Source organism: Arachis ipaensis, chromosome B9 (assembly GCF_059453495.1).
Source record: "Arachis ipaensis isolate K30076 ecotype BB chromosome B9, ASM5945349v1, whole genome shotgun sequence".
Lineage (NCBI taxonomy): Eukaryota > Viridiplantae > Streptophyta > Magnoliopsida > Fabales > Fabaceae > Arachis > Arachis ipaensis.
In genome coordinates, this window is record NC_142444.1 from 133,656,025 (window position 1) to 133,728,113 (window position 72,089).

Here is a 72,089-nt window from a genome sequence, read left to right on the forward strand (position 1 = left end):
AAGATAATAAAAATGCTCCTAAAAAGCCTGCAATATTTGATGAGGAAATTGAAGTGGAGCCAAGGGATGACTTAGACATAGATTTTGAGTATGAGTCAGAGGCCTCCTTGACTCCTCCGGACTCAAGTGATGAAGGGAGGGACGAATTTGATTGGCCTTAGTATGTTCCGAATGCAGAATTTGGGGAAGTTCAATTTTAGCTGAAGATGAAGTTTTAGACTTTGGAACAGTTCAAAAAGGCCCTTAAGGACTACACTATAGCTGAAGGCAGAAGAATATTTTATATAAAGAATGATAAGAAGAGGGTGAGAGCATCATGTATTCATGGAAGATTCATGGCTGGAAAGGAGATACAAAAGGAGAAGGCTAAAGCAAGACTGAGAGATAAGAGAGAAGCTAAGATAAAGGAAGATGCATCAAATGTAGGTGAAACTGACAATGCTTCTAAAGTTATTGGCAATAACAAATATTTTTATTCCAGGCTTAATGTAAGCAGTTGAAATCTGTATAAAACATGGTCATAACAATTATCTTTATTCCAGGTTAAGCTTCCAGTTAGATGTCCAAAGGAGACAGTAATCAGGGCCAAGAATTCGGGGAGTGTTAGTGCTTAGACGATGGCAGCTGCAACCAGTGGCACATCATCTAGGTTGTTCAAATTCATTCCAATACCAGGGATGAACCAGTCTTTCAAGAAATGATGCTTCTAAGAATTAGTGTGAAAGTTGTTGTGTTAGTTATGACACAATGTTTTGTTATGTTGGAGAAAGTAGACCTTATGTTTAGAATGATTTCGTTTAGTTTATGTTGAAGGAAATAAACCTTCTTTTGACTTGATTTGGTTTATGTTCCTATTGAATCCAAATATTTGTGTGGTTAACATGTTTGGGTTCTCAGGTTTATGGTACCATTTTAATAAATGGATGAAACAGACCAATGTCAATGTGTTTTTAAGGTTTACGTTGAAGGAAATATACCTTCTTTTGAATTGATTTGGTTTATGTTGCTTCTGAACTTAGCTGCTGCTTTTGTGGTTAAAATATTTTAGTTCTCAATTATGTTACCATTTTGATTAATGGATGAAACAAACCCAAAATAAATGTATTCTATTTATACTATTTCACCACAATTGACTTCATGCATATCTATCTAAATATAATGACGCATTCCAATCTAATAATTTGATATTTAACATAGAATAAACTTTGCCTAAACATCCATGACATAGATACAAAACCCGAACACAACTAACAATACACCAACTATTACACCCCTAAACAAAGCAAAAACAGTATGCTGCTTCACAAATTGCCTATCCTCATTCATCTTCAACAGCAGGTCCTCCAGCTGCTTCACTCTCTCCTCCAATCCATCCTTCAAACTTACAAAACATTCTTCACCCGCACAAGTGTCGATAGAAGCCAATATACGCCCCTCGACTACACTAACATACCCAAATATCTCATCAAACCATGCAAAAAAATCACAATAACCTTGCTTTTTCTGTACCGAGAATAATGAAAATGATAATCAACCCAACAGTCATACGGCAATTCTCAAAACTATACCACATTAAAATGACTCTGGAGTGAAGTAAGGACAACCAAAGAACAATCTATTCAGTTTTCTGGTGTTCGAGACCTGCATATTACAGCATATGTTCTGCACTTGCACTTGGGATGTTCTCCTTTTCTCAGTCGGCCCCTCGCAAATCCAGTCAATGGCACTGTCAATCGTAAACTCATCACTAATACTTCTTCCACCTCGTCTCTGACTTGCAACTGACACCGTGCCTCCACTAGCCATCATCAATGGCACTTCTCTCACCACACGAAGCTGCAAGGGTTGAATATGACAACCTAATTTAAAATTGTCCCCCACATTAAAACGGCGCCATTTTGTTACTCTGCCTAAGTGGGGACGAAATTGTCCTCTCTGAAACAACGTCATTTTGCCCCTAGTTCTAATACGACGTCATTTTGTCCAGCATGGATGGGGACCAAAATGTCCTGGAAGTGACACGTCGCAGTTAACCTGACACGTCATCCCATTAACCTCCACGTAGGACATCACCGTTAGTCCTAACTGGGTCAAATTGACTTGTGGACATATCTGGTGTATATCTAAGAACCTCAGGGTCAAAATCTTAGTTAATTTTTGTGGGAAACAAATCTATCCGATCGTAAATTTCTCGGGGACCTATTTGGGGTATTACTCTAAAACTTATTTATCGTTCATACCATTTAAAATTTTTTTATTAATATTGTAAAATTTTAAATACCATTTTTATTTTTTATCCTTAACAAAAGTTATATGCAAGGACAATTGTGGGTTACTGTTTAATCTAAAAATTATTTTTGTTGTAATTAAAATTAAGGATACGCCTTAGAGGACATGTAACCTATAGAAGTAATAAATCTACGATAAAACTTAGTATACAAGCATTTTTTTAAACCAAATTTTCAATTAAGTTAATTTTTTCTTTTTTGTTATCGTCAACGTTTTCTTTTTTTACACACTTTTTTTTGTCGCAGCCGCCACCATTGTCTTATTGTTGTTTAATTTCTTCTCCTCTTTTTTTCTTCATTTCTTATCCCCCTTTATTATCTTCATCATCATCGTCCTAGTCGTCTTCACCTTTTTTTTCCCTATATATGTTTAAAAATGGTTAAGTGAGATTTTGATCCCTATAATTTTGGCCAAAAATCAAAATCGTTTCTAACATTTTTTTACGTTCAAAATCTTCCCTAACATTAAACTTTGTTTTTGAATTATCCTTTTCTAATTTTTGAATAAAAATACCCTTATCATCTCCAATCTATTATCTTATCCAAAAACACTTTTATGCACTACCATTAAAAAAAGTACATTTTTGCATTTTAAATCCGAACATTTTGTCGTTTCAAAGCTAGAATCGTAGTTGTAGTTGTCATCGTTGCTCGCTTTTCATCCCAATGTGTATATACACATGGAAGTGTGTTATAGACTCCAAACAAGTGTAATAATCCGTGCATGCATAAGATTAAAATTATAATTTTAAGTTGTTGTGTTAAAATTAATTTCAATTATAATAATTTAATTAATAAAAAAATAACTTGTATGCATTTATTTTCTTTTTTTAATATAGTGTTAATTGTATTAACTATAAAATAGTTATTTAATCTACTTTTTTCAATAAATCAGACATATATACTCAATATGACCATAAATAATCTAATAATACTTAAATCCACCAACAAAGTTTTATATGTTGGTTTACTGTGAAGTAAGAACATATCAAAATCAACTCAAAATGAAGAACAAATTAATAGAGAATCCTAATGCAGAAAGTTCTACAATAAACCATAAATAATTTAAACCTACTGAAAAACAATTCAACGCTATCCTTTGATACCTTTGATAGCTGCAAAATATATATCTGAAACAACACTTATGGTAGTATATAAAATTATATGATTAACGTAATTATAAAATTGTTTATCAGGAGAATAAAATAATACGAATTTTTATGATAATTTTAATATTCTCAAGCTATTAATGTACAATAAGAATGCAATATCCATTAGCTCCTAGAATTGCTAAATTTTTTTAATTGATAGTAATAAATTTTAATAAATAAATAAATTTAAGTAAGACATTTTGTTATTACCTTTTCATTATAAGCTCTCAAAAACTTCTCTATATACCACATTCATCGTGCAGTTATCTTCCAAGTGCCCATGATCTTGCAACAACACTCACAGACCATCTTTACTCGTTACCCTTGATAACGCAACATACAATTGACCATAGGTGAAAACTGGCCTTGGAAGGTAAATTTCAACTTTCGATAGAGTTTGTCCTTGGAACTTATTTATTGTCATTGCAAATGACATGATAATTGGGAATTGTCTTCTTTGAAACCTGACCGGTAATGTTTCATTATTTGGAATTAAATTCAGTCTTGGGATAAGAACAATACTTTCAACTTTGTTACCGGTTAAAGTCTTGTATTCTATCACATAATTTTCCATTCTTTTAACTTGCATTCTCGTTCCATTGCACAAACCATTAGTTTGGTCTATATTCCGCAGCAACATAACAGGAGCGCCAACCTTCACAACCAACTTGTCTGGTGGTAGACCTAAACAATTTATTCCATTTAGAATCTCCGGTGAGAAAGTATCTAACTCAAATTCCATATTTTCCTCCTCAACACACACAGAGTCTGAACTTAAGTAGACTCTTTCTTGTCCAAGTAACCCTGCAGTCATCTTGTTGTTGACATCAGTGACACAATCCAGAGTTGGTGCAAGAATTTCTCTATCCTTGAAATAATTTTCAACAGATAAATTGGATAACATATCTGGATACACAAAATCAATGAGGTCATCCAAAGCTGTCTAAAAGTTCTTAACCAAAATGTCAGATGGTATATGAACGATCGATTCACCATCTGTTGTATCACTAGCCAAACCATCACCAATTTTGAGTAGCCATTCTGCAAAATTTCTGAGTTCTTGTATGTTGTTATTTTCACCTAGTGACAATCTCATATTTTTTGTAAGCTTCAAAACCTTACAATTATGCCACAAATATGAAGAATTAATAGAAGACTGAATTATATCTTGTCTTAAGTCTCTGAAAATCACAGGTAAAATTTGTTTAAAATCTCTTCCGAGAACAACAACTTTACCTCCAAATGGTAAATGAGCATTATACGAATCTGAGCACCTTAAGATGTCTCTAAGGCATTTGTCTAAAGCTTTGTAACAATACTTACTTATCATTGGAGCTTCATCCCATATGATTAATTTGGCCTTTGATATTAACCTTGCAAGAGGACTTCCCTATTTAATGCTACACAAAGAATATTCATTTATGGTCAAAGAAATTTTAAACCTTGAATGTGCAGTTCTTCCATTAGGCAACAGAAGTGCAGCAACCCCACTCGAAGCAACATTTAAAACTATACCTCCTTTAGACCTAATTGAGCATGATATAGTTGACCATAAGAATATTTTTTCACAACCACCTTGATCATCAACACAGAGTTATATGTTGTATTTGAGACTCCCATTTTTGCTTGCATTACACAAAGAATAATAACATTAGACCTTCAAAATGAAGACCATTTTACCAAATTATTTTCAAATGAGCCAAAACTAACAGTACATCAACAGAGGAAAAAACATAACGAAGAGGAGGACAAAAGTGTAAGATGAAGAAAGAAAAATCGAACGAATAGCTGTTCCAGAATGTCGAAAGGGCGCACGCGGAGACAGAGTGGTAAGACGCAATGGCAGCGGTTCTAGAACGGGGCAGCGATGGCAAGCACACGCGACGGGCTTCTTCTTCAAGTAATTAATAGCCGCTAGGTTTCTCATAGTAAGTGAGGGGAATTGCTACCCAATAACGTGACTTTTCAAAGGAGGAGGGGAAGGTAGAATTATGAGGGTAGGTGAGGGAGTGAATCACTAAATGGTTAGGTTAGAGAGTGTTTTGCTTTGTTTATGATTGGGCTTGGGTGGGTTAGCGAGTTTTTGGAGTAAATAGAGTGTAGTTGGATTGTGTCCCGTATAAGGAAAAAAAAAAAAAAACAAAAGGAGCTGTATAGATATATTTTTTGCAATATTTATTTACGTTAATTTTTATTTTTTCATAGGCTTCTATTACTTTTAAAATATCTATTTAATACATCATATGTTAATATTAATAGTATTTTTTAAAAAGATATTTTTAAAAATAATTATAACATGATTATAAATATAATATAAATAAATATGTCAAATAAAAGGTTAAATCAATAAGCTTACCAATGCCTTTGTTGAATTTTGCAAATTGGATAATTAGTATGTATTCGGTTGTTTGGTAATCACGTAGATAATTGAGTAGTTGAGTTACAAATTGATCCCACAGTGTGCATCTAATTTTTTCCTCATTTCTAAATAAAAGCAGAAATTAAAAGAAATAAGTAATAATATATAATAATAAAAAAAAGATTTTGCATATGATAGATAATTGTTACAAAACAAATTATAATAATTGTGAAATTTTAAATCTTCACATATTGAAAATTATGGAGATCAACCACAATGTAATGGCCACTTTTTTCTATTTTTGACCATGATATAAGTTCTCTTTTTTCGGTCAAGAGTCCAATAACATCTAATTAAAAAAATGAATTAAAAGCATGAAATTAAAGATAAATAAATGAACAACATAATAATAATAATAATACAAATAAACTACGTACCAAATAAGTTAGCTTTTTCATTTGTTTGTCTCAATATATCAGCATGATCGAGAAAATTGAAATGATTGTCAGGAATGTTACGATCATCGATCATATTTACTATACGTGACTCCTTCTTAAAAATTATTCTACACACATGTGTAGTCGGAAGATAAATTCCGCTTGATTCCTCAATCAGAAAATTTGAGAAGACATAAACCTTCCCCTCGATCAAATCATTCTCAAACATCTTTGCCAAATAATTCTTGATTGAACAATAAATTTTATCACACTGTAAAACAAATTGAAAATGAAGACTATTAGTGCTTATAACTCTATTAAATCGCACTGTCGTTGATTCGTCCAAGAATTTACTTATCAAATAAATTTAAAATATGAACAAAAAATATCTATAAACTAGACCTATCATCACTTAAAGAAATCATAGAGGATAATCAACCTACCTTATCATCCATGAGAACTATTTCTAGGTAAGCTATCTTACTCTTGTCAACTTTGGATGGGACTTTCTATAACCTTATAATCCTTGTCTCTATTTTCCAAACCTTTTCATTACATAATCTACTGTAGGTAATACTGTTGATAGAATCATAGCTTGTAGCCATTAAGTATGAAAAATAATAAAGAGAAAAAGAAATATGAATGAGGTACGAATTTACTAGATGATAAATAATTGTAACAATTGACTATTACGACTTATATATATATATATATATAGTACGGATTTTTAATGGAGATACTTACTACAATTAGAAAAAATTATATAAATTGAGACACCTGCTAATATATATATATATATATATATATATATATATATATATATATATATATATATATATATATATATATGTTATTCACAATAATTATATGCCAAAATTTTTATGAAAGAGATAAAAGAGGAGATATATAAATATGTATAATATTATTGCTATATATGAAGCAGATTTAAATTGGTATAATTATAGAGACTTACTATAATTATATCAAATCTAATTATGACTGTAAATAAATAAAATAGATAACGATTAATACTATTTTTTTAATATTTAAAATTTAGGGCAATTTACGTTAGTAAATTGTTTGATCCCCAATATTACGCAAATGCATTGTTTTCAAATTCAATACGCAAATGCGTTGTTTCACTATTTTATGTAAACCGCTACTGGCAGTAGCGGTTTACAGGTGTGCATAAACCGCTACAACCAGCCGCGGTTTATGTGTGTGAGTGTGTGAGTGTAAACCGCTGCTGGCAGTAGCGGTTTACGTGTGTGTGTGTGTGTGTGTGTGTGTAAACCGCTATTGCCAGTAGTGGTTTACGTGTGTTGCGTTGCCTATATAAACCGTGGTTGTAGCCGCGGATTATGCATTTAGATGGTTTGTGGAGTTTTTTAGAGAGAGAAAATTCTAGAGAGAGGTCAGAGCAAGTTGTGAGCGGGTCCGAGGTATCTCAGCGGCGAACTCTGGCCAGTTATCATGGCAGGCAGGACCCTGTACCGACTGAACGGTGTTGCGCATATTGCCGGTTCTATTGGGGACGAGGTTAGTTAACATTTATTTTTTTCTAGGCTTTGCATATGTTAGTCAGAAAATGGTAGGTTAGGTAGACGAATTAGAATTTATAGAATATTCCCTCTAGTTTGAAATTAGGCTTTGCATGCTAGGATGTTAGTTCACTAGTTAGGGAAAGGGATAGCTGACGTTAGTGAATTATTTTAGTTTGGTTAGGGTATTTATATGATATGAAGTTTTAAATTTTAAAACTTTATAGTATTTTAACATTTTTGGCTGTTATTTATTAAAGTATGGATGTTGTTATTTTTCCTATCGTGACTAGGGAATTTTTTTATTTTTTATTTAGGAGAATCTGTTGATGGTTTAATATATTTGTATCCGGTTAGTTATGGCAAATTTTTTAAGGATAGGAGAATTTAATTGGACTCTGTATATCTTTCTTGTTCTGTGCAGCCCACTAGGTGTATATACAGTGTGAGTCGGTAACAGAATATGCCCTTGCATGATAGGATCATCCCGTATTTAGAGAGGGTTGGATTTTACCATTTGGCCTGGCTAAACACCGAATGATTCTGGTTGGATGAGCCACTGGTTAGTGTGTTCGTTGAGAGGTGGCGTCCTGAGATGCATACGTTCCACCTACCTTTCGGAGAATGCACAGTGACATTGCAGGATGTGGCATTTCAGCTAGGGCTGCCTGTGGATGGGGAGGCTGTGAGTGGTTGCCTTGGTGAGTTTGAGACATACATGGAGGGTGGCCGACCAGCTTGGGAGTGGTTTGAGGACCTATTTGGTGAGCGGCCTCCACCGAATAAGGTCAAGTAGATGACAGTACACTTTACATGGTTTCGCGATAGGTTTAGGGTGCTACCAGCAGATGCGAGCGAGGAGACTGTCCGCATCTACGCATGGGCCTACATCATGATGCTGTTATCGACTCAGTTATTTGGGGACAAGAGTGCGAACCGGGTACATATACGGTGGTTGCCATTTGTGGCAAACCTTGATGACATGGGGAGGTATAGCTGGGGTTCGGCCGCTCTGGCATGGCTGTACCGATGCATGTGTCGGGTAGAAGAACAGAAATGTGACTAATCTTGCGGGCCCGCTCCAGTTGCTACAGAGTTGGATATTCTGGCGGTTTCTGTCTTTGAGGCCGGAAGGGTTTGAGGCTTTCTCTTTCCCGCTGGCATCCAGGTATGTGTTATGTTTTTTTACTGTTAACAAATTTCTTTGGCGTTTTTATGGTAGTTTGTGTCTCATATTACTTAAATTTAGGTGGTCTGCCTACTTACCTCCTAACGATGGAAAGGAGCAGAGAGTCATAAGGTATCGGCTTGTATTGGATCGATTGACCAGCTGGGGTCGACTGAGGATTAGGTGCCGATGCTCCAGAGCTATCCACACCATCTTCCAACTTCGCAAACAGCTCAGTTATCCTCACCTCCGGAAAACTACGCCTGCAGTGAAACAAGACCTGCAAGTCTTCATCCGACCCGATCACGAAGGTCTCATATCTCACACCAGTTGAGACAACGTCAATGGGAATCTTGTAAAATAATTTTTTTACCCACTTTATCCCACACGTACCGAGCTTTTGTAATATGCTTTGCTTAATCTCCGCCAACGTATTCGACGATCGGATAAAAACACTAAGCGGTTCTCTATCCGTGAATTTTACACCGTGCCTTTTGCTCTTTTGAATTTTTCCAGAGCAGTGAACCAGAGCCACAAAACTATCCTCCCCCTCCATTTGTGAATAACACTCTACCTCTCCACATTTGGCCCCTCTATGGTTTATATAGGCAGCCCCATTCAGCCCATCACACGTAAACCGCTACTGGAAGTAGCGGTTTACACACACACACACACACACGTAAACCGCTACTGCCAGTAGCGGTTTACACTCACACACACGCACGTAAACCGCTACTGCCAGTAGCGGTTTACACTCACACACACACGCACGTAAACCGCTGCTGGCAGCAGCGGTTTACACTCACACACTCACACACATAAACCGCGGCTGGTTGTAGGATTTACATAAAATAGTGAAACAATGCATTTGCGTATTGAATTTGGAAACAATGTGTTTGCGTAATATTGGGGGTCAAACAATTTAGATGCGTAAATTGCCCTAAAATTTACTGTAAATATAAAAAATAAAATTACTAATGATTAAAAATTTGAGTAGAAAACAAAACTTCATAATAAAAGTTCAATTTTTATGACTAATTAATCTTATGTCCATATAATATTATTATTATTATATACTGATTAAAATTGTGAATATGTACTAATAAAATTATTACATATAAATGAGAATTAGAACTATATCAATTATATTAATTCGAAATTATTATTATTATTATTATTATTATTATTGAATAATGATGATAATTCACGTGATAATAACTTTTACCAATAAAACATCTAAAATTAAATAATATTCAAGTATAATTAGGTGACAATTATAATTCAAATTATTGCATATGAAGTCACGTGAATTATTATTATAATTGATATAATTGTTATATATACTCTCAATATTATCGATTATATCAATTTAACTATATCAATCATATTTAAATTATTAGTCAATAATTTTAATGCAAATTCTTGCTATAATTAGGTTATTCTTATGTTATTATCTTGTATTAATCATTATAATTAATTCAATAGAGATATCTATTCAGTATATATGTTATCTACATTAATTATATGTCAATATTTTTAAGAAAGAATTAAAAAAAGAGATATATAAATATATATAATATTATTACTATATAAAAAACAAATATAAATATATATAGACTGTATTATTAAAAAAATAAAGCCTATATATAAGAATAACAAAAAACTCAAGTAAGGATTTATTGGTTTTTATGGTTTCTATTACGCTTAATGAAAATTGAGCGATCTACAAAGTAAATACTGAGGTGATTACTATATAATTTTGTTATTAAGGTAATTACTTATTATTAAGGTAATTTTTTATTATATAGACTTTAGTAAAACAAAAATAAATATGTAAATTATTTATTATTAAGGTAATTTTTATTATATACAGTAATTACACATCATATATTAATTTTGTTAAAATTATATAATTTTATCATATCATGATTAGAATTATTATTTTTTATCATGATCAAAGAAATTTTGGACAATGAATAAGAATATTATACTTGATATATTATGTATTGAAATTTAGAAATATAAATTCTATTATATATTTCTAAACAAACCTAAACAACTCTACACTAATAGCTCGTGTCATATCGTGTTTTTCAATACTTATATTTAGAAACATATAGAATTTTAATAATAATACACGGATAATTGAAATAGTTTATATACGGGTTTTTCAAGTTATTATTATTATTATTATTATTATTATTATTATTATTATTGAATAATAAATAAGAATTAAAATTATATCAATATTTAAAATTAATATAATTAAAATAACTAAAAATATTTAAAATTAATGTACATTATTAATATCATAAGATTTGATCATTTTATAATTAGAATCAAATATTTTTAGGAGAATTATAAGGTACATATGTTATATGGTATAGAGATACAGAGATTCCTTCCTTTTTAATGTTCAAAGGACACGTAGTTATTTTTCTCAAAGCAAGGCAAGAGAATGTAATGGTTCATTAACTCTTCAATAACTTGCTTAAGTGGCTGATCTCTTAGTCAAATCATATTCATCACTCATCAGTTACACTAGCTATTACTATGCTGAACTTTTTTTTCTTTGGGTATTATTATTATTATTATTATTATTATTATTATTATTATTATTATTATTATTATTATGGGTTATATTATATGATAATATATTTTAGTATTTGATTACCAAAACAAATCTAAATTCTAATCCAATTAGAGTGTAGAATCTGGATTAATAAACGACAAATATTATTTGTAAACTAAAATTAGTCATCATATATATATATATATATTATTTAATTTATTTTTAATATATATTATATTAATAATTAATTTTAACGGATGATTTTAATATACATTTAATATGATTATTTATAATTATTAAAACTATTTTGGTGTTTTATTTTTTTTTAGCTTTCATTTGTTGTTTATTTTTTTTCTTTTTTTGGCACATAAATTCATTGTTATTAGGTGAATTTTCTAGTGTCTACAATTTTTTTTAATTTATCTAAAAATAGAAATAGAATAAAGTGAAATTTATCTCTTAAATTTTGAATTTTATGAATAAATATTAGGCATTGTTATTATACTTAAATGTATGTTTCAAGATATTTTCCTTTTTTATTTTTCTTATGCTAATTATATTCTCTATTTCGTTTATTATTTTTTCTATAGAAATTTAATTTTCAATGATTTTATAAGCAACACTTTGTGTATTTAATTTGATACATTATAAATAATTGGTTGAATATCCAATTTGATTCTGGATAATTTTTTTAAAGGATTATAAGACTTTTAGTAAAAAAAAAAATACTTTTTTTAATTTTTAATTTTTAACTCCGTAAAATTGATTAACCCCTCTATCAATAATAATCTCTCTCTTAGATTAACGAAACGTACCTACATAACACGTTAATCAATTGACCTGTCCATTAAATGTTTCATGTTTGACATGCTTAATTTTGTTTTCGTTGCAGCACAAATGCACAATGTTAATTTTGATCAATTTTGTTATAATAAAAAAGTCCTTCACATAAAAAATTAGATTCATTAAGTCTTTTGAATTCATTTTCATAGTCTTATAATTGATCACTATTATTTTCTTCAACAGTATAAAAGCGGGTTAAAAAAAACATGATAAATTATGTTATATTTGATTTATTTCATTTGGCTTATTTTAATATTGTGAAAACTTGTTAAAATTGTTCATTCTCATCAATTCACTCCTCCCAAGTATCTTGTGTTTATTAACGAACAGGTTTTAGATTTATTTTAATTTTTTTTTCACTTTTGTAGCAACCCTCAGTTTTAAAAATACAAATATAAATAAGTTATAATTTATTTTATAAAATTAGAATTCTTTATTTTTAAAAAATTATTTTATTATCAGTAATTAAACTAATTTTATAATAATTTAAATTTAATCAAATCCATATTATTATTATTATTATTATTATTATTATTATTATTATTGGATATTATTACTATTACTATTATTATTATTATTATTATTATTATTATTATAAAACATTGGATATAATTATCATGAGTATTATATGTACTATAAACTTATATAGTTTTGCTCCCTAGTATTATAAAATCGTTGTTGTTATTTTATTATTATTATTATTATTATTATTATTATTATTATTATTAATTATAAAGTATGGAAATGAAAGACGGTTTATATTTTGGTAATACGTCCATTATAGTTTATCCTTATCGTTATATATATATATATATATATATATATATATATATATCATATTAATTTACTTCAGATATTATAAATATAATAATAATATCATTGTTATAGTAATGATTATATTGGTACGCTAACAAAGGATTATGAAAAGCAGTAAGAATGAGAACGGGAAAAAAGAAAGAAACAAAGGAGCGTAACCGAGAGAGAGAAAGAGAGAAAACGGAAACCTCCACCAAATCTTTTCCTTCACTTTCTTGCAATCCGTAACTCCAATAAAAAATCTAATCCGGTAAAAGTATTCATATCTTTCTCCTCTACACGTTGGCACCACTTTTGATCGGTGGAAGTTGACGGTGACGTAACTCCTCTATCTCTTGAGTTCGGCCAACAGGAGTTTTAGGAGGCACAGACGATTCTGGACGTTTTCTTCTTCGATAGCTCGATCAGAAAGCTTCTTCGGAGCTTTGAATATTTTGATTCCGTACGAAGGTATGGTTTTAGTTTCTCGTAGTTAATGTTTAATGTCACGCGAAAACTTAGGCTAGAAGACCTTAAGATAGGAATGAAATGAATGAATAATTGATGGATTGTGTATATGGTATAAAATGTGAGGTTTAGCTGTTGTCAATAATTTGCTGTTGAAGTTGGTCAGTTTGAAAAAAGATTTAATATTGGTATTTGTTTGATTTTGAAATAATTTGTTACTGAAAATGATTTGAAGGACTGAGAGGTGTTTGATTTGATAGTTGGGACCCCTGAAGGGTGGCAGAAATTTGAGTTTTAGAGGAGATACTGTCAAAATTTCTATAAGAATTGGAGTCTTGATTTGAGGTGCTATTTTTGAAAGGAAAGAGATTATTATGTGGTTTGTAAATTTGAGACTATTTATTGACCCTCTGTCGCAAGATGTGACCGGGCACTTTAACTCCCCGGATTCCCCCATGGGCATGCATATATATATATATATATATATATATATATATATATATATATATATATATATGTATATATATATATATATATATATATGTATGTATATATATATATATTATATTTGAGCTTGGAGTTCGTCTCCACGGAATACTATATTATTGAGCTTGGAGTTTAACTCCATGGAATACTATATTATTGAGCTTGGAGTATGACTCCATGGAATATTATATTTGAGCTTGGAGTTTAACTCCATGGAATATTATTGAGCTTGGGGATGCGCGCACAGAGGGACTGTCCAATGGTTAACTACCAGGACATGTCGGCTTGGCTGTATAACCGACAGATGAGACTCATCAGCCATAGGACAGGCATACATCATATGCATTTGTTTGCTTTGTTTGGGTGTGCATTGTTTTAGTTTGCTTAACTGTTAAATTCTGCTTATCTGCTACTTGTTCTTCTTGCTGTAAATGCTTCTCTATTCGTGTTTTCCTTGTCTGTAATGTTTGTCTATGTAATTGAGAGGCCCCTTGTTTGGCGAAGGAATGACGAGGGTTGTTCCACCAGAGATTCAGAGGATTAGAAGTGACAGAAAGTAGAATGTTGGGTTAAAGTTAGATTTAGAACTAGAATACCTTAGACAATTTACCTAACTTCCGGTTTAGTTGAATTCTTAAGCTGAAATCTGAGTGTCGAAGTTCTAGGAATGCCTCTGGCTTTCCCGAGACCTTTTATATTAACTATGTGGGCACCTTTACCATACTGAGAACCTCCGGTTCTCATTCCATACTATGTTGTTGCTTTTCAGATGCAGGTCGAAAGGTATCTCATTAGGCGTCTGGTCACCTGAAGCGAAGTGGTTACTGTGTTATTTTGTTGTACAGTGATGTATATACATGTACTTAGCTTTCTCTCCACATAACTTATTCTTTTTGATCCTCTTAGAGGTTTATGGAGAGGCAGGATTTTGTTTATGTACATCTTGGGTTTTGGATATGTATATATATGTAAATATTCTCCGGCCAGCCTTGACTTCGCAGACTGAGTTAGGAGCTTGTTATTTGGTACCTGTGGCTTTCGATTCCTACTTTTATTGTCTTACGTTTCATAGTTATAGTTTACCTCACACGCAAGTTGTTCCGTTTCCGGAGCGTGGCGCTTTTTATTTTGCGATTTTGTTTTACCCATTTTTCAAGGCTCCTAGTCTATTATATTCTTTCTACTATTATAAGAATTTATTTTAATTTTTCTTAAGTCGTAATACCTCGCCACCTCTACTTTACGACTTAAGCATAAAGTTTTGGGTGGTAGGGTGTTACAACTTTCATACCTAATATTTATATAATTAAATAAAAATTTCAAATATAAAGATCAACTATCCAAATTTATGTAACTTTTTCTCAATTGACTTTTCACCAATTAAAGAAAATATCATTTACAATGTGTTATTAGCTATAATTTTCAACCATGAAATATTTACCACCTTCAATAGTGATTATACTAAACTAATGTTTCAATTATTTAAAATTAAATCCTAATTGATAATTCTAAAATAAAACCAAATTATTCCAAAAAATTTTATTGACTTCATAATAAATAATATTTAATTGGTAATTTAGTGTCAACTAAAATTATATATTCAAATACCACTTAAAACATTGTTTTTTGTGTTTTCATGAGTAGATATAATTTATAATTTTAATTAATTTTTTTTACTATTACTATTTGCATAATCATCCTTTAATGTAATTTTTTATTACAATAACATAAATTTAGTATTTGTTAGATGTATGCCAAAAATGTGCCATACATATTTAACTGGAAAAAGACTAAAATTATTGTAAAATATTCTAAATAAAATTGAATTAATTTATTTTATAAAGATAAAATTAAATTTCTTTGATCGATCTTCCAAGTAAAACAAACGTTTTTCCTAAAAAAAATCTTCATATTAGTTTTATAAACTAGGTAATATACAATGAATAATCTTATAGTTGTTTGGATTATATGAAAGCAAACTTGATTTTAGTGCAAGAAATTCAAGGGTATTCTACCAGCATTTCTTGTTGTTGGTTATATTCCATTTTCACCCTTATGATCCCACCTTTTTCTCATAAGAAGAAAAACAAAAAACAAAAAAACTAAAACATGTTACAGCATGGATAAATAAGGATGAATGCTCATTTAAGGGTGGATCTGATTTTCTATGTAAGGAGCAAATTCTCATGGAAAAGTACAATTAATAAAGTTTGAATAGTTGAATTTATTTGTCTATAAAAGCATGAATGAGACAAATGGATTTTACACAATTACAAATACTTCTCTTTCTCTTTCTCTTTACAACAATAAAATTATCTTCTCTCTTTATACACTATTAATAATTTCTCTTTATCTATCTTTATGTTACTGTATATAAATATATAAAGTATTTTATCAAGTCACTTATATTAATATTAGAGTCTTCTATTTACATTTTATTTTATATTACCTCTTCCTTATTTATTTATTTAGTTATTTTATAACACGTTATCAGCACGAGACTCTGATCAAATTTTTAGGAAGACTCAGGTAACAAATTTTTATCATGGATATTAGATGCTGAAACAATTATTTATCTGGAAACAATTATTTATCATGGATATTAGATGTTGAAATCCATCTTGATTCAATGGATCTTGGAGATACCATTAAGGCTGAAAATAATGCATCCCAGAAGGATAAAGCTAAAACCATGATTTTTCTTCGTCGTCATCTTGACGAAGGATTGAAAAATGAATATCTTACATTAAAAGATCCTGCAGATCTTTGGAAAGACCTTGAAGAAAGGTATAATCATCAGAAAACGGTGAGACTTCCTCAAGCCCGATATGAATGGACGCATTTGCGTTTACAAGATTTTAAATCTATAAATGAATATAATTCTGCAATGTTTCGAATCACCTCACGAATGAAATTGTGTGGGGAGAAAATAACTGATCATGATATGTTGGAGAAAACTTTCTCAACCTTCCATGCCTCGAATGTGCTCCTGTAGCAGCAGTATCGAGAGAAAGGGTTTAAAAAATATTCTGAGTTAATTTCTTACCTTCTTGTTGCTGAACGCAACAATGAGTTGTTATTGAAAAATCATGAAGCGCGCCTAGCTGGCGCTACCCCATTTCCTGAAGTAAATGTGGCAAATTACCCTAGAAGAGGTATATGGCAAGGTTTTAATAATAAGAAAAATTATGGAAGGAAAAAGAATTATGTTCAAAAGAGAGGATCTCATCAGAAGTGGGATAGAGAAAGGAATATCGGGCAGAATAAATCAACAGAGGATAAGTGCTTCCGTTGTGGTGGAAAGGGCCATTGGTCACGTACCTGTCGTACCCCAAGGCACCTAGTCGATCTTTACCAGGCATCTTTGAAAAAGGACGACAAAGGAAAGGAAACAAATTTTGTCTCAAATGATGCTGAGAACTCCACCACTCATTATGATGTATCTGATTTCTTTGAGGATCCTGAAGGATATATTGGTCATTTGATCAATGATGGAATAGTTTAATATGTGGGACTGTGAAGTATATATGTAAATAAATAATGTAAAGAACTTATTGTTAAGTTTTATTTTCTATGTATTTAAGTTTCAAATGTGATGTACATAAATAATGAAATATTAATGTTTATGAATTTTGAAATTATTAAATGTGTCAAATTTTAAAATAAAATTTTAGTATATGACATTATTTTATGTACAGTGTTTCTTAGAAAAATAATTCTGATCAAGTATTCAATTTAACTGTGCATACTACTCATTTTATTATTATTTGTTTTTGAAGAGAATGGCAAGGATATGTAATGAAGATGTATGCCTTGCGGATAGTGCAAGTTCGCACACTATTCTTAAAAGTGATATATATTTTACCCATCTTGTGCCAAAAGAGGAATATGTTAATACTATTATTGGGTCAGGCAATGTGATAGAAGGCTCCGGAAGAGCTATAATTTTGTTTCCTGGAGGAACAAAATTAATAATAAATAATGCACTGTTGTCTACTAAGTCTCGTAGAAACTTGTTGAGCTTTAAAGATATTCGCCGAAATGGATATCATGTTGAGACAATGAATGAGGGAAATCATGAGTATTTATGTATCACAACTCATGATTCAAATAAGAAAGTTATATTAGAAAAATTACCCTCACTTTCATCTGGGCTGTATTATATGAAGATTAGTGCAATTGAATCACATGCCATTGTAAACCAGAAGTTTACTAGACCAAATGAGTTCATAACTTGGCATGACCGATTGGGTCATCCGGGAACAACCATGATGAGAAAAATTATTGAAAACTCTCATGGACATTCACTAAAGAACCAGAAGATTCTTAAAACTAGTGAATTTTGTTGTGCTGCGTGTTCTCAGGGAAAGTTAATTTTAAGGCCATCACCAGTAAAGATTGGATTTGAGTCCCCTGAATTCCTAGAAAGGATTCAAGGTGATATATGTGGACCTATTCATCCACCATGTGGATCTTTTAGATATTTTATGGTCCTAATAGACGCATCTTCGAGATGGTCACATGTGTGCTTATTATCTTCTCACAACCTGGCGTTTGCGAGATTACTGGCTCAAATTATTCAATTAAAAGCACAATTTTCAGAAAATCCAATCAAAGCAATTCGTCTTGATAATGCTGGTGAATTTACTTCCCAAGCTTTTGATGCTTATTGTATGGCTAATGGAATAAGTGTTGAATATCCAGTAGCTTATGTTCACACACAAAATGGGTTAGCAGAATCACTTATTAAGCGCCTCCAATTAATTGCTAGACCCTTGCTTATGAGAACAAATCTCCCAACCTCGGTTTGGGGGCATGCGGTTTTACATGCCGCAGCACTTATTCGTTTGAGGCCAACGAGTTATCATCAATTCTCTCCTATGCAATTAGCTTTTGGCCAGCAGCCAAATGTTTCTCATTTACGAATATTTGGGTGTGCAATATATGTTCCCATTGCACCACCTAATCGCACCAAAATGGGACCCCAAAGAAAATTGGGGATATATGTTGGATATGATTCTCCCTCTATAGTGAGGTATCTTGAGATACAAACTGGTGATGTGTTTAAAGCCCGATTTGCAGATTGTCATTTTGATGAATCAAAATTTCCAACATTAGGGGGAGAGAATAAGCTTCCTGAAAAGGAACTTAATTGGAATGCATCATCATTGATGCATTTAGATCCTCGATCAGGGCAATGTGAACTAGAAGTTCAAAAGATTATACATTTGCAAAGAATAGCAAATGAATTGCCTGATGCATTTTCCGATACAAAGAGGATTACCAAGTCGTATATACCAGCGGAAAATGCTCCAATTCGAATTGATGTCCCAGTAGGACAAGTAGCCACTGAAGCAAATTCACGCCAGAAGCGTGGCAGCGCGAAAAATGCCCCAATTCGAATTGATGTCCCAGTTGGACAAATTGCCACTGAAGCAAATACACGCCAGAAGCGCGGCAGGCTTGTCGGTTCCAAAGATAAAAATCCTCGAAAGAGAAAAGAGGTAAACATTCCTGTGGAAAAAGACATAGTAAAGACACCTGCAGTTGTCCAAAATTCTGATATAACGCCAGAAGATGTTCAGGTACCTGAAAATTGTGAAAACGACGAGATCTCGATAAATTATGTCTTTACAGGAGAGAAATGGGACCGAAATAAGACAATTGTCAATGAAATATTTGCATATAATGTAGCATTAGATATCATACATGAAAGTAAGGATCTTGAGCCAAGATCAGTCGAAGAATGTCGACAAAGGAATGATTGGCCAAAATGGAAAGAAGCCATGAAGGCTGAATTAGACTCACTTGCAAAATGTGAAGTTTTTGGACCTGTAGTCCGTACACCTGAAGATGTAAAACCTGTTGGATATAAGTGGGTATTTGTGAGAAAACGAAATGAGAAAAATGAAGTTGTGCGCTATAAAGCCCGACTTGTGGCACAAGGTTTTTCACAAAGGCCCGGTATAGATTATGAAGAAACGTATTCCCCTGTAGTGGATGCGATAACATTGCGTTATTTGGTCAGTTTATCTGCATATCATAAACTGCATATGCATTTAATGGATGTGGTAACAGCCTATTTATACGGCTCATTAGATCGGGATATCTATATGAAAGTCCCTGAAGGACTAAAGATATCTAAACCATCTAGTGAATATTCGCAAGGGTTATACTCAGTCAAATTGCAAAGATCTTTATATGGTCTAAAGCAATCTGGATGAATGTGGTATAATCGTCTTACTGAGTATCTGGCCAAAAACGGATTCAAGAATGATGATATCTGCCCATGTGTTTTCATAAAAAAAAAACTACATCTGGGTTCATTATAATTGCTGTGTACGTTGATGATTTAAATATCATTGGGACTCCTGAAGAGATTCCAACAATTATAAAAACTTTAAAAGAAGAGTTTGAGATGAAAGATCTTGAAAGAACTAAATTTTGTCTCGGCCTGCAGATCGAGCATATAAAAAGTGGGATCTTTATTCATCAAACAACATACACAGAAAAGATCTTGAAGAGATTTTATATGGATAAGTCACATCCATTAAGTACACCAATGATCGTAAGATCTTTGGATGTGGAAAAGGATCAATTCCGTCCCAAAGAAGAGAATGAAGATATCCTTGGTCCTGAAGTACCATATCTTAGTGCCATTGGATCACTAATGTATCTTGCTAATAATACACGATCTGATATATCATTTGCTGTGAATTTACTAGCAAGATATAGTTCCTCTCCAACCAGAAGACATTGGAGTGGAATCAAACAAATCTTTCGATATCTTCATGGGATGGTTGATATGGGATTGTTTTATCCCTATGGATCCAAGTCACAACTAGTTGGCTATGCAGATGCCGGATACTTGTCTGATCCACATAAAGGGAGATCTCAAACAGGATACCTGTTTACATATGGTGGAACAGCTATATCATGGAGGTCCACGAAACAGACGATTGCTGCAACATCCTCTAATCATGCCGAAATACTGGCGATTCATGAAGCTAGTCGCGAGTGTTTTTGGCTGAGGAGTCTGATCCAATATATTCTGTCATTATGTGGACTGATTAATCATAAGATAGCTCCAACTATCCTGTTTGAAGATAATGCAGCATGTATTGCTCAACTTAAAGGCGGATACATCAAAGGCGATAGAACAAAGCATATTTCTCCCAAATTCTTCTTCACTCATGACCTTCAAAATCAAGGGACAATTGATGTCCAACAGATCCGTTCAAGTGACAATCTGGCAGATTTATTCACAAAGTCACTCCTGAAATCCTCTTTTGAAAGACTGGTACATAAGATTGAGATGCGCCGATTTCGAGACATTAAATAATGTTAGCAAGAGGGGGAGACTGTACTCTTTTTTCCTTGGTCAAGTTTTTTTTTTTTTTTGACAAGGTTTTTAATGAGACAGTCCCCATCACAAAGGATATTGTACTCTTTTTCCTTCACTAAGGTTTTTTCCACAGGATTTTTCTTTAGTAAGGTTTTAATGAGGCAATAATCCTAAATGATCATCCAAGGGGGAATGTTACAGCATGGATAGATAAGGATGAATACTCATTTAAGGGTGGATCTGATTTCCTATGTAAGGAGCAAATTCTCATGGAAAAGTACAATTAATAAAGTTTGAATAGTTGAATTTATTTGCCTATAAAAGCATGAACGAGACAAATGGATTTTACATAGTTACAAATACTTCTCTTTCTCTTTCTCTTTACAACAATAAAATTATCTTCTCTCTTTATACACTATTAATAATTTCTCTTTATCTATCTTTATGTTACTGCATATAAATATATAAAGTATTTTATCAAGTCACTTATATTAATATTAGAGTCTTCTATTTACATTTTATTTTATATTACCTCTTCCTTATTTATTTAGTTATTTTATAACAAAACAAAAAAAATCCTCATTATTTTGCACGTTTCCAGCTAAGGAAGTAATGACTTCCAAGCTAGCTCTGAGCCACCTTTAATCTTCTCTATCAAGCTCCTGCTATACTTCATACCACGTGTTGTTATATGTGTGGTTAAAATGGAATATATGTATATATCTGTACAAATTTACTTCTATACAGTAGTATTATCCATATTCTTATCATGATTAGATCGGTGCCATTATCATATCATTATCATATATTATTATTATTATTATTATTATTATTATTATTATTATTATTATTATTATTATTATTATTAAAAGTATTTTTAATTGATAATTGATAAATAGTTTAATAATACATTAAATATTGATTTGATATAATTATAATGAAGATATATTTTTAAATTAGTATAATTATGTATTGTTCATTAAATATTAATTATAATATAATTATAATAAATATATTTTTTATAAAATAATTTAGAATAGAAAAAACTGCATTCATTTTGGAAAGAAAACGGAATCACGAGGGATCGACACCTCACCTTTATTAGTTGGAGAAAATCCAGTTTTAGTATATTAAGTAAATTTCAAAGCTGACTCTAATCCCTATAATTACAAATGCTTCATCGTCTATTATCTTTTTACAAATGCTAGTTACTCACAATCTTCTAATAGTATCGAATTCGCAGAAAGTAAAAAGAATGTTTCAAGATTTGATAAACTCACAATAAAGCTAAGCTAATACATCTCGAAATAAATAGTTCAACATAAGACTTCACTACAAACTTCTCCTTTCTCGTTTTCAGAGAGGAGCCCATCTACTCTGGAGATGGTTTGACATTTTACAAAGCAAACCCGAAACTCCCAATCCAATCCACGGAGGCCTCGCCTTGCCAAGTCTTACCACTAACTTCCAATTGGTTACTTTTTTGTGGCGGTGAAGTTTGGCACATCCTCACATGCATAGGATTCAAGTTGTCTATTTTAAAAACATGGTTCTTTTGAAGGAAGATAGTATTGTAGAAGGATATTTTTGAAAAAGCGAAAAATTGAAGAAAATACGTCTATTTTTGTTCAAAAATTAGAAAAAGAATAATTTTAAAATAAAGTTTAATGTCAGGGACAATTTTAAATGAAATTTTTTATGAAAGATTTTGATTTTCGACCAAAACAATAAAAAACAAAATTATACTTAACCTTTTAAAAAATTAGAACACAAAAAATTTAGTATATAGCACAAAATTTTTTTTCTAATTTTTTAAAAACTATATGCTCAAAACATTAACACGCAACTAACAAAATATGCATAACATGAAAATTTTATGCACAACGTATAAATTTTTGTGCACAGTACAAAAATTTTAGTATCGAACACAAATTTTTAAAGGACTACATTGTCAAAATATTGACACTCAACCAACAAAATAGTATTACTCTCAAAATGGGTTAAACTCATCCCATTAGTCCATTTATCCATTTAAATAGATGTACTTTGCCTCTAAAATTAAGTATGTTTAAATTTCAGGTTAAACATGCTAAAATTTTGGTGTAACAGAATTCTTAATGCATAGCACAGGAATTTGTGTGCAGCACAAAAATTCTAAAATCACATGATCAGAACATTAACTCGTCTAACTACTAAAATATATTTACAATAAAATTTATATGCTATGTAAAAAAATTTGTATCTAAATCAATAAGTTTGTGTTTTGTACAAAAATAAAAATTTTTGTACTTTGCATAAAACATTTCGTGCTACAAACGTGTGAAAAAAATAAAACAATATATCCATATATCTTTTTTATTCGTTAAACTTGTGCCAACTTTATTAAAATTAATAACAATAAAAATATTTTTTTTTCAAAGATAATATTTTTATTGCAATTAAATGATTCAATTACAATACCCACACAAACAGGGATAAGCATATATAACAATAAAAATTTGGGAAATTCCCAGAAACAATAATATCAAGCTAAAGCAATAGGGATTAAAACAAAAAGGACAAGCTATTCTCTCCTCTTTAGTTTCAGTTGCTATGCCTCCTAAGTCGCCCAAATTCTTTTGCAAATGTCAGAGTTTAGGACAGAATTTTCCCAACCTCAACTCTGCAATTTTAAAAAATGAGAACGTTCCTGGACAACCAAATTTGCCATAAAAAGTAACTTACTTGACTGATTTTTTCTTTTGAGTCTCTTCTTCTTCTCACCGCTTCCATCAACTGACACCACCACTCTCATGATTCCATAGTTGGATTTCTGGGAATCACACTTGTTACTGGTGATTGATTCCAGACTTGCACAACTCTCGGACAGAAAATCAGAGCATGAAAATGCGTTTCTGGCAATGAAAAACATCATAGGCATAAATTGGGGATCTGAGATATCCTCTTATAAAAATTTATCTTCACTGCTAACCCTTTATGAGTAAATTTTCATAGAAATGCCTTGATTTTTGGTTGGTATCGAACCTCCCAGATACTCCTCCATAGTTGTCTACTTGTCAATATAGTATTATCATTTTATATTATCTTCTAAATATTGTTTGTCGCCGATAGCAAAAAAGTGAATCAATAGACTCAAACAAGAGCAATTAATTAATGCTATCAGTATTGTAAATTTTTTAAGGTGCTACTATATAACAAATACTATTCAATTATTGTTCCATTTATAATTATTAGAATTACAGTAAAATAAATATATGTACTTAAATTTAATATCTCATCTATTTAAAATTATAAACATTTAAATTTATTAGATACTCCTTTCACTTATCCTTTTCAAAATTTTCAACTAATTTTCTCAAATAATACTCAAAATTCTCATCACATTCAACTCACTTTCAAAACAAAATAAAGAATTCACACTCTCTTCTTTTCCCTCACTGTTTCTATTTTTTTTCCCCTTAATTTTGTTCATAACTTTCGGATATGCGTGAATTTTCTAATTTCATATTAATAATTTTGAATGTGCTATACTGTCCATTTTTTTTCCTCACTCGTTTTTGTTTTCATGACTTAGTTTTCAGATGTGCATGACTGCATGGATAATTTTCTGATTTTGTTAACATTTTTGTATGTGCATTAATTTTCTTGAAATATTCATCCGTGAATTTTGATATGAATTGTCAATTGATTCTAATAATTTTATGTCAGATAAGTCAGTTTTACAATTTGAATCATGTTATGATTTTTTTTAGTTTACTTCTTTTATTCTTTATAAAATCTCAATTTTTACTTCTTGAACATAATAAATTATAATAATACGTTAATTTCGGATCAAACAAAATCAATAATTATATTAACCACAAAATACAAGTCGATTAATAACTTAAATTATCATATCGACATGCTTTAGAAATCCATATTGTTGATACAAACTAAAGTTTGACTATAATTAGTAGTTTCGACAACAAAATACTAAATTGGTATACTGTTATGCGTGTCGACACAAAGACATTTTAACTCAAATATTGATTAGGACAATCGAAATGAAGGAAATGGAAGTATAAAAGTGAAATAGGTAGTCGAATCGATAAGAAATGGAATGCAATTAATATGTCTAGCTAGAAATAAATTTCATCTTAATAAATAAAGACTTGTTTGAATGTGAGGACTATTACTTGACTTTTAAGACGTGGTAAGAATGTGGATAATTAACACTGAAGAGAAAGTAAAATAAGAATGTAAATAAAGTTGATAATATAATGGTTAAAGTTAAGCAAAATAAGAATCTTTTTCTTTATAAATAGGAGAATGATAGATTGAGAGGGGACTTCAATTCAACATTACAAATCCTACAAAAAAATTTTTTTTTATAATGAAGTGCTAATACATATGAGTGTTATGAGTCAATTTTTTTATTTATCTATTTATTTGTATTTTTCATTGAATTTTCAGCTTAAATTTGATACAACAGATAATGATAAAATATAAGTACATGTGAATATTATAAGTTAATTTCTCTATTTATCTATTTCTTTGTGTTTTTCATTAAGTTTTCAGGTTAAGTTTTTTCAATTTGATTGTTATTTTAAATTTATTCTTAATTTTTTTTATTTCCAACAATTTAGCATTGTCCATTTCTTTCTTTTAATTTCATGCATGTTTAAGTTTGTTTAATCTAAGTTTTTTTTTTATTTATGTTAAACATCTGTTTGTATCAATCTAAGTTTTTTATTTATGTCCCATCTGTATACTTCAAAGCCAACAACTGCTTGATAAAAAACATCTTATTATTCCTAGTTTTTCGAGCATACAACTGTTTAAACAATCCAAAGGGTCCGAGAATGTGTCTCTCCAATAATATGGTTCAACACATTATCGTCAACCCACTGCCTAATATATCCACAGACTTGTCTATGCAACAACGTCCAATCATCATCAGATTTATCATTAGGCTTCTCTGTATCAAAAACTGGTTGATGAACATTTTTGACATAAAGCAAATCTTTTATCTTTGACTTCCACAAATCATAAATAGGACCATTAAGAGTGATCATCCTACTAGTTTAATATTAACTTCCATTGTTCACAGAATCACAAGCCCAGAAAAATACCAACAAGCTCTCATGCCAGTATGAAAGAGCCTAGCAGCGGAAACAACACAAATGTCCAACACAAGAACAATATGAAAGTACTCACAACACAATATGGTAGCAACTATAACAAGCAAATATAGCAAGTAAAGCAATAACAAGAACACACCGAGATTTTAATGTGAAAAACTCCCTCAATGTGAGAGGTAAAAACCACAGGTCGTCCAAACCAATGAAATAGCTCCACTATAATCAAATGAGGTACAAGAGAGTCTCAAACAAAACACAAAAATGTGCATATAACCAGCCAAAACATCAAAGCACCAAAGCTTATAAATCAGAAGCAAGAAGATGAAAAATACCCAAAAACAGAGCTGCTGCTCGAAGCCTATTTCTCCCTCTGCAGACCTCCAGTTAAAATTTCTACCGTTTAGAATGAAGAACAAGATTGAAGAATCTGCAGTCCAAATTTCACGTCGATCCAACGGTGAAAGAATGAGAAACTGCTGTTCAAAGAATGCAACTCTGTGTAAAAATAGGAAACCTATTTTCTCTCTTGTGAAGCCAAGTTCTCTCATTGTGAACCTCCAATCATTATCTCCACCAACCAGAATGAAGAACAAGATGAGTGGAACACGCAGTCCAAATTTTAAGCCGATCCAACGGTGAATGAATGAGAAACTGCCATTTGAAATTTATTGCTTTGCATGAAAAGGGGAATTATGTTTTTTCCCTTCTCTCTCACTTGGTGGTTACACACTCTCTCTCAAAAGACCCCAAAATCTTATTAGGATTATGGCACAATGAGTGCAAAGAGACACCCTCAAAAAAGTTGAGTTTGAATTTCACAAAAAAAAGAAAAAATCCAACATGAAGTGCTAATATATATGAGTGTTATGAGTCAATTTCTTTATTTATCTATTTATTTGTATTTTTCATTGAGTTTTCAGCTTAAGTTTGAAGCAGCAGATGATAATAGAATATAAATACATATGAGTATTATGAGTCAATTTCTCTATTTATCTATTTTGTGTGTGTTTTTTATTGAGTTTTTAGGTTAAGTTTTCTCAATTTGATTGTTATTTTAAATTTTATTCTTAATTTTTCTTATTTTCAACAATTTAGCATTGTCCATTTCTTTCTTTTAATTTCATGCATGTTTAAGTTTGTTTAATCTAAGTTTTTTTTATTTATGTTAAACATATGTTTGTATCGATCTATTTTTATTAGGGTAAAGTACTAAATTGGTCCCCTAGGTTTGGGCGTAATTCTGTTTTGTTCTTTAAAGTTTAAAGTGTTCTATTTGAATCCAAAAAAGTTTCATTTAGTATCAATTTAGTCCCACAGTGAGGTCAAAATTAAATAATTAACAAAATGTCCTAAATAACAACAGTTCAAGAACAAAATCGATAATCTGGAGAACAAGTACAAGCTCCAGAGGCACAAAATCAACCATTGATGCATCAATATATTTATTTATCATTTTCTTTAGTTTTATAGAAAATATTTTATTTATATTATAAAAAAATAATAAATAAATGTATTAATGTATCAATGGTTGATTTTATGCCTCTGGAGCTTGTACTTATTCTCCAGATTATCGATTTTGTTCTTGTACTGTTGTTATGTAGGACATTTTGTTAATTATTTTATTTTGATCTCACTGTGGGACTAAATTGATGCTAAATGAAACTTTTTTTGATTCACATAGAACACTTTAAACCTTAAGGACCAAAACAGAATTACGCCCAAACCTAGGGGACCAATTTAGTACTTTACCCTTTTTATTAATACAAGAACTTTAGTATTTTTTCACTTTTTGCAAAATTATTTAGACATTGAAATAGATAATAAATTTTGGGTTGAGTTCATTTCTTTATGCAAATTTGTGTCTATTTTTCGAATTGAGATCATTAATATTTGTGTCAAGATCGAACAAAAATCAAGTAAAACACATAGATATAGTCTTAACTAATAGGGTCTCAGGAACGGACTCAAGAACAATAATAAGGGGCACTTGCCCCCACTATATTTTTAATTTTTTTAAAAAAAATATAATTATATATAATGTGCCTCCACTTTAAATTTTAAATGACTCTATTATAAATAAACTAAACTCAATTAGTTAAAGTTCTAAATTCATTTTTTTATTTTTCTATCATTTTGACTATTATTTAATCTAATCAAATTTAGTTCTTGTGTCGTTACTCCTTTATTCTCTTAAACTCTCTTTTTATTTTTATATTTTCAACCTTCTTTTTCTATTCCTTATCTAGTAGTCATCTTCTCTTCATTAAAAAGTATATTTTAAATTTTCTATTTTTTTTATATAGCTCTCTATGACTCTATATATCTTCCAATTTTATTGTTTCTTTTTTTGATATTTTCAATTATAAATTTTAATTCAAATAATTATAGTTAAGGTATTAATCTAATGTTTTATTTTCTTCGACTTTATATATTTTATTTTATTCTTGATTTATTTATCTTAATTACTTATTTTTTTATCTTTTGTTCTATTATATGTATCTATGTTGCATATAAAATTTTAAAATGAATTGATTAATTTACCAATTTAGAATATATTTTTTATTTTTAGAAATAATAATAAAAAAATATTTTAATTACAATACATAATTAAATAGATACATAAAATCTTTCATCTAACATTATATCAAAATTAAATTAAAAAATATAACAAATTTAATTATTTAAAAAAAAGGAAAAAATTGTAAATTATGCTTCTATTATTTTATATAAACATACTTTTCATATACAGATTTAATTTTTCTGGTATTTATATATAATTCTAGTTTTAAATTATAAATATTAGTGGATTATTAGGCGCTACTGTACCAGTTGATTCAGTCTTTTATTATTAAATGTGTATAAAAAAATTAGTTAGGATAATAAGTTATCTATAATTTAATTAAAATATTTTAAATTCTAGTTTTAGAAATAAAAAATATTTTTTTATAAATTATATATAATGAATAGTATTTTAAGAATGAAAGTGTTCACCAACTCTTTTTAATTTTTATATCTCTATATAATTAATAATATTTAACAAAATTTATTTTAGTATATATATTTTTGCCCCCACTCTTAAAATTTTCTGGGTCCGTTACTAGTTATGCTAAGTAACCAATAACTTTTTTTGAACAATATGAATAATGGGCCTAATTTAAGTAAAACATATTACACCCCCACCAAATTACTCTCATAAATCTTAATATTAGAATTACCATCTACACACCTAATAAATTGAATATCAAATATCCCGCCTTGTGCATGCAGCAACCCATTGGCCAGCGGCAAACCCTTAAATGGAGCTCAGTACCGCGACGGATTAGTCCTTAACCTGCCGGGTTGAGGGATACCGTGGGAAACCAAAAAAAAAAAATTGAATATCAAATATATTCATTATTCACATTATTTAATATTTTCATTGTCTACCTATACTTTTCTTACCAACAATGAATCTTTCCTAAACCAAAAGTAGTGTAACGACAACTCTTTATTTCCACACATGAAACAAAATATATATGAATTCAAGGACGTCATGATGTATTTCTTTTGGTGTCTTAGGAGGCCATGATGTATGTTATTGTAGGAAACGCGTTTATATTATTCGTTTAATATATATAATGTAGAGGTCACCAAATATATATATATATATATATATATATATATATATATATATATAATCTATAATAGTTGGTTTTAGATTATGATTGACAAAGAAATGTTTATATTTTAAGTCCGAGTTGTCTTTCCAACAACCAATTTGAAATTTGAATTAAACAAAAAGGAAGCATAGTTCATATATAGGAATGACCTAACTTGTTGGTTTCCCTTGCTATATTCATAATTTCATATTATATGATATATTTTTTGTCTTCTTCACAAGAGCCTAATTGTCATAGTAGTAGTCCAAGTCTAATAGATATATTAAAATATTCGTATGTTGAGGGATCCAAAAATTTCAAATCAAAGAACACGATTTTTCATTATTGAACTACTAGTATTCCAATAACCATCTTCTTCGCCAACAAAATACATAACTTTCAATTACGATTTAATAGTGAAAATGCCAATCATATACACCTTTTGTGCCATTGTATGCATCAATAAAAACCAAATTCTTATCTCAAATATATTGTAAATTCAAAACATGCACATAATGAAGTTCATTTAGAGAAGCTTCTGCGTGCTACTTCTCTTTGCGTGAAGTGTTGGTTTATTATTCTCCTTGATTGAAGTATGTTGTCTGCCACTAAATATATTATCAAGCCTTAATTAGACTAAACTAAATTAGCATGTTCATATTGCCTTAATTAATTAACAAGTGACATGGAAAATATTGGTTCATTACGATTGAAATGACGTGGATGCATGGCACTTTGTACCATAATTACTTTTAAATATGTATGACAAAAAAAGAGTTATATAACCTATAAATTTATTGTACTGTTATTATATATATTATACATATACTATAATATAATATTTTACATTACAATATCTATAAATTTTAAAATAAATTTATTTTATGTATTTAAATTTTATTTGACCCAAACATTATGAATCAAAACAATATTTTATACCTTTATCTTTATTTTAAAGTTACTTTTCAATAAGATTATTTTTTCTACTAGTCCAAACTTTCAATAAAGTATGTTTAGAAAACTTAGTACAATGAAAAGGATAACTTGTTGTTAGTAAGACATAAAGAAAAGAACAATTAACTTAGATGAACCAAGGAGGCATGGACAAAAAAATAGAGGTGCTGCCATATTTGGCTCTTTGCCCTTGAAATTAACATGATATAGATTTAACAAAAACTGGTAGCAAGCAACTTAATTGGTGTTAGATGAGATACACTAATTTCAAGGATATAGCTAGACTCTGGTTAAGAATTCAGAAATGAAAATACTTTTTTTTTTTAATTTTCTTTTTTCTTTTTTTTTTTTGGTATACAATTTTCTTTTTTCTCTTGACACACTTATTAGAGTGTTCAAATCCAAACTGATTTAATTCAAATCAGAAATCGATTAAAATTGCATTAATTTAAATTTGATTGGATTTTGGTTTTTGTAAACAGTATGAATCGGATCGAATTTAGATTTTACTTCTCAAAACTGATCCAATTCAAACTGCACAATGTGTTATAATATTATTATGTTATTATTATATTTATAATTTTATTTATAATATGTTTAATTTGTTATATATTTTTATATTATTCATGTATTATTATTATTATTTAATAAATATTTTATATAAAAAATAAAATTTATTTATTTTAATTAATCTATAATTTTATTTCTATTGTTATGTTATTGTTAGTTTTTCAAAATATTATTAAAACTTGTTATGTTGTTGTTGGTTATTTAAAATTTGTTTTATATATTTAATTTTAAAAATTTGGATCGGATTCTTTAAAAAAAAAATATCTAATCCAAACTACATTGTAAGTAAAATTAGTATTTAAATTGAATGATTTTTGACTCAAAATCGTTCTAAATCAGACCGGAAACACTCATAGACACACTCACACAAACTACATCATTGAGGCATATAAAGCCCAAAGCCATTATTTCGTATTTTAGTGACATTGTTGTTTTCTTTTGTTTTTTTGTCCTAGTGACATTCTTTTTCTTTGTATTTCTGGTCATGTTTTTCAACACACCTTTGGGTCCATACTCAAGTTATAAAATACAGGCCCATGATTCGGTTTCGAGTTCTTTGTAAGAAAACACGCCATTGAAAAATATATACATGTCCAAGAAAAAAACCTGGAAAATATATAGAGGAATATTCGTTGAGACCAAGAAAGAATGAAAGAGGAATATTGGTTGCAAGCAAGGCATTAGTTGAGTGATGAAGCGTTTTTATTTTTTTATAAAAAAATAAAGAAATGATGAAGTTACTATGGATGGATTCTTTTAAAATAACAAAAATCAACTATGACTAATATTATTTTAAGTCTTATTGTTTAACTTAATTGAACTTGGTTTATAAAAAAACTTGGATGTGTAACACTACTTCATAAAAAAATTATGTACGTGACATATCTTTTTTATTATCCGTTACTTCGAATAAAAGATTTTAAGATTTTGAAATCTATAATTAAGCAGGAGGAGTATTCTAATAGATTGCATGTTAATTTTGATTTTAACTTATTCATGTATTCGAGTATGCAAAATGATGTAATTTTTGTTAGGAGCCAAATCGTATTAAAAAAAAAAAAAGGCTTAGGGCCTTTGATTAACCAAAACAAGTCAAAGTGTAGTCCCTTAGTATGATGAGAAGAAACTACATGAATGAGCTCCTCTATAGCATGTGGAGGCAACTCAAATATATCAATTTTGTGATTAATACAACTTGTGATTCTTAGTAGTAGGTACAAGTAATGAGAGGAAGATATTGTCTGCAAAAATGTATACACTTGCTTACTTTTCTATATATATCATATCATATCATATTATATATATAATGTGCTATTGTTCTTCTTCTTCCTTTTATTTGTATAGTATCATCAGGACCCCTATTTATTCAGTTTCCTCAATCCATGAAACCCATGTAGGAGAATTATGGAGTGGGATCAGGGCCCTTTTTGAAAAAGCTCTACAGAAGCTAAAAATTGTAGGTGTACTAGTCAAACTATTCTCTCTTTTTTTTTTTTTTTTCATTTTTTTCATTTTTTTTTTTTTGGTTTTTGTTTTAGTCAAATCCAGGACTGGATGGAATAGTTGCATTTGAAGGAGTTCACTCCACTGATATGAGCAAAGATATCTGAGGAATCAACCATATCATCTTCTTCTTTCACAACTACCTGATAAGTTCAAAAGATAAAATTAAAGGCGTGTTTGTTAGATTGTGGAATCATGCCAACAAACCAATAATTCAGAAAAGGTGCTAAGTGATAGAGAATTTTTCTTTTGACTGACTGATTTTGAAGTAAAAGTTATTTTTGTCTGTAATTGATTATGGGAGTGAACAACTAAAACATTATCTCTCAAAAAGTCAAAATCAATTTTTTACATTGCCAGGAATCGATTCTAATTCAAAGTTAAACAAAAAAGTGTGCTGATATTGGCCTTAATAATTGAATGTGCTCCAGCATCTAGGGAATCTTACTTCTTCTTCATCTTCTTCCTCATGATTGCTACTTGCAGGTCTCTGAGTATCTCCAAAGTCATCATTCTTTGCAAACCTTCCTCGAACTCGCGGCCGGCTATCTGCCAGAGTTTTGCGGCAGGCATACTGTACATTTAATTTGCATGCATTGTTAATTGAAACTTCACAAAATATGTAGCAAAATAGAGCAAACTACTATTTCTAATCATAAAATTTTAAAATGCTGACAAATTTAACCATGAATAAATGAAAATCAATTTTGTACCCACAAAAGATAGTCTTTTATATGACAAAAGTACTGATTTGTCAATATTTCGAACTTCTATGGATAGAAATGACAATTTTTCGTCTTTCATAAGTATAAAGTTAGTTTTGTTTATTCATAGATAAATCTGTCAATATTCTGAACTTTCATAGATAGAAATGGAAGTTTACTCCAGCAAAATTTGATTGATGTTCTTAGACTTAAGAGTACCTTGATTTTCTTGCTGAAGTTTCTTTCATTTCTTTTCTTCATGTATCTATGAATCTTTTCTTTTCTTTGCTCGACAGAGAGTTTCCCAACCTTGAAGCTAGAGTCCTCCAAGTTTGAGATTTCTGGCGTTAAGTTGGCAGAACTCCCACCTCCAGCCACTAGTTGCTGACTCTCAGTACTAAGTGCCTGCCGAAGAAATTAAAAATGAAAAAAATCATGTTATTTTTCTTTCTTAAACATAAAGGGAAAAACATGCCAATAAACTATTATGGTCTTTTCTAATGATTATGCTGTTTTTAATTTTTATTATCAATTTCTGTTGAAAGAAGTGATTCCTTTCCTGTTATTTGTCCAAATTTGTGCTACTTTTTAGAGGTGACATTCTAAAAGGACTTATATGCTAGCAAGCCACTGTTATAATGGATCTGCGGCATCTATCTTATGTGGGGTATCAGCTTCTTAGAAATTTGTATAGACTATGCTCTTTTTGCAAAATTTCCACTAGTAATAAAGCCTCTCCTTAATTGTTATTCCCTCACTTCCCTTTTTTTAAGTATTACCATCACTTTTTGATACATCTTTTGGTTCAAGGTACTTTTAAGTCTTGAGGATGTATCAAAAGGTAACAACGACAAAGTAAGTACTTGTTAAGAACTATAGTTACATGGAACGCAATACGTTCTGGTACGGAATAGGTACACATTACGTGGTACTCCATATGTAAATATTTTATGTGAAAAATATACATATAACGTTCTGGTATGCAGATGAATTGGTACACAGTATGCTACTTAATTGGTCAGGCTAATTCCAAACTTAAAGTTAAAGCAGCAAGAAATCTAGACAATTTTCTTTGAATCTTAGACTCATTTTGCATCATGTCCTAATAATATAGAATATGAGAATGATTCATGTAGTTTGAGAATAAGCCATACCTGAAGCTCTTGAGGGTTAAACACTCTGTGAATTGAATCTGTACAATAAATTCCACCATTTTCGCCTTGGTATTCAAGGTCTGGTCTCTGAAGCTCAGAGCCAAGAAGCATGCTTCCGGTGAACAAAGCGGCACGGTCGGCCGACAAGGCGGTGGCCAGGGGACCAGCAGGAGGCATGTAAGGTGGTGGAATGGCAGCAGGGTTGAGATAAGAGCAAGAAGGAGAAGAAGGGTTGAGAGTGACATAAGAAGGAACAGCAGAAGAAATGCAATCCTCTTCAAAGACAGAAGGCAATTGAGGAGCCCCCATGAGAGGAGGAGGAGGAGGTGCAACAGCACTAGTGTCAGTGGGATACTGTGAGAAGCCCTCCACAACTGAACATGCTGCTAGCTGCTGAACCTGATGATGATGGTGATGCATAGAAGAGAAATCAAACTGTTCTTGATGATGGTTTGTTGTGACTGAGAACATCGGTGGAACATTGAAAGCTGCAGGTGAAGATGAGAAATCTATGGAGGCAGAGATGTCATTGTCAAGCTCTTCTTGAGAGTCAAAGATGATTGACAGGTTACTACTGTTGGTTGTGTTGTTGTTGGTGGTGGTGGTGCTACTTGGGGTGGTGACACTGTTATTGCTATTATTGCTATTTGTATTATTGTTATTGTTATTATTATTGAACTTGGTTTCTACTTCTAATGCTAGAGACATGTTTGTTGCATATGAGGAGTTCTCTTCATAGCAACAATTTGAGCTTGAAGTAACCTCAGAGTTTTGAAGTGCTTCTGGGAACAAATCAGAGTCACATAGCTCAAAAAGTCTAGCACTGATTGGGCTTGAAATTTCATCCTGCAGCCAGTGAAACAAGAGCATTGTTAATAACATGGCTACTGATAAATAGTTAAATACCAACTAAGACCACTCTCAGAATAATGGTATTAGACTTCATATATATAAAAAAAAGAAAAAAGTAGAATAGGAGAATGATTCTACATTAATTTTATTATTATTATTATTTATTTATTTTTTTAGTTCCTTTCCATTATGAGAATGAACCCAATTCTTCTTGCTGATATTGATAGAAATGAGACTGTTCTAATAACATAGCAATCTCTTAGATTGAACTTTCAAAAGATAATATTCTCTAATCAGTCTAAGCTTTATTTTATTGCATGTCTTCATCGTCAAATAGTGAGCATTTCTGAAAAGTGAGTAACATTGCACACCAATAAATATCAGATATGTTCATCATTACAAAAGTCCTTTTCTACAAGAAGGACTATTTCTGCATACAAATCTTGTTAGTTGCATGGTCCAGTGATAGGTTGAATTTATATTTGGTCATGAAAGGACAATAAATTGTCCAAAAGAGTTGGCTATTTTTGGGCTATTTTTCACTGAAAAGGATGTGCATCTATGCCTTCATGTGAACAATGTGACATGCAAGAAGCTAAGGTACCAAATGTTTGTACCATATACAGTTGTTAGAGAAAGAAGGAACCTCATGATATGTGCATGTTGATTATGCTTCAATGACAAATGAAAGGCACTCAAAGGAACACAAAAAGCTACACATTTGAACTATTTTTTGAGTGATGTTATTTGAACATTATAAAATAAGTGGTTATTTCGCATAAATAAATCCAAAAGTGAATAAAAAGAATATATTTAAGTGAAGATCATACTATTATTTAAAGGTTCATACTCACGTACAGATTAAGAATGTACATAATATACAGAGTAAACACCAAAAAAAAAAAAAAAAAAAAAAAAGGAAAGAGAAAGAACCCACAAAATATGATATCTACTCTCTTTCATCTCTGTACATTCTCAATATGCATTAGAGTAAGCACTTTATTTAAAAGCCAATAAAATGAGTATTGATACGAAATACGAAAAATTAGATATTTTAAAAAACATTTACCAAGCACATATATTCCACAATAATAGAAAGCTATGTTCAATTGGCTATCACAATGCAGAATGAGATTATGATGCAGTTAACAATTTGCCCTTCTCTTAGAAAATGACATTTTGCTTGTCCTGGATTGGATTGGATTGGATAGGATAAAATCTTGGAAGAAAAAAAAAAGGGGCAGAGCCAATGCAAGTTCTTATAGAAGAATCAATATTCTTTCTTATTGCCACAGTCAAAGAAGCATTATTATATGCTTACCAACTTTATAAATTATTGTCAGAAAAAAGAAAGGTAGAACTCGTTCTTCCATGCAAATTGACATTGAAGCATGGAATTGGAAAGAGAAAAAAGAAAAAGAATTTGAGAAATGGCTTCTAGATTTCTCGAATGGCTAATTAAGAAGAGTGGTACTAAAAGTTTCTTTGTTAGCTCTGCGAATATCGCCATTAGGGAGGGGAATAATATTCACACATTAATATTTGCATACAAAAACAAAGAACTAACCATTCATCCATGCATGAAAAAGAGAGAACAAGTACATGATCACATTAGACATCTCATGATGAGAAACACAAGATCAATTATGAGTAATTCCATATGAAAAAAAAATAATAATAACACAAATCCACGCCGTAGAAAGAAAATAAATAAAACTTTTGATGACCCACATGAACAAACATTTTGGTTTAGGATCACATCATGACACAATACAACAGAACCCAAAACCAAAGATAGCTACAAGAACACATGCATAATTTAATTTATTATGAGAACATATATCAAACACCATGCATGCATGGATCAAAAGAATGGGTTGATGGAATTACAATGGGGAGTTGTTGCTCCACCTTTGGTGGCAGTGGCTGATCAAACACATCCTGCAACATGGTGTATTAAAATATTCTATCCCGCTCTCACAAGAACCGACGCAAATCAAATCAAAGGGATACAGAAAAGAGAAAGGGTGTATGAATTATTTATAATGGTAGTGAGATAGAAGAAGTGGAAAATGTAACAATAACTGGGTGATCGACACATGTGTTGTTGAGTAATGAAAACAAGGTAATTAAAGAACAAGAACAACACTCCAATATGGAGAAGAGAACCATCGAAGTTGTTGTTATCGTTGTTGTAATGTAATGTAATGTAATAATTAGAGAGTAATTAATTAATTAATTAATTAATTAATCAAAAAAGAGAAAAGGGTAAAAAGAAAAAGAAAAAATTAGTTATGAAATTTGTTGTGTGTTGGGAATATTTAAAGGGTTTCTAAAAGAAGGGTTGGTCCCAGTTGGAGAGGTCAGCCTGGCACTCTCGGGCGTCAACGCGAACCTCACGCTAAGCCAAGAACATGACCCACACCCTCTCTAGCTTCTTGCCACGTGGCACTTTCCCTCAGTGGATTTTCGGTTGACCTATGACCAAGCCTTTTACATGGATATATCTATACATATATGCTTGGTTATTAGTTATACTTGTTAATTACTACTTACTTGGTTATTATTATTGAATTGATTTTCATATTTTTCTTCTTTTCCCTTTTGGTTTGGTCACATGTACTAAAAATTAGTAGTTTTGTTCCAACACATGTTTATATCTTAAGAAGGAGACGAGTCACGTGTGGTTTTCACTATTAGATCCACAGTTTAAGAAGTCTCCTAACAGATTTATTTGCTAGTTCTGACTTCGTATATTTTTAACCATTTTTCTTTTATATTTTTTGCTTTAAGAAAGAAAAAGAAAAATACCCTTCATTAAATCCAAGACAAAATTAGTAAATATAATTTAGTCTCTCAACGATTAATGTGATATTATTTTGGTTATTAAAAATGTTGTGATATCAATTGTAGAGTTTAATTTTACTATATTGACATATTGACAGTATAACAAAATTTTTATACAGTTAATTAATTAATTTTATGTATTTATATAATTTTTAAATAATAAAATTTAAAAAATATCATAATATATAATTAATTATTTATTTAAATTTTTTTATACTGAGAGTACATACAAGTTAAATTTTTGATTTAGTTCTTAATAAATATTTTACATTTTGAAAGATGTAATTTTTTAGTTCATGGAAGATATATAAAACGAATCTCATTTAGTACCTCCTCTATTTGGTCTCTATATAGGTTATCACCTAAATATTCACCATCTTATGAAAACTCAAGTATTAAAGTTGTATACGTACAAAAAAAAAAAGTGCACCATGACTTAAGTAAATTTTGTTAAAAAATTATTTGATTGCATAGTATTTTTACTACAAGAAAATAGAACATTTATAACAAAAATTTTGTATCAAATTTAAAATTATTACAAAAAATTATTTTTTTGTAATAATAATTGCTGATTGTTATAAATTATTGTAGTTTTTGTAACGCGTTGGTGTATTGTTACAAAATATTGTAATATTTTGTAACAAAAAGTAAAGTAGTTGCAAAAATTTGTAGCATTTTGTAACAAAATAGTTTTTTGTTTCAAAAACTCCAAATGCTTTGTAACAAAATATCTTTTTGTCTGAAACACTCAAATTATTTTGTAACAAAAAATTAATTTATCACAAAATTTAACATTGTTTGTAACAAATTTTTTTTGTGTCACAAAATATGTAATTTATAATTTTTTTCAAAATGTTAAAAATTAAAAAAATTGTCTATATAATTTTTTAAAATAATTTTATTTTGTTTCAGAAATTAAAAAAATTGTTCATATAATTCTTTTAAAATATATTTTATATATTATTTTTTACATATTCATTAATTTTTAAATGATGTAAATATTAATTTATATGCCTTTAGAAAATTAGTATATAATTTTTAATAATCAGAATTTTAAAGTAACTTAAAATTAATTTGTGAAATTTAAATTTTTTTATTAATTTATAAATATAAATAACAATAATTAAAAATATTCCAAAAAAAATTTAAAAAACTAAAGGAGATCTGTAAAAACCTAAGGGATGATAGTGAATGTAAAACTGTAAAAAAACTCTAAGTTTCCCCCAACTCACTCTAAGCCTCACTCAGTCACTCTCAACCCTCATCGCGCCGTCTACAAACCCTATCTGCGAGGGAAGATGGAGCTGCTGCCGGAGGAAGAGTCACCGGCGTAGCCCCTGGGAAACGTCTCCAGCGGCGTCGTGGTCCTCCTCAGTGTCTGTTCCGTCACAAGCGCCTCCAGTCGCTCCTCAAATCTGCTTCTTCTGCGCCACTGCTCACGTCTATCTGTGTCGTCCTTGCCGTCTTGGCTCCGTTGCGTTCCGCCTTCTCTGCCTTCTCTGCCTCCAAGTTAGAGATGAAGTCAAGCAAAAAATATGCGACCTTGTTTTGGTAATACATATTTATATTTTCTGCTATTATGTATATTATAGGGTTTATTTCTGCTAACTAACTTTGACAAATCATATGTAGGAAAAGTTTGATATAGCAGATACGGAAGTAATGCGCAAAATGATTTTAGCTAAGGCTAACATATGTTATCGAAGTTGGCGCTCAAGATTGCGTGAGCACTATGAGTTGTATCAAACTGATGAGGAGCGCTTGGGAGAATTTGGTGTCCTACTTTGGAAGTCCTTCTTTTCAGGTTTGAATTTTTCATTGTGACAACCATTGAGGTGTTCTTAAGTTGTTTTGCTATTTTAGGTCAATGCAAATAATTATACCTTACCTCCTTTTGTCTTTTGTGAGTTTGGTCTTCTATAGGAAAAAAGTTTAAGAAACAAAGACAATAAAAAGCATCATGTTGTACTACATATTATTGGCCGAAGGATATTTCAAGTTGTTAGACGTGATCGGGTAAATAGTTTTAAAGTTTTAATTTGGTCTTATATTTTTTGCTATGTCACGTTTGCATTTAACTACATGTTATATTTTAAACTTTCAAAAAATTTGCAGCGCCATCCTAGAACCGGTGTCGAGCCTGACATTCAAGAATTGTAGCAAATTACTCATCAAAAGACTAATGGAGAATGTGTCAATGAAAAAGCTAAACAAATTGATGTAACATTACTAACATTTTCCTTTTTCTGTTGCATGGAAGTTAAATTTTATCTTCATTTTCAAATCACAAATTGGAATGTGTAGGATGATATTAGCTGTATGGTCGATGAATCCTATGATTTGGAAAATCCTCTCACTCCAAATAAAGCTTTTCTACTTGTGAGAGGTGAGAAAAGTGGTGCAAGTTATGGCATAAAGGCTCCAAAGTCTAAGTTAAGGATTCAAGAACAACTTCAAGAGGCAATGCAAGACCGTGAGGAGCTAACAAAGGAAATAGATGTGCTCAAAGAAAAACTTGAAGAGCAACGAACACGGCAAGAGAAAGAATTAGCTCAAATGAAAGCTCAATTGGAAGCTCAACAAGCTGTTGTGAACTCTCTCTCATAGTGCGCTTTGATAATGAAACAAATTAGATCCTAAAGGTACTCCTAAAATTGCTTATGATTTTAATACATTTTCGTAGATGATTCCCATTTTATATTAGTATACTTTAACTTGTATATGGATCTATTTATCACATTTTACTTGTGTCATGGTTGAAAAAGTAACAAATGTCCTATTATTTGGTTTGATAAATTTGGTTGGGTATTGGCTGAGACATAAGTTGTGAATTGGTTGTGTTTGTTGGAACCGTAGACGGTGAAAATATCCAAGTTTTAAGGGAGATTCTGCCGAAATTTTTCTAAACATTTTGGATAAAACTTAGTGGAAAAATTATAATTAGTGTTATATCTTGTTTCTAACCTTTTTGTTTCGGTTTTTCTTATTTATAGGAGTGCTGAAATGGTGACCATATGCTACCTTGAGGGCTCAAGAATGTTTTGATGCATAGAGACACATTTCTATGTTAGAACTTTTATGTTTTGGTTGAACTTTTATGTTTTGGTTGAACTAATCAATGTACTCACTAATGTTATTTTGTTTCAAAACAATTTTAACTAAAAGGATCTTGTTTGACTTATGTATGTTTTTGCATATTATATACATGTAAACTTGCTTATTAAAATCGTTAATATATTAGTTAATTTAAAAAATAATTTAGTAAATTCTGCATGTAATTTGTAATAAAAAAGTTGTTACAAAATAATTAATTTGCTTTTGTAAATAAAGAAAAAATGTTACAAAATCATGTTACATTTTGTAACAAAATTTTTTTATAGGAAAAAATAGACTGTCACGAAAAATACATTCAAGATCAAATTTTGTTACCACTTTTGTAACGGCTTCTGATTTTTTGTATCAGAAAAAATTGTTACAAAATATCGTATTGAATTGTAACAGTTCCATTTTTTTTTACAAAAACTTTTTGTAACAGGACTTACTGCAATGGCCCCTTTTTCTGTTACAAAAAATTTTTGTTTCAAAATTTCGACGTTTTGTAACAAATTTTTTTGTTACAAATACGCCTTTTTCTTATAGTATTTTTAATATAATATTCATTTAATCATTATGAATATTATATTTTTAAATGCGTTTAGAAAAAGATGAATATAATTAACATTATCTGTATTTTTTTTATCCTTTTAATAATAGAAATAAAACTGTATACATAAGATGTATACGAAAAATTATGTAGATGACATTTTTCTTAATTGTTTATATGTACGATTGAAGGTGCATATTTTAATATTGATGTTTACTAAAAATAGAAAGTACATATTTTTAATTGCTTACATCTATAACATTTCTTTTTTCAATATGCTTACATGTATGTGAAATGATGGGATGATTATGGTTATTATCATTATTTGAATGATCTTGTTAGCACAAAAATTTTGACAAAAATTATGACATACGTAGCATATAAATACACAAATAATTAGACCCACGAAATGGATGAAACTCAACATAGAAATATGGGACTTACATGTACGTAAAATGATGGGAATAATTATAGTTATTATCATTATTTGAATGATGGAGATGATTATGGTTATTATCATTATTTAAATGATCTTGTTAGCATAAAAATTTTGGCAAAAATCATGACATCCGTAGCATATAAATAGATAAATGATTAGACCCACAAGATGAATGAAACTCAATATAGAAATCTGGGACTTACATGTACGTGAAATGATGGGGATGATTATGGTTATTATCATTATCTGAATGATCTTGTTAGCACAAAAATTTTGGCAAAAATCATGATATGCGTAGCATATAAATAGACAAATAATTAGACCCACGAGATGGATGAAACTCAACATAGAAATCTGGGACTTACATGTACGTAAAATGATGGGAATGATTATGGTTATTATCATTATTTGAATGATCTTGTTAGCACAAAAATTTTGGCAAAAATCATGACATCCGTAGCATATAAATAGATAAATGATTAGACCACGAGATGGATGAAACTCAATATAAAAATATGGGACTTACATGTACGTGAAATGATGGGGATGATTATGGTTATTATCATTATTTGAATGATCTTGTTAGCACAAAAATTTTGGCAAAAATCATGACATGCGTAGCATATAAATAGACAAATAAGTAGACCCACGAGATGGATGAAACTCAACATAGAAATCTGGGACTTACATGTATGTAAAATGATGGGAATGATTATGGTTATTATCATTATTTGAATGATGGGGATGATTATGGTTATTATCATTATTTGAATGATCTTATTAGCACAAAAATTTTGGCAAAAATCATGACACCCGTAGCATATAAATAGATAAATGATTAGACCCACAAAATGGATGAAACTCAATATAGAAATTTGAGACTTACATGTACATGAAATGATGGGGATGATTATGGTTATTATCATTATTTGAATGATCTTGTTAGCACAAAAATTTTGACAAAAATCATGACATGCCTAGCATATAAATACACAAATAATTAGACCAACGAGATAGATGAAACTCAACATAGAAATCTGGGACTTACATGTACGTAAAATGATAGGAATGATTATGGTTATTATTATTATTTGAATGATGGGGATGATTATGGTTATTATTATTATTTGAATGATCTTGTTAGCACAAAAATTTTGGCAAAAATCATGACATCTGTAGCATATAAATAGATAAATAATTAGACCCACGAGATGGATGAAACTCAACATAGAAATCTGGACTTACATGTATGTGAAATGATGGGGATGATTATGGCTATTATCATTATTTGAATGATCATGTTAGCACAAAAATTTTGGCAAAAATCATGACATCCGTAGTATATAAATAGACAAATAATTAGACCCACGAGATGGATGAAACTCAACATAAAAATCTGGGACTTACATGTACGTAAAATAATGGAGATGATTATGGTTATTATCATTATTTGAATGATCTTGTTAGCACAAAAATTTTGACAAAAATCATGACATCCGTAACATATAAATTATTTGATGAGAGATATCTATACGTGCTATAATTTGCAATTATAATAATTAGATGCTTTACAACCTAGTGGTAATTAATGGTGCTTCCAATTCGGAGGAAAAGAGTTTGAACCCCATCTTAGCCATTTTGGAGCTATTTTAAATTCCAAAATCAGGATCGTACGGTATACATGTGTTGGAGTACCGATTTGGTTCGTACTATACTTCAACTTAAGCACTCTAAGACTCCAAGCACCAGTATCAGGTCCAGTTCACCGGTTTTTCAGTTGAACCGGCCGATCCGGTATGGTTTTAACAACCATGCTGATAAGGATTTCAGAAGGAATCACCTTTACTACCCACTCTACTTTGGGGCCTGATGGACTCGGCCGTTACGGTTTTAACAACCATGCTGATAAGAATTTCAGAAGGAATCACCTTTACTACCCACTCTACTTTGGAGCCTGATGGACTTACAGAATGCGGGTGCGTCATAGGTTCGTCCTCTGAGCAGTTCGGTCAGACCAAACTTCAATAAGATTCACCAATTTTCACCGGTTCACTCCAGATTTGACCGGTTCGTACTGATACTTCACCTTAAGCAGTCCAAGCATTGGCATCGTATCCGGTTCACCAGTTTTTCAGTTGATCGGCCAGTTTTAACAACCATGCCGATAAGGGTTTCAGAAGGAATCACATTTACTACCCCCTCTACTTGGACTTTATATGGGTGATCACCTAACTATTTGCCATCTTATGACAACCCAAGTTTTAAAGAAGTTGTATACGTACGAAGAAAAAGTATACGATGACTTAGATGAACTTTGTTAAAAAAAAATTACTTGACTGTATAGCATTTTTGAATATAATATCGATTTAGTCATTGCGAATAGCATTGTATTTTTAAATGCGCTTAAAAAAGACGGATATAATTAACATCATCTTCGCCTATTTTTTTTATCATTTTAACAATAGAAATAAAAGTGTATACATAAGATGTATATGAAAAATTATGTAGATAACATTTATTTTTTCAATTTCTTACATGTATGATTGAAAGTGCATATTGTGATATTGATTGTTTACTAAAAATAGAAAGTGTATATTTTCAATTACTTACATCTATAACATTTCTTTTTTCGATATGCTTACATGTACAGGAGATGATGGTGATGATTATCGTTATTAATATTTGAATGATCTTGTTAGCACAAAAAATTTGGTAAGAATCATGACGTTGACTGTAGCATATAAATTGATAAATGATTAGGTCAACAGGATGGATGAAACTCAACAAAGAAGTTTGGGTCGAAACAATAAAAAAATACGTGAAATATAAAAGCTTTTTAATGGAAGAAAATATGGGGTAATTACTTGATAACCAAGATGTAGTAAAATGTGGGTGGTTGAACCTAAAAGATAAAGTAAATCAGATTGTGGGAGAGAAAATTACTCAACATGGCTTAGATTATCCTTTATAAAAAGGAGAGTCAAGGAATTTAAAAAGGAATTCGATTTTCAACATCTCAAGCTATACTAAACCCCTCTAAAAATTTTAAAGTTATACCGACGTTAGGAAAAGTCATGGAATAAAAGTGCTTGTAAGTATTTGAAGTTAATTTATTTTATTTAATCCTTTTGTTTATTACTTTAATTTATTTGTTTACTTAAATTTTAAGGTTTGTTTATTATTTTTATTATCTTAAATAATTTCTTTTAATTTATTAATTTTATTTATTATAATCATTCTTTTTCAAGTTACATTCAATTGCATGGCTTCATTATAAATTTGTTCGAATATCATATGCGAATCTCGTTTCTGCAAGCCGGTTTCGATCGACACTAAATTAATAAGTCCCAGGTCGAGCTTACTTCTTTATAAGAGTCGTATCTACTCTCTGAATTGAGATTTTTTTTATACAAGCTTGATCGGCATCTGCGGTTGAGGGTCGAACAAAAATCAAGCAAAGCCGATAGGACCTTGAGCGAATTTAGTATCAATTGTTGTATGCGATTACATAGTGGAAAGCTAGTGAAAATGTCTGATAGAGGTTCCACTTCGACTGACACGTCGAATAACGACTCTGGACAACCTGGGAAGCATGTTATGAGAAAGATAGAGGCCGAATCAACATTTTCAATAGTCAGTATGGACAGAAGGTAGGAGTGACAAACGAGCCTAAACCTGCCGGGCTGGCCCGTGTAACTCGCCAAAGAAGGTGAGCCGGGTTGGAAAATTGAGACCACCACACATCAAAATCCCGCTTAATCCGCACCGCTTAAACTGTGGGTTTTGGCGGGGCGCTGAGGGCTTTCCTAAGGGGATCAGTGTTCTTTTTTGCCAGGGGTATTTTTTGCAATTTTTTTTCTAAAATCCAACTTCTCCCAATATTAGTTCTAATATAGTGTTTTGGATTATGTTTATTTTGCTTTGAAGATAATATTTATTTTGCTTTGGACAATATTTATTTTGCTTTGAACAATGTTATTTTTATTATTTTGTTTCAAAAAACTTGGTTTATAATTATGTTTATTACATATTTATAATTATAAATACTTTAATTTTGTGAATATAAAAATTATAATTTTTTTATGTTTTTAGAAATTATAAATTTATTAAAATGATTGTGAAATTATATATATTATTTAATACTTAATAGAAAAAAAGAGGAGATTTGGTAGACTTCGCTCGCCAGTCTGCCGTTAGGCGGGGCGGGATGAGGTTTCAAGACCGCCTCATTAGGTGGGGCGGAGAGAGCCAGCCAGCCAAAAGGAGTACTTTTGGCGGGGCGGACTTCCCCGCTTGCCACCTCTAGGTAGTTAAATGGTACACATGAGTTGGAGCACCAATTTGGTTCGTACTGATACTTCACCTTAACCAGTCTAAGGCTCTAAGCACCAGTATCAGGTTCGGTTTATCGGTTTTCCAGTTGAACGGCTGATCCAGTCCGGTTTTAATAACCATGCTGATAAGGATTTCAGAAGGAATCACATTTACTACCCACTCTACTTTGGAGCCTGATGGACTTGCAAAATGCTGGTACGTAATAGGTTCGTCCTCCGTGCGGTACGGTTAGACCAAACTTCAACAAGATTCACCATTTTTTACCGGTTCACTTCGGATTTGACTGGTTCGTACTGATACTTCACTTTAAGCAGCCCAAGCACCGGTATCAGGTCCAGTTCACCAGTTTTTCAGTTGAACCGGCCGGTCCGATCCGGTTTTAACAACCGTGCCGATAAGGGTTTCAGAGGAATCAAATTTACTACCCCCTCCACTTGGCCTTTACATGGGTGACCACCTAACTATTCGCCATCTTATGAGAACCCAAACTTTAAAGAAGTTGTATACGATACGAAGAAAAAGTGCACGATAACTTAGATGGACTTTGTTAAAAAAAAATTACTTGGCTGTATAGCATTTTTAAATATAATATCAATTTAGTCATTGCGAATAACATTATATTTTTAAATGTGCTTAAAAAAGACGGATATAATTAACATCATCTTCACCTTTTTTTATCATTTTAATAATAGAAATAAAAGTGTATATATAAGATGTATCAGAAAAATTATGTAGATAACATTTATTTTTTCAATTGCTTACATGTATGATCGAAAGTGCGAATTTTGATATTGATTGTTTACTAAAAATAGAAAGTGCATATTTCCAATTGCTTACATCCATAACATTTCTTTTTTCAATATGCTTACATATACGTGAGAGGATGGTGATGATTATCGTTGTTATCATTATTTGAATGATCTTGTTAGCACAAAAAATTTGGCAAGAATCATGACGTGGACCGTAGCATATAAATTGACAAATGATTAGGTCGACGGGATGGATGAAACTCAAGAAAGAAATCTGGGTCCAAACAATGAAGAAATACTTGAAAAATAAAAGCTTTTTAATGGAAGAGACATGGAGTGATTACTTGATGATCAATGTGTAGTAAAACATAGGTGGTTGAACTTAAAAGACAAAGTAAACCAGATCATGGGAGAAAAATTTACTTAGCATGGCTTAGATTTATCCTTTATAAAAAGGAGAGTCAAAAAATTTAAAAGAGACTTCGATTTTCAATATCTCATACTATATTAAACCCCTCTAAAAATTTCAAAGTCACACTGACATTAGAAAAAGTTATGGAGTTATCAAAAGTGCTTGTAAGTGTTTAAAGTCAATTTATTTTATTTAATCCTTTTGTTTATTACTTTAATTTATTTGTTTACTTAAATTCTAAGCTTTGTTTATTATTTTTGTTATCTTAAATAATTTCTTTTAATTTATTAAGTTCAATTATTATAATCATTCTTTTTCAAGTTATATTTAATTGCATTGCTTCATTATAAATTTTTTCAGAAATCATACGCAAATCTCGATTTTACAAGTCAGTTTCGATCGACACTAAATTAATAAGTACCAGGTTGAGCTTACTTTTTTATAGCAGTTGTATCTACTCTCCAAATTGAGATTTTCTGATACAAGCTTGATCGACATCTGCGGTCGATGATCGAACAAAAATCAAGCGAAATAAATTAGCACAGCCAGTAAGACCTTGAGCGAATTTAGTATCAATTGTTGTATGCGGTTACATAGTGGAAAGCTAGTGAAAATGTCTGATAGAGCTTCCACTTTGACTGACACGTCGAACAACGACTTTAGACGACCTAGGAAACTTGTTATGAGAGGGATAGAGGCCGAATTAACATTTTCAATAGTCAATATGGGTAGAAGTAGGGGTGGCAAACGGTCCTAAATCCGTCGGGCTGGCCCGTGTAACCCGCCAAAAAAGTTTGGACGGGTTGTAAAATTAAGACCGCCACACATCAAAATCCCGCCTAACCCGCACCGTTTAAACTGTGGGATTTGGCGGGGCGGTGAGGGCTTTTCCGGCGGGCTCAGTATTTTTTCGACCAGGAAAATTTTTTGCCCAAAATCCAACTTCTCCCAATATTAGTTCTAATCCAGTGTTTTGGATTATGTTTATTTTACTTTAGAGACAATATTTATTTTGCTTTGGACAATGTTGATTTTGTTATTTTGTCTAAAAAAATTTGGTTTAAAATTATGTTTATTACATATTTATAATTTTAAATACTTTAATTTTTAAATTTATAAATTATAATTTTATATTTTTAGAAATTATAAATTTATTAAAATAGTTGTGCAATTATATATATTATTTAATACGTAATAGAAAAAATAGAGGAATCTGCCAGCCCGCCGTTTGGCAGGGTGGAGTGAGGTTTCAGGACCACCTCATTAGGCGGGACAGGCTTCCCTACTTGCCACCTCTAGGTAGAAGGATTAATCCGATAAGGATTTTAGAAAGAATCTCATTTACTACCCCCTCACTTGACCTTTATATGGGTGACCACTTAACTATTTGTCATCTTATGAAAATTCAAATTTTAAAGAAGTTGTATACGTACGAAGAAAAAGTGCACGATGATTTAGATAAACTTTGTTAAAAAAATCACTTAGCTGCATAGCATTTTTGAATATAATATCTATTTAGTCATTGTGAATAACATTATATTTTTAAATGTGCTTAGAAAAAGACGGATATAATTAACATCATCTTTGCCTATTGTTTTTTTTTTTATCATTTTAATAATAGAAATAAAAGTGTATACATAAAATGTATACGAAAAATTATGTAGATAACATTTATTTTTTTAATTGCTTATATGTATCATTGAGAGTGCGTTTTTTGATATTGATTGTTTACTAAAAATAGAAATGCATATTTTCAATTACTTACATCTATAACATTTCTTTTTTCAATATGCTTACATGTACGTGAGAGGATAGTGATGATTATCGTTATTATCATTATTTGAATGATCTTGTTATTATAAAAAATTTGACAAGAATCATGATGTTGACTGTAGCATATAAATTGACAAATGATTAGGTTGATAGGATGGAAGAAACTCAACAAAGAAGTCTGGGTTAAAACAATAAAGAAATATGTGAAAAATAAAAGCTTTTTAATGGAAGAGAACATGGGATGATTACTTGATGACCAAGGTGTAGTAACACGTAGGTGGTTGAACTTAAAAGACAAGGTAAACTAGATCGTGGGAGAGAAAATTACTTAACATGGCTTAGATTTATCTTTATAAAAAGGAGAGTCAAGGAATTTAAAAGGGATTTCGATTTTCAGCATCTCAAACTATATTAAACCCCTCTAAAAATTTCAAAGTCATACTGACGTTAGAAAAAGTCATAGATTAAAAGTACTTGTGAGCGTTTTAAGTCAAGTTATTTTATTTGATGCTTTTATTTATTACTTTAATTTATTTGTTTACTTAAATTCTAAGTTTTGTTTATTATTTTTGTTATCTTAAGTAATCTTTTTTAATTTATTAAGTTCATTTAGTTCAATTGCATTGCTTTATTATACATTTGTTCGGATATTATATGTAAATATTGTTTTTGCAAGTCGGTTTCGATCGACACTAAATTAATAAGTCCAAATCGAACTTATTTCTTTAGAGGAGTTGTATCTATTTTTCGAATTGAGATTTTTTTATACAAGCTTGATCGACATCTGCGATCAAGGGTCGAACAAAAATCAAGCAAGCAGTTCCTATTAATATTTTTTGTATCTGTATTTTTATTATTGTTATTGTAAAATAATAATTAATGTGACCATTAGTAAAGATTGTAAACTCACGGCCAATAGTCTTAAGTTCAAATTTTAGTAATAAAAACATCTTTTTTTTCTTTTTTTAAGACAGATTAAAGAGACCAATCTAGATATTCCAATCTTCAATCTTCACATATAAGTGCAAATGAAATGTACTAATGTAGTAAAACTGCAGATTACCCCTACATGATATTTGACGCATAAAGATAAAAGTCAAAGTATCGAACAAGAAAGTTCATATTCAAATGAGGTACGCATGAAAGTAACTATTAAGAGGTGAAATTAGGCATAACTTGTCCCTCCTATTTTTTAACATTTAAAGTATATTTTTTTCTTTGAATTATTTCCATATCGTGAGACCAAATATCTTGTTTTGTAAAAAAAATATATATATTTGAAACAAAATTTAATTTTGATGCACCAATAATGACAAACATTCTATCACGTTTATTTTTTAAATGATCATTTATACAGTTAATAAAAATACTAGTTATTTTTACTAACATAATAATATATAATTAAATGTAGATACAAAATTATTTTACAGTGCATCAAAATTAAATTATTTGAAAAATAAGAAATACTACTTGCTTGTGTATGACATATGAATTATATATACTCAGTCACTAGTACAAGGACAAAATTTAGAGTAAGATAGAGTTTGTTCCATCTTTTCTCAACGCTACCTTAAAATAAAATAAAGGATGAGAACATCAATTGAATTGAATTCTAAAGAAAATAAATGGGAAAAAGAACCCAACTTTGTTAATGAATCTTATCTAGATTTTTGGGCCTTATCTCCAGTGATAAACATCGAAGATAGCTTTTCCTAAAATAGAAGAGCTTACACTAGTTAATGATATATTACAAGAATTTTGACTTTTGACTATTTAGTGCCGATACCATGTGCTGCATTTGCATCTAACGGAATAGATCCTCTTAATTTAATTAAAAAAAACTAACAAATTAATTAATTTTCAACTAACTTTCTTGAAATTCTCCTTTTATTTTAAATTTTAAACCCAAAATTTATACTTTAGGAAACAAATCTTAAACAACAAAAAAATAAAGACAAATAAATTTACAGTAAAAAATAACTAATATTAACTTATTAAAAATAAATTCCTCACAATTATTCTTTAAAAATGCCAATTAATTAAGTGAGGAAGAGTAAGTAGTAACCTTTATTATTTCTCTCCCATTTACTCGAAACTACTAACAACAACCCCAAAAAAAAAAAAAAAAAAAAAAAAAAAAAAGAAGAAAACAAAGCCCGCCATGAGTGCAACAATAAATTATATGAATTACCTTTTTCATTTGTCTTTTAATAATCTGAATTTTATTAACTACTTTACATCCACAAAATTGAATTGCCTTGTCATTTTTCTAGATAAACTTACCATCGATACACCTAGTTTGCTTCTTAGTAGTTGTGTGTGTAGATTCATCCATTACATTCTACTCTACAACCTTCATTCTTTGACCTGTCCAGTTTCCACAAACCCAAATATTTTCTTTTGCAAAATGGAATTTTCAAGCATACATTGACACAATCTACTAGTAACAACTTAAGGACATACCTAACATCATATCAAGTTGGTCAATCACTAGGGGGGCAAGAAATCACCTTTAACAAACTCAGGACACTAAGATCTAACTACTGAACTATATCGCAAACTATAAAAAAGATAAGGGTTTGGAAGAAAAGGAGGGAGGGAAAGGGGGAATATTTTTGGACATCCATATAGAACCGTCTTACGGTCGAGGTGAATCATGTGTAAAACCCCATAGCTGCACATATTAGAAAGATAGTTAATAAAAATCATAAATGGTCAATTATCATATAGCTTTATGCAAAGAAAACGTATAACAAACCATTTGGTAGTTATGAAAAACAGAATGTTGTTTTAAATTGAAACTTGACAAGATCTTGTATTCTTTTAACAATTGACTTTACAAAATCTTGAAGACCAGGAAACACAAATAAAAGCTGGAAATGAGAACACAAACTAAGTTGCGAAAAATCCATCTAAGTGGGGAAAAAATTAAAACCAAATATGCATTCAAACTAAGTTTAAATTATGGTGATGTTTCATGATTTACCCATCTAGGTGGAGAAAACAATAAATAATAATGCCTACTTCTAAGTCAAACTTGAGTATTAGGATTTTGTTGTAAGCTACATATCAAGCTCAGTGGAAAGGATATTACCTCAACATCTTTTAAATCAAACTCTGGACTATGAGCAAGACATTTGTTCCCGAATGTATCACAAGTTCCACTAGTTCCAGTTAACCTTTTAAACCAGAAGGATGCAATCAAGAGATTTCACTAGGAGTACTTAAACAGTTCAAATATAACAAAATGCAATAAAAGAAGGCGAATTCTACCATACCCTTTCTAAAATAAAAGGTAAATTACCCCTTGTGATATATACAATGATTATTGATAATTATCTTTCTACCAGAGTTTCAAGATTCACGTATCTTCTCTTTCCTTTTCAATTGACGCTATGTTTCTCTCGATAATTGATAACAATGTCATTTTCATCATTTCACCAAATACACTTCTTCTCCAATTTTAAAATTCTAATTCCTTTTAAATCAAATCACCATTTCCAATCAATTAAATTAGGATTTTGAACTTGTTCTTACGTTTTTAATCTCCAATTTCAACGAGCACAACTATCAATTTTTCAGCTCTCTTCCTTTTAAGGTTTTTTTTCGTATTAGAAGATATAACGTTCGGAGAAAAGCAAGAGGGTATGGGTTTGTATGACAGATATGAATTTGCACCATAAATAAAATTCTTGTAGATAATTAATGGCATGAATAATAAAATAATTAATTAATATTTGAGGCGAATGTGAATATTAAAATACTTATTTCATTTTGTCTTATTGTTATCTGAATAATAATTTAATATTTTTTGTGATAATATAATAGTTTAATATACTCCCACCAATGCATTAGTTTTTTTTTTTTTTAAATTAGGGAAGAGATGTATTTGGTGGAGATAATGAAAATGACACTGTTATTAAATTTTAAGAGAAACATAAAGAAAAAAAGAAGATAACGTGAATCTTAGAGTTCTGATGAAAGAATAATTTATCAATAATTACTGTATATGTCGCAAGGGGTAATTTACCCTTTATTTTAGAGAGGGTATGGTAGAGTTCACCATAAAAGAAACTAGGCAGCATGGTTGTAATACTTACAAATCTTCATGTAAGCATAAGGCATAATTACCCCCACCACCAAGTGCAAGCAAATCATTCAAACACATGTAGTAGTACCGATTGGCACCTGTACAAAAAGATATTTAATCAGAACCTTCCAGCTTCAGAGAAACTCAAAAGGAAGAAAGAAAAAGTTAGGTTAGCAACTCATGCTTAAATTAAAAAAATCTTGTGCCCTGAATAAAGAGAGAAACAGAGTATATTAGTAATAATTCCCAACAACAGCAATTTCACCTAACAATTAACAAAACTCATCAATTGCAAAGTCTCAAACAATAGAACATCCAACATTTTACTGGTTGCCAGTGAGTAGTGGCCATGACCAATCGATATTATTTCCTAGCCTATGATTTGCCTTTACAATATGATAAGATTATTGCCTTGTGAGTTAGAGGTCAACGCATCATGGTCAAGGTCCCAGTACCTGACCAAAATTTTTATAAATTATGGTTGGGACAATATGTTCAGACACCTCCCAATTTCAATGAACCCTCCCATTAGAAAGAAGGAACCACTGTGTAAATCATTTCGAGGGTTTATACTTTACAGTGATTGGAATCCTAGAATCAACATTTCCACATGGGGGGCTAAGGTTGCATACATCTATCCACCCAATAACTTGCATTTCACTAGACTGTCTTTTAAGTTTTCTTTCCAGAAACAAGCCTTATTATTATTGAAAACGAATTGACCACTGTAATGCATAGAATACCAATGAGGAGATCAAATTTGTAAGCATTTACAAAATGAGAACCCTTACCAGTTGGCCGAAACAACCTTGGCTCACCATATATAGTAGTAAAGACAAAAGTTTGATTTGTTCCCTGTCATGAGAGTAGGGAAATTAAACCATACCTCAAGTTGTAGAACTTGATTCGTAAAGAAGCATTATCTGCATTTAAAAAGAATAACTAACATACTTGATATTTTCGCTTTGCTGTAGGTTTCAATGGACAGTCTAGCAGCCCACCAAAGACAGCACCTTGCCGATCTCCAACAATCTAACAACTCAGGAAAAACAATAATCAATAAATTCATTTGTCAATTTGGGAAAAAAAGAACTTATAAATTGATCCACAACCATCAAATCATATCTATACTACTATTGGAATGTAGATTTATCTCTAAATGGACTGCATACCAGCAAACCAGGACCAGAGAGTTCAGCACTCTTGCGAATAAGTGTGCGAAGTGATGTTCCATGTTTCAAAGTACTGCCCTTAATTCAAAGAACAAATACTGAATCAGTATTTCAATCAATCACTGGCACAATACTACTCAATGCACAAGCCAAAAAAAGAAGGGGGGGGGGGGGGAGTACAGAGCAAACATACCTGTAAACTAAGACCCAGTGACATCCTTTTACAATGTTAGGTATGCATGATTCAAAAAATTCATACAAATCATAAGAAATAAAAGTCGAGTCCTCGGTAAGTTTGAGTGGATGCTCTTTTGATGCGATTGGTGTTTGCTGCTCCTTTGCTTCTGCAAAATCTTCAGAACTGCTACTGCTCCTTCTAGAGGTAGGATCTTCATCAGTTTCATCTTTCACTAGATCTGGGGTATTAAGTGCATTACAATCAGCATATTCATCCATTGGAATATCCTGATATCTAAAATTTTCTTGATCATATCTAGCAGAAATTGATTGAACGTGGTTAAGATCATCTTGGTGGTTGCTTGTCGTGGATCCACCAAAGCGAAATGAAGGGATAACATGAGAAAAATATGATGACCAAGATTTATCCTCTTTATCATATGTGCTAGCCTATACAAATAAAAATCCACTTGTGAGAAGGCAAACAAAAAAGGGAGGGGAAAAAACAGAGTTAAGGTGATCTTTTTCCACTTGTAAGATGCAGAATTAATTAGCACAAGGTTCATATCATGCAAGGACCACATACAGAATTCTTTTAAACTTAGATTTTTATCATTTAGATATAAAATGAGATGCAATTCCCTTTTAAGTCCTGTAAAAAAAATAGAAAAAGGTCTAATATGCATAAAGTCGTTTTGATAAGCTGAGTATAGTTGTTCCACAGTTCATATTTCCTAGGGTAGTAACGCACTAATACATTCATCAATTGATAAGCTGAGAATAGTTGTTCCACAGTTCACATGGTAGTAACGCACTAATACATCACAAATGATAAAGCATTCAAAATAAAATTAATCATAACAACAACAACAACAACAAAAAAGAAGCAGCTATAGTAGGTAAACTCAACCGAAGACTGTAAGGGTTAAAATACATAACAAACTTGTACTTCTACTATCATTGTATAACTACTCCTAAATGGATCCCATACTTGATACCAGTACCAAATATGTTCCTGAAAAACCAATACTTGCTGGGTACATAATGGTAACATACTCAACAAATTTGTTTTCCAAATTTTGCTATTTAATATTTTTGGTACATCTTAATTCTAATAGTAATAATCCCATGTCTCTTAACCACAAGTTAGTACTTAGAAGACATCAAGGCTTCAAGGGGGTGATAAAGGCTAACTATTTTATTTACCATTATTATTCTTATCATTCTTTGCTAATGAACATAGCAAACATCATAGAAATCCAGTTCTTAATGTGAATGCAAAAAGAACCATGGAGAAAGTATCAGAGCTATTCTTCTTTTACCTAGTTTTCTTTGGTACATTTAACAAACAGTACAAACGCATAACCAAAAACAACTCAATCCAACCACCAGATTCAGAATCTTTTTGCAGAGAGCAGATCTGACTTTAAGGCGAAACCTCGTCAAAGCTCAAACGAACGGATACAGTAACAGATTAACAATGCCGATAAAATACAAAAATAAAAATAAAAAATAATAACTTGTTTCTAAATAATAATAATAATAATAATAATAATATAAAATGGAAGATTTTGAAGGGAAAAGGAGAAACCTGAGGCGAGGAAGATGAAGGGGTGGAAGAAGTAGAAAAGAGGTTGTAAATCTTGTCTGAGACTTTTTCTTTGAGAGAATGCATGGTGATGGTGATGGTGATGACGAAGATGAAGATGGTGAATAAGATCACACACGATTCAATAAATTAATTAAATAAATAAATAAAATAAAATGTTTGTGAATAAGGGTTTGAACTTTGAACTTTGAGGGAGGAAAGGGGAAGTGAGAGACAGGCGTCCCACCGACGTGAATAAGGGATTACTAATTCAGAATGGCCGCTGAATGTAAATGTAAATGCTAGTTAGGGTTTATTTGGGTGCGATTTTCACAAAATATTTTTTTAATGTATTATTTTAAAAGATTTTTTATAAAAAAATAAAAATAATTTTATATTTAGATATTTTATGTAAAAAAATTTTTATTTATTAATTATGTTTAGATAAAATAAGATAAAAAATATTTTTTATTTATTTATCATGTAAAAATATCTTTTTTTTAAAACAGATCTTTTAAAAAAATATAAATTATAATTTCTCAACTAAGTCAAGATGCATATTCCTTTCTTTGAATGGTTCCATGTTTATAGCATAAAAAACAATATAGACTACCCTTTTAAAGCAGATAGTAGTACATCTCATTCTGTAAACATTATTTACACCTGAAAAATTCAAGAGGGGGAATTAATTAAGTCAGAATTTTTTCCAACAGGAAAGTTCATCCTTACAAATAACTTGGATACTAAACAAACTCTCGTCATGGCCTCACCCTTCAAAACCAAAAATTTAGATGAACCCATTAGGCCTAAAGATATCAAGAATATCATGGAACAGGCCAACTATACTAACAAATATCTCCAAATCTTAGGCCAAAAGCTCAGTTTCTCAAGTAACAGTACCCATGATTCTCCAAAAGCTTTAGAAAAACCCTTGTTTAAACCTTTTAAGATCAACCCAAAGATTAGACAAAATCTCAAATCTTCTATTTTCAAACAAGATTCAGGTACTTCTGAACTTGTACACAAAATAGATCATCTTCTCAGCCAAATGACCATCTCTGACACTCCGCAAATCACTGAATCATCCACAAGAGTTACTAGACAATCTGCTAAAATGTCCATTAATGTTCTCTATGAAGAGTCACAAGACTCAGACAATGGATCAGATTCACCTAGAATCAACCCTATCATGACCACCTCCATTACAAAATGGAAAGGTCTTACTAAACCTCATCAACACTATCATCTCCAAAATACTGCTCCTGACCTAGTTTTGGAAGACAGAGAGCTAGGCTTCAATAGTTTCAATGCGAACAACGTTTATGAATGGAACATAGATGAAAAAATGGAGTATAACATCATGCATATGTTACAACATATAACAATGGTTTGTACGGCCTATCAAACTGCCCATGAAAGCTCTGAAGAAGCAATAGCAAATGTTATTGTATCAGGATTTTCAGGACAGCTTAAAGGATGGTGGGATAATTATCTTACGAATGATGAAAAAGATGCCATCCTGTCAGCAGTTAAAACCAATGATAATGGCAAACCTATTCTTAATGAGAATGGAGAAACCATTCCTGATGCTGTTAGAACCTTGATCTTTACTATAGCAAACCATTTCATAGGCGACCCATCTTTGTGGAAAGATCGGTCTGCTGAACTTCTGTCCAATCTCAAATGTAAATCCCTTTCAGATTTCAAGTGGTATAAAGATACCTTCTTAACCAGAGTCTTCACTAGAGAAGATAGCCAACAGTCGTTCTGGAAAGAAAAGTTCTTAGCCGGACTCCAAAAATTCCTGGAAGATAAAGTTAGGGACAAAATCAGAAGCTTAAATCCGGATGGAATTATTCTGTAGAATTCTTTAAGTTATGGCCAATTAATTTCTTATGTCCAAAAAGTGGCCTTAAAAATTTGTCAGGATGACGAAATTTAAAGGCAACTAGCCTGCGAAAAGGCCCAAAACAAAAAAGATCTAGGTTCCTTCTGTGAACAGTTTGGCCTACCTTCCTGTAGTAAAAAGAAAACAAAACAGTCTTACCAAAAAAAACCGATGGCCCGGTCAAAACCCACGGTAATGAAAACCTAAGAAGCATTACAAGCCTCCTCCTAGACAAAGGAAAGACAAAGATAAGGAACCTCACAAAAATCAAATTATCTACTTCAATTGCAAAAAACTGGGTCATATCAGTAAGTACTGTAGGCTCAAAAAGAGGATCAACAACCTCAACCTTGACCCTCAGATTGAGGAGCAGATTAATAACCTCCTCCTTGAAAGCTCCGAAGAAGAATCAGAACATGAATTTTCGGAGGACTTAAACAACATCCAGCATGATGATGATATCATCATCATCTGATGAATATTTTGAGCTCAATATCATCACACAAGAACAAGATCTTCTTTTCGATGCCATAAACGCTATCTCTGACCCTGAACAGAGAAAATACTTCCTTCAGAAGCTCAAACAAACCTTAGAAACCAAAAATAAATCCAAAACCAAAATCCTGGTTATCAAAAATAAGTACGATGTCAAACTTATTTTCAAAAAACTCGAAAAACAAGTTTCTAAGCTTGTTACTATTCAGGACCTCCAAAATGAGATTAATATTCTCAAGAAAGGGATTCATCTCATCAAACAACAACAACAACACTAGAATTGCTTGTCTCATGTTTTGGATGAAGATTCTGATAACACTGAGGAAGAACCTCAAAATGATCAAAACCAAATCTTCCAAAATGAAGAGGATGACCAAATTGTCCAACTCTCAAAGGATGATCAAGAAGATGAGATAGCAGAAATTCTGCGGTTAGTTAGTCAATTAACCGTCATGAAATTCTATATCAATATTCGAATTGTCATCCAGGACTTTGTTTTGGAAACTGTAGCCTTGTTCGATACAGGTGCAGATAAAAATTATATTTTGGAGGGTTTAATCCCAACAAAATATTTAGAAAAAACTATAGAGCGCCTTAGTACAGCTAATGGCGAACATTTACAAATCAGGTACAAGCTTTCTGAGGCTGTCATAAAAAATGGTCTTTTACGGATATAAACACCCTTCCTCCTTGTGCAAGATTTAAGAAATCAGGTCCTTTTGGGGACACCCTTTATTAGAGCAATTTTCCCTTTAATGATGTCATATGACGGTATCACTACCTATATAGGAGGAACCCCAACAACCTTTCAATTTGTTTCAACTCCTGCCCATAAGACCCTCAACCTACTCCAATTCAAAACTAACCAAATTAACTTCTTGAAAGAAGAAGTCTCCTTCAAAACCCTTGAAACCCAGTTACAAAAGCCTCAAATCCAACAAAAGATTAAGTCCCTTCTTCAACAAATGCAAGAAACAATATGTTCAGATTTGGCTCACGCATTCTGGAATAGAAAACAACATATGTGGATCTTCCTTATGAAAAGAATTTTAAAGAAAGCCAGACCCCAACAAAGGCCAGACCCATACAAATGAATGAACAACTTCTCCAATATTGTCAAAAGAAAATTACAGATCTTTTGCACAAAAAGCTTATTAGGCCCAGTAAAAGCCCATGGTCTTGTTCAGCTTTCTATGTCAACAAACAAGCTGAATTGGAAAGAGGCACCCATAGGTTGGTTATTAATTATAAGCCTCTAAACCAAGCTTTCCGGTGGATTAGGTATCCTATCCCAAACAAAAAAAGATTTCTTAAATAAACTAAACTCAGCAAGCATTTTTTCAAAATTTGATATGAAATCTGGGTATTGGAAAATCTAGATTAACGAGGCTGATAGATACAAAACGGCATTCACAGTACCTTTCAGTCAGTACGAATGGAATGTGATGCCTTTTGGCCTAAAAAATGCCCCATCAGAATTCTAAAAGATCATGAATGACATCTTCAATCCCTTTTTCGGTTTTGCCATCGTCTATATAGACGACGTGCTAATTTTTTTCCAATCCTTGCATGATCATTTTAAACACTTGAAGACTTTCATGCACACCATCAGTCATAATGGTCTAGCAGTTTCTAAATCAAAAATTAGTTTATTCCAAACTAAAATCCATTTCCTTGGTCACATGATCCACCAGGGAACAACTACACCCATTGACAGGACTATCCAATTTGCGGATAAATTCTCTGATCACATTTTAGAAAGGAATCAACTTCAAAGGTTCCTTGGTTGCATAAATTATGTAGCAAATTTTATTCCAAATCTAAGCACTCTTATCAAACCTCTCCATGAGCGTCTGGAAAAAAACCCCTCCTTGGACAAATACCCATACTAAGATTGTCAAAAAGCTCAAACTCAGTGTCAAGAAACTCCCTTGTCTTTACCTCCCTGTTCCACAAGCTTTCAAAATTGTTGAGACGGATGCTTCAGATTTGGGTTACGATGCATCCTAAAACAAAACCTTAATAATAAAGAATATATCATTGCATTTACATCAAAGCATTGGAATACCTCCCAACAAAATTATTCAACCATAAAAAAAGAGGTTTTAGCAATTATTTTGTGTATTTCAAAATTCCAATCTGATTTATTAAACCAAAAATTTTTTGTCAGAGTAGATTGTAAATCTGCCAAAGACATTTTACAAAAAGATGTAAAATTCTTGCATCTAAACACATTTTTGCTTGCTGGCAAGCAATTTTAAGCATTTTTTATTTCGAAATTGAATACATTCAAGAAATCTCAAACTCTCTCCTTGATTACCTTACCCGTGAATATTTGCAGGAAAAGCCGCCACATGCCTAAAAGGGCAATATTAGCCTCTGTAAAAGACATAGGCATCCGCCTAGCCCTACCAAGGCCAAGTAAAAAATCAGGGTCAAGCACCCCAACTGGGTCATCTACCCAACAACCTACCCCAATAACCCAAGAGCCAACTGAGTCATCTACTCAGATCACAAAAAAATATAGTTGAGTCACAACCTCCAAGTAGCCAAACAGCAAAACAAACAAAGGTAGACTATGCTCTCCCAATCCAAACCTTGTTGGCCTTACAGGATGTAGGCCTTTCAAAACATCACAAAAAATTCTGGGCTGATATATATGACAGCTCAGATGATGATGAAATAGACCTAACCAAACTTTTGTCACAAGTAGTAGCCCAAAAGACCATATGTAATAACCCAAAAGGTAAAACAATCACCCAAACAAAATTACCCCAATCAATTCAAACTCAGCCCCTAAACACCCAACCAAAACCACAATCCACATACATTTCAAAAAACAAATTTTCATCTGTCCTCTCAATGGAACCCGAATTCTGGGAAAAATTACCTTTTAAGGTAATCTCTAAAGTCTTTCCACAAGGATTCCATTTTAGACCAACAGCCATAAACAAAACCAGACAATTTTATGAATTCATACTAGTGGATTCATATTCAGTCTCGGTAAAACACTACAAAGATCCCAAAGATGCCACCAACATAACCCATTCAACCATTAAAATTCTAAAAGTGCTCACCCCTACTCAATTTGGAAAAAACCCAAATAATACCAGAAAATTTCCCAACCTTTTGACCCAATAGGATATTCTTATTGGGATTATGTGGACGCTTGGACAAGAGTATTTTGGTTACAAAATAATCAGAATAGACATTCCTAGCTCATTTACTTCAAGAAAAATACCAATTATCATTTTCCACACTGGTTTAACCAAGGGTGGAATTATTTTGGCCCATTACCAGAGATCTTGCCCCCACCTGCCGATGAGGGGTTCAAAATTTTCACCAAAAAATTTGACCAACAGGAAACAATCATCCCTGCAGATCTTCAATTTTTCTCTACATTTTTACTGGCCTGGGTATTCTCATAGCAATACAGGTATGGCAAACAGAAGCACCCAAAAGCACCACCAATGCTTCAAAGAAATGCCTATGTTAAATGGTGGTCTCAATTCGATGCAACCATGGCTCACCCAGACATAGTCCAAAAATGGTTCAACAAACACCCTAAGTTCGCCAAGCCATTTGATCATGAAAAGTCAATATTTCTCAATCAGAAAGCCCAAATTGCTGCAACCCTAGCAGGAGCCCAATCAAAAGAAACACTAGCAAAACATCTCCAGCAAATAATGCAGATGATTGGTACGCAGAATCGTGATTACACTTTAATTATGTAAAATTCATTGCTCTTTCTTTCCCTGGAAATGGCGCCAAAAACATGATGCCAAGACCATGGTTCACAACTCCGTGTAACTAACCAGCAAGTGCACTGGGTCGTCCAAGTAATACCTTACGTGAGTAAGGGTCGAATCCCACGGAGATTGTTGGTATGAAGCAAGCTATGGTCACCTTGCAAATCTCAGTTAGGCAGATATAAATTGATAATGGTGTTTTCGAATAATAATTAATAGAATAGGGATAGAAATACTTATGTAATTCATTGGTGAGAATTTCAGATAAGCGAATAGAGATGCTTTCGTTCCTCTGAACCTCTGCTTTCCTGCTATCTTCATCCAATCAGTCTTACTCCTTTCCATGGCTGGCTTTATGTGATACATCACCACTGTCAATGGCTACTTTCGGTCATCTCTCGGGAAAATGATCCAATGCCCTGTCACGGCACGGCTAATCGTCTGGAGGCATCACCCTTGTCAATGGCTTCATCTTATCCTCTCAGTGAAAATGGTCAACGCACCCTGTCACGGCACGACTATTCATCTGTCGGTTCTCGATCATGCTGGAATAGGATTTACTATCCTTTTGCGTCTGTCACTAACGCCCAGCAATCGCGAGTTTGGAGCTCGTCACAGTCATTCATTCATTGAATCCTACTCGGAATACCACAGATAAGGTTTAGACCTTCCAGATTCTCTTGAATGCCGCCATCATTCTAGCTTACGCCACGAAGATTCCGATTAAGAGATCTAAGAGATACTCATTCAGTCTAAGGTAGAACGGAAGTGGTTGTCAGGCACGTGTTCATAGGGAATGATGATGATTGTCACGTTCATCACATTCAGATTGAAGTACGAATGAATATCTTAGAAGCGAAACAAGATGAATTGAATAGAAAACAGTAGTACTTTGCATTAATCCTTGAGAAACAGCAGAGCTCCACACCTTAATCTATGGAGTGTAGAAACTCTACCGTTAAAATTACATAAGTGAAAGGTCCAGGCATGGCCGAGATGGCCAGCCCCCAGAACGTGATCAATAGATCAAAAGATAATCCAAAGATGTCTAATACAATAGTAAAAGGTCCTATTTATAATAAACTAGTCACTAGGGTTTACAGAAATAAGTAATTGATGCACAAATCCACTTCCGGGGCTCACTTGGTGTGCACTTGGGCTGAGCTTTAAATTTCCATGTGCAGAGGCCATTTGTGGAGTTGAACGCCAGGTTTGGATCCATTTCTGGCGTTCAACTCTGGTTTTTGATCCATTTCTGGCGCTGAACTCCAGAATTGGGCAGAGAGCTGGCATTGAACGCCAGTTTGCGTCGTCTAAACTTGGGCAAAGTATGGACTATTATATATTACTGGAAAGCCCTGGATGTCTACTTTCCAACACAATTGGAAGCGCATCATTTTGAGTTCTGTAGCTCCAGAAAATCCACTTTGAGTGCAGGGAGGTCAGAATCCAACAGCATCAGCAGTCCTTCTTCAACCTCTGAATCTGATTTTTGCTCAAGTCCCTCAATTTCAGCCAGAAAATACCTGAAATCACAGAAAAACACACAAACTCATAGTAAAGTCCAGAAATGTGAATTTAACATAAAAACTAATGAAAACATCCCTAAAAGTAACTATATCCTACTAAAAACATACTAAAAATAATGTCAAAAAGCGTATAAATTATCCGCTCATTACAACACCAAACTTAAATTGTTGCTTGTCCCCAAGCAACTGAAAATTAGATAGGATAAAAAGAAGAGAATATACTATAAATTCCAAACTATCAATGAAACATAGCTCCAATCAGATGAGCGGGACTTATAGCTTTTTGCCTCTTGAATAGTTTTGGCATCTCACTTTATCCATTGAAGTTCAGAATGATTGGCATCTATAGGAACTCAGAGTTCAGATAGTGTTATTGATTCTCCTAGTTCAGTATGATGATTCTTGAACACAGCTTCTTTATGAGTCTTGGCCGTGGCCCTAAGCACTTTGTTTTCCAGTATTACCACCGGATACATAAATGCCACAGACACATAATTGGGTGAACCTTTTCAGATTGTGACTCAGCTTTGCTAAAGTCCCCAATTAGAGGTGTCCAGGGTTCTTAAGCACACTCTTTTTTTGCTTTGGACCTTGACTTTAACCGCTCAGTCTCAAGTTTTCACTTGACACCTTCACGCCACAAGCACATGGTTAGGGACAGCTTGGTTTAGCCGCTTAGACCAGGATTTTATTCCTTTTAGGCCCTCCTATCCACTGATGCTCAAAGCCTTGGGATCCTTTTTATTGCCCTTGTCTTTTGGTTTTAAGGGTCATTGGCTTTTTGCTCTTGCCTCTTGGTTTTAAGAGCTTTTGGCTTTTTCTGCTTGCTTTTTCTTTTTCTTTCTATTTTTTTTCACCTGTTTTTTTTTTTCTGCAAGCTTTGTTCTTTGCTGCTTTTTCTTGCTTCAAGAATCATTTTTATGATTTTTCAGATTAGCAAATAACATGTCTCCTAGTCATCATTCTTTCAAGAGCCAACATATTTAACATTCTTAAACAACAACTTCAAAAGACATATGCACTGTTCAAGCATTCATTCAGAAAACAAGAAGCATAGTCACCACATCAATATAATTAAACTAAGTTCAAGGATAAATTCGAAACTCATGTACTTCTTATTCTTTTGAATTAAAACATTTTTCATTTAAGAGAGGTGATGGATTCATAGGACATTCATAACTTTTAAGACATAGTTACTACTACTAATGATCATGTAATGAAGACACAAACACAGATAAGCACATAACATAGAAACGAAAAACAGAAGAAACAAGAACAAGGAATGAATCCACCTTAGTGATGGTGGCGTTTCCTTCTTGAGGAACCAATGATGTCCTTGAGCTCTTCTATGTCTCTTCCTTGTCTTTGTTGCTCCTCCCTCATTGCTTTTTGATCTTCTCTAATTTCATGAAGCATGATGGAGTGCTCTTGATGTTCCACCCTTAGTTGTCCCATATTGGAACTCAATTCTCCTAGGGAGGTGTTGATTTGCTCCTAATAGTTTTGTGGAGGAAAGTGCATTTGAGGCATCTCTGGGATCTCATGGTGATGAGCTTCATACGCCTCTTGAGCTCCATGAATGGGCTCTCTTGCTTGCTCCATCTTTTTCTTAGTGATGGGCTTCTCTTCCTTAATAGGAATGTCTCCTTCTATGAAAGCTCCAGCTGAGTAACATAGATGGCAAATGAGGTGAGGGAAGGCTAACCTTGCCATAGTGGAGGACTTGTCAGCCACCTTGTAGAGTTCTTGAGGTATAATCTCATGAACTTCTACCTCTTCTCCAATCATGATGCTATGGATCATGATGGCCCGGTCTATAGTAACTTCAGATCGGTTGCTAGTGGGAATGATTGAGCATTGAATGAACTCTAACCATCCTCTAGCTACAGGCTTGAGGTCCAATCTTCTTAGTTGAACCGGCTTGCCTTTGGAGTCAATCTTCCATTGAGCTCCTTCCACGCATATGTCCATAAGGACTTGGTCCAACCTTTGATTAAAGTTGACCCTTCTAGTGTAGGGGCGTTCATCTCCTTGCATCATGGGCAAGTTAAACGCCAACCTCACATTCTCCGGACTAAAATCTAAGTATTTCCCCCGAACCATTGTAACATAGTTCTTTGGATCCGGGTTCTTACTTTGATCATGGTTCTTGGTGATCCATGCATTAGCATAGAACTCTTGAACCATTAGGATGCCGACTTGTTGGATGGGATTTGTTAGAACTTCCCAACCTCTTCTTTGAATTTCATGTCGGATCTCCGGATACTCATTTCTTTTGAGTTTGAAAGGGACCTCAGGGATCACCTTCTTCTTGGCCACAACATCATAGAAGTGGTCTTGATGGGCTTTGGAGATGAACCTTTCCATCTCCCATGACTCGGATGTGGAAGCTTTTGTCTTCCCTTTCCCCTTTCTAGAGGATTCTCCGGTCTTAGGTGCCATCAATGGTAATGGAAAAACAAAAAGCTTATGCTTTTACCACACCAAACTTAGAATTTTGCTCGCCCTCGAGCAAGAGAAGAAAGAATAGATGAAGAAGAAGAAGAAATGGGGGAGAGGGAGAAGGTGATGTGGTTCGGCCAAGAAGGGTATAGATGGCTTGTGTTGTGTGAATTTGAAGAAGAATGGAGGGCTTATATAGGGAAGGGAGGGGGGAAAGGTTTCGGCCATATGGGTGGGTTTGGGTGGGAAATTGGTTTTGAATTTTGAAGGTAGGTGGGGTTTATGAGGTAGGTTTATGGGGAAGAGTGGATGGATGTGAGTGGTGAAGAAGTGAGTGGAGGTAGGTGGGGATCCTGTGGGGTCCACAGATCCTGAGTGGATCCTGTAGGGTCCACAGATCCTGAGTGGATCCTGTGGGGTCTACAGATCCTGAGGTGTTCAAGGATTTACATCCCTGCACCCATTAGGCATGTAAAAATGCCTTGGCACACAACTATTGGCGTTCAGCGCCAGGTTGGTGGCCATTTTGGGCGTTCAACGCCCATTTGTGTGCCATTTCTGGCGTTGAACGCCAGAACCATGCCTGTTCTGGCGTTCAGCGCCCAGAAGCTGCCCATTTTGGGCGTTTAGCGCCAGAACCATGCTCTGTTCTGGCACTGAACGCCAGACAGATGCTCCTCCAGGGTGTGATTTTTCTTCTGTTGTTTTTGATTCCGTTTTTAATTTTTATATTTATTTTGTGACTCCACATGATCATGAACCTACAAAGACATATAACTAAGAAAAATATAGTTAGATAAATAAAAATTGGGTTGCCTCCCAACAAGCGCTTCTTTAATGTCAATAGCTTGACAGTGGGCTCTCATGGAGCCTCACAGATGTGCAGAGCTTTGTTGAGACTCTCCAACACCAAACTTAGAGTTTGGATATGGGAGTTCAACACCAAACTTAGAGTTTGGTTGTGGCCTCCCAACACCAAACTTAGAGTTTGACTATGGGGGCTTGGGTTGACTCTGCTTTGAGAGAACTTTTCATGCTTCCTCTCCATGGTTGCAGAGGGAGATCCTTGAGTTTTAAACACAAGGGAGTCCTCATTCCATTGAAGGACTAGTTCACCTCTGTCAACATCAATCACAGCTCTTGCTGTGGCCAGGAAAGGTCTTCCTAGGATGATGGATTCATCCTCTTCCTTTCCAGTATCCAGGACTATGAAATCAGCAGGGATGTAAAGGCCTTCAACCTTTACTAATACGTCCTCTACTTGTCCATATGACTGTTTTCTTGAATTATTTGCCATCTCTAATGAGATTCTAGCAGCTTGCACCCCATAGATTCCCAGTTTTTCTATTACAGAGAGGGGCATGAGGTTTATTCCTGAACCAAGGTCACACAAAGCCTTAAAGATCATGGTGCCTATGGTACAAGGTATTATGAACTTCCCAGGATCCTGTCTCTTCTGAGGCAATGTCAGTTGATCCAGATCACTTAGTTCATTGATGAACAAGGGAGGTTCAACTTCCCAAGTATCAATGCCAAATAATTTGGCATTTAGCTTCATGATTGCACCAAAAAACTTGGCAGTTTGCTCTTCAGTAACATCCTCATTCTCTTCAGAAGAGGAATACTCGTCAGAGCTCATGAAGGGCATAAGGAGGTTCAATGGAATCTCTATAGTCTCTAGATGAGCCTCAGAGTCCTTTGGTTCCTCAGAGGGAAGCTCCTTATTGGTCACTGGACGTCCCAGGAGGTCTTCCTTCTTGGGATTCACGTCCTCCTCTCCCTCATTGGGTTCGGCCATTTTGCTTATGTCAATGGCCTTGCACTCTCCTTTTGGATTCTCTTCTGTATTGCTTGGGAGAGTACTGGGAGGGATTTCAGTGATCCTTTTACTCAGCTGGCCCACTTGTGCTTCCAGATTTCTAATGGAAGATCTTGTTTCATTCATGAAGCTCACAGTGGCCTTGGATATATCAGAGACTAGATTTGCTAAATTAGAAGCATTTTGTTCAGAGTTCTCTGTCTGTTGCTGAGTGGATGATGAAAAAGGTTTATTATTGTTAAACCTGTTTCTTCCACCATTATTAAAGCCTTGTTGAGGCTTTTGATCTTTCCATGAGAAATTTGGATGATTTCTCCATGATGAGTTATAAGTGTTTCCATAAGGTTCACCTAAGTAATTCACCTCTGCTATTGCAGGGTTCTCAGGATCATAAGCTTCTTCTTCATGAGAAGCCTCTTGAGTACTGTTGGATGCAGCTTGCATTCCATTCAGACTCTGAGAAATCATATTGACTTGCTGAGTCAATATTTTGTTCTGAGCCAATGTGGCATTCAGAGTATCAACTTCAAGAACTCCCTTTTTCATAGGCGTCCCATTATTCACAAGATTCCTTTCAGAAGTGTACATGAACTGGTTATTTGCAACCATGTCAATGAGTTCTTGAGCTTCTGCAGGCGTTTTCTTTAGGTGAATAGATCCACCTGCAGAAGTATCCAATGACATCTTTGATAACTCAGATAAACCATCATAGAATATATCCAGGATGGTCCATTCTGAAAGCATGTCAGAAGGACACTTTTTGGTCAGTCCTTTGTATCTCTCCCAAGCTTCATAGAGGGATTCACCTTCTTTCTGTCTGAAGGTTTGAACATCCACTCTAAGCTTGCTCAGCTTTTGAGGAGGAAAGAACTTGGCTAAGAAAGCCTTGACCAGCTTATCCCAAGAGTTCAGGCTATATTTAGGTTGAGAGTCCAACCATATTCTAGCTCTGTCTCTTACAGCAAAAGGGAAAAGCATGAGCCTGTAGACTTCAAGATCTACTCCATTAGTCTTAACAGTATCACATATCTGCAAGAATTCAGTTAAGAACTGAAAAGGATCTTCAGATGGAAGTCCATGAAACTTGCAGTTCTGCTGCATCAGAGAAACTAATTGAGGTTTCAGCTCAAAGTTGTTTGCTCCAATGGCAGGAATGGAGATGCTTCTTCCATGTAAATTGGAATTAGGTGCAATAAAGTCACCAAACATCTTCCTTACATTATTATTATTTTCGGCTGCCATCTCCTCTTCCTGTTCGAAAATTTCTGAAAGGTTATCTCTGGATTGTTGTAATTTAGCTTCTCTTAATTTTCTCTTCAGAGTCCTTTCAGGTTCTGGATCTGCTTCAACAAGAATATTCTTGTCCTTGCTCCTGCTCATATGACAAAGAAGAGGGCACAGAAAAAATAATAATAATAATATGGATCCTTTATACCACAGTATAGGGATCCCTGTGTGAGTAGAAGAAGAGGGGGAGACAAAGAATGTAATATAATGGAAAAAACACAACTGTGAGGAGGGTTGAGATGTGAGATGAGATGTTAGTAGATGAATAAATAAATAGAATAAGATGAGAGAGAAGGAATTTTCGAAAATAATTTTTGAAAAAGAGTTAGTGATTTTCGAAAATGGTTTTTGAAAAATGTTAGTATTTTTTCGAAAATTTTTAAAATAAAAAATAAAAATAAGAATAATTAGTTAATTAAAAAGAAATTTTTGAAAAAGAGGGAAGATATTTTCGAAAATTAGAGAGAGAGAGTTAGTTAGGTGGTTTTAAAAAAGTTAAGAAACAAACAAAAAGTTAGTTAGTTAGTTGAAACAAATTTTGAAAAGATAAGAAGTTAGGAGGTTAGAAAAGATATTTTGAAACCAACTTTTTGAAAAAGGTAAGATAAGAAGATATTTTAGAAATTAGTTTTGAAAAAGATTTGATTTTTTTAAAATCTCAATTAATGACTTGATTCATAAGAAATCACAAGATATGATTCTAGAACTTAAAGTTTGAATCTTTCTTAACAAGCAAGTAACAAACTTCAAATTTTTGAATCAAAACATTAATTGATTATGTTATTTTCGAAAATTTGATATAAAAATAAGAAAAAGATTTTTGAAAAATATTTTTGGAATTTTCGAAAATAACTAAGAATTTTGAAAAAGATTTGATTTTTGAAAAAGATTTTGAAAAAGATAAGATTTTCAAATTGAAAATTTGATTTGACTCATGAGAGACAATTTGATTTAAAAAATTTTTGAAAAAGTCAATCCAAATTTTCGAATTTGATGAGAGAAAATGGGAAAGATATTTTTTTGATTTTTTGAAATTTTTATGATGAGAGAGAAAAACACTAAAGAGATGCAATGCATGAAATTTTTAGATCAAAACATGTGATGCATGCAAGAATGCTATGAATGTCAAGATGAACACCAAGAACACTATGAATGTCAAGATGAACATCATAGACACAATTTTAAAAAATTTTTAATGCAAAGAAAACATGCAAGACACCAAACTTAGAATTCTTTAATGCTTAGACACTAAGAATTCAAAAATACATATGAAAAACACCAAACAACACAAAACAAAAAATCATCAAGATCAAACAAGAAGACTTACCAAGAACAACTTGAAGATCATGAAGAACAGTATGAATGCATGAAATTTTCGAAAAATGCAAGATGCACATGCAATTGACACCAAACTTATAACATGACTCAAGACTCAAACAAGAAACATGAAATATTTTTTATTTTTATGATTTTCTAAATTTTTTTGGATTTTTATTTTATATTTTTCGAAAAACTATTTTGGAAAAGAAAAATAAGGATTCCAAAATTTTTAATATGAATTCCAGGAATCTTATGCTCTAAAGCTCCAATCAAAGGGTCAGGTATGGCTTAATAGCCAGCCAAGCTTTAGTATATAATTACATGGACTGGAGTGATTAGTTGAATACCAATCCCAAAGCAGTTTGGGTATGGCTTTACAGCCAGATA

At 32.1% G+C, this 72,089-nt stretch overlaps 2 protein-coding genes, 1 long non-coding RNA gene and 1 other non-coding gene across 5 annotated transcripts; 2 read left to right on the forward strand and 2 right to left on the reverse strand.

The window, feature by feature from the left end:
- Positions 1-32,874: 32,874 nt before the first annotated feature.
- On the forward strand, positions 32,875-34,089 carry LOC148546401 (uncharacterized). Of its 2 annotated transcripts, XR_015899831.1 has the most exons (4): positions 32,875-32,986; positions 33,133-33,191; positions 33,274-33,461; positions 33,725-34,089. It is a non-coding gene; the product is annotated as an uncharacterized LOC148546401 (long non-coding RNA). The 2 variants fall into 2 exon arrangements; XR_015899830.1 differs by having other exon boundaries at positions 32,971-33,191.
- Positions 33,204-37,984, reverse strand: LOC107615922 (uncharacterized). Its single transcript, XM_088499676.1, has 5 exons — positions 37,839-37,984; positions 35,097-35,942; positions 34,162-34,347; positions 33,687-33,812; positions 33,204-33,381 (listed from the first exon to the last, which is right to left on the reverse strand). The coding sequence occupies exons 1-5, from the start codon at positions 37,896-37,898 to the stop codon at positions 33,274-33,276; spliced, it is 1,326 nt and encodes a 441-aa protein (XP_088355802.1). The 5' UTR covers positions 37,899-37,984; the 3' UTR covers positions 33,204-33,273.
- Positions 37,985-52,521: 14,537 nt separating this feature from the next.
- On the reverse strand, positions 52,522-57,458 carry LOC107619310 (TLD-domain containing nucleolar protein). Its single transcript, XM_088500096.1, has 8 exons — positions 57,177-57,458; positions 55,602-56,035; positions 55,409-55,481; positions 55,188-55,268; positions 55,028-55,091; positions 54,247-54,334; positions 53,241-53,325; positions 52,522-52,820 (listed from the first exon to the last, which is right to left on the reverse strand). Exons 1-8 carry the CDS (start codon positions 57,258-57,260, stop codon positions 52,785-52,787), a joined length of 945 nt encoding a protein of 314 aa, XP_088356222.1. The 5' UTR covers positions 57,261-57,458; the 3' UTR covers positions 52,522-52,784.
- A 12,375-nt stretch (positions 57,459-69,833) lies between these two features.
- Positions 69,834-69,941, forward strand: LOC148546402 (small nucleolar RNA R71). Its single transcript, XR_015902002.1, has one exon. It is a non-coding gene; the product is annotated as a small nucleolar RNA R71 (small nucleolar RNA).
- The last annotated feature ends 2,148 nt before the right edge of the window (positions 69,942-72,089 follow it).

Excerpts from the sequence above, each read along its gene's own strand:
- LOC107615922 (XM_088499676.1), bottom strand. The coding sequence starts at position 37,898 with ATGTTGCAGGATGTGTTTGATCAGCCACTGCCACCAAAGGTGGAGCAA. Across the intron at positions 34,348-35,096 it reads TTAACCCTCAAGAGCTTCAG|GCACTTAGTACTGAGAGTCA; the intron begins GTATGGCTTATT and ends TTTCTTCGGCAG. Across the intron at positions 33,813-34,161 it reads ACTTCAGCAAGAAAATCAAG|TATGCCTGCCGCAAAACTCT; the intron begins GTACTCTTAAGT and ends TTAAATGTACAG.
- LOC107619310 (XM_088500096.1), bottom strand. The coding sequence starts at position 57,260 with ATGCATTCTCTCAAAGAAAAAGTCTCAGACAAGATTTACAACCTCTTT. Across the intron at positions 55,482-55,601 it reads CACTGGGTCTTAGTTTACAG|TACTTTGAAACATGGAACAT; the intron begins GTATGTTTGCTC and ends AATTAAGGGCAG. Across the intron at positions 54,335-55,027 it reads AAGGTTGTTTCGGCCAACTG|GTGCCAATCGGTACTACTAC; the intron begins GTAAGGGTTCTC and ends CTTTTTGTACAG.